Genomic DNA, 62,955 nt, shown 5'->3' with positions numbered 1-62,955 from the left:
TGTCCGAGGAAAGCCCATAAAATTGTCAGAGACTCCAGTCACCAGTCATATAGACTGTTTCTCTGCTACCGCACAGCCTGCGGTACCAGAGCGCCAAGTCTAGGACCAAAAAGCTCCTCAACAGCTTCTACCACCAAGCCATAAGACTGCTGAACAAGTCTATCCCCCTCCCTTTTGTACACTTCTGCTACTCGCTGTTTGTTTGTTACCAATGCATAGTCACTTTGCCCCCACCTACATGTACAGATTACCTCAACTAGCCCCGCACACTGACTCGGTACTGGTGCCCCCTGTATATAGCCTCGTTATTGTTATTCTTATTGTGTTACTTTACTCGGTACTGTTGCCCCCTGTATATAGCCTCGTTATTGTTATTGTTATTCTTATTGTGTTACTATTTATCCTAACTTTTCTTGAACTGCAATGTTGGTTAATTTAATGGCTTGTAAGTAAGCATTTCACGGTAAAGTCTACACTTGTTGTATTCGGCGCATGTGACAAATAAAGTTTGATTTGATTGGCTAGGCTGATTCCATTGCAAACACAGACAGTGGCCAGCTAGCTAGCCCCAGTTATCTAGGGTTGTTTACTCAACTTTGAAGATATCCATATTACAAGGACAAACTAGGGTTGGTCCAAACCCGTCTCTACGGACTGTCTGCAGTGATTCAGTAACGTTAGTTAACTAACAACTTTTCTGTTTATCAAAATACGTCGGTTGGAAGTGATACAAGTTCGTGTGGTGGCTAGCTTGCGAAAACAATGGACCAGTTCACCTACTAACTTAGCTAGTTACCTAACGGCAAGACACTAGCACCTGTTGGTAAGCTAGCTAAAAACGCGGGTCAATTGCTGTATATGTTAGCTAACTTGGTAACTAATGAGATTTATTGAATAACGTTCCCTACTATTGATACTCGCAACAAAATGTAATCTTACCTTACAGAAATCAAAATATGATCCCGTAGTCTTCAGTGTAAACAAACGTTGCTGCCAGCCTCATGCCACTTTGGAACAGAGCTAGGGGTGAAAGGTTATGAAGTACCTCCGGTGTACTTTCAAGCGAGTTAGTAATGGTATCTTTTTGTAGGCACAAAATCCGCCATGATTCGTTGGACAAAGCCTATGGGGAATTTACTTTTTTGTAGGGTTTTTAGATACATAAATAAAATATCTTATACGTTTTGTTCTATAATATAATATTAATCTGGTAACGACACTTGTGATTTAAAAATAATAATTATGTAATCAAAAAAGCACAAAATCATTGGGGCTCCCGAGTGGCTTAGCAGTCTAAGGCACTGCATTTCAGTGCAAGAAGAGATTTAACTAGGCAAGTCAGTTAAGAACAAATTCTTATTTACAATGAAGGCCTTACCGGGGAACAGTGGGTTAACTGCCTTGTTCAGCGGCAGCTTTTTACCTTGTCAGCCCAGGATTCAATCCAGCAACCTTTCGGTTACTGTAACACTAACCACTAGGCCACCTGCCGCATCACATCCGACTGTGATTATGAGGCCCATAGGGTGACAAACATTGTAAATAATAATTTGTTCTTAACTTACTGGTTACATTTAAATATATATATTTGTATATGTAACGGATGTGAAACTGCTAGCTAGTTAGCGGTGGTGCGCGCTACATTTTTGTGGAGCGATGGGTAACGATGCTTCGTAGGTGACTGTTGTTGATGTGTGCAGAGGGTCCCTGGTTCGCGCCCGGATATGGACGAGGGGACGGTCTAAAGTTGTACTGTTACATATTCGTATATATATATACAAGAATTCATAGTTAATGTTAACTGACTATTGTTATCTCAAAGAACAAAACGTATACATTATCCTAAACCTGTGTTAAGCCTAGCCTGTCAGACCTTATTTTCGGCGTTTATCCCAAAACCCTATTATTTTCCAATACCTCAGTGTTCTTTCCCCATTCATTTCCCCCCATAGAAATGGATGAACGAAGCAAAGGTAACTTTTTATTACTACAAACTGGCGAGCTGTCTACCCGTTAGAGGCGAATTTCCACCACGCTCTTTTAAAAATCTTCCTAATCTTTCTTACCGCAAACGAACACGACTCCGAATTTTATTTTTCAGTCGCATCACTGACACTGTAATGTCAATTTATGTCCACTATGTGGCGACAGAGTCTTAGCTATACTTTTGGACATGGTAAATAGTGTGCAGCTAGAGTGAAAGAGGCGAAGCGAGAGCAAAGATTTTTAACGAACACAAGATAGACCACAGCCTGTCGTTTCCAATTGGAGCAAATTAATCATAGTGGGCAGAACAAGCAAGGAAGTGGGCAGAGCCAAGCACAAGCTGGCGATATCCTTCCTATTGGCGCATTCTAGCATGTATTTCAATATTTCCGTTAGGGAACGCCTACTATGTGACGTGTACGTGTTCAATAACGCAATTCACCCTTGCACGCATTTTAAACAATGCGATTTTTTGGAAACTTTGGTAAAACGTAGTCCACTCTGTAATTTTGTGAACCGAAAATTGTATTAAGATCAAATGTTTCATTGATGAGAAAATAACAGAATGTAGGCAAAAATCCCATCTCACTCAACTTCTCCCACTGTGCTTCCTCTCATTTTATTTGGTGGTGAGTGGAAATGCCAACCAGATGCTTCATATTTATACATCCGGTGAAACATCTGGCTCATTGTTCTGTGGCAAGAGGGTCCACTCCCGTCAAAATCTGTCCACGTGGGAATAAAGTAATAAGCAGACCGCCTCGCCTGCCTTCGCACCTTTGGGACGACTGCCATTGTTAAGGCGGAGACTATCTCTGGTGCAGCTCATATGCCAAATGTTAGAAAGCCTCTCCTTTCCTGGTACTGAGTTAGTCCCAGGATCTTGTTTAAGCCTGAAACCAAATGGGCAGCTAGCCATATTGGCCTTTAGCATCTGTCAGATGCAGCATAAACCTTTTATTTACGCAACAGTGGGTCTAGAGCCATATATTTCAATTTTTCAGAATATTTTTTCCCGTGTGGATCCTTCATCAGGTTCATACAATACATGGTTTTACCTTACTCAACCCAGTTCATGACAGAAACTGTCAGTGGCATACAGAAACAAGATGCCAAAGGTGTTCATCCCTGCATTTTGCAAGGCCCTCTCTGAAACAGAGTTGATGAGTCATGCATTTACAATTTTTCTGAGTTGCAGACACCTAGGTAATCAAACATGGTGCACTACTAAACCACCACATTCAACCTAAGACAAAATTGACCATATTGCAATTATACTACTAGGGAATCAAAATACTGTCGCCTTTACCAAAATCTAAAAATAAAACAAAAATGACAAACAAATTACAAGTTGACAAGAGATACTGCATGGTGGCGCACCATCCCCACGAAAAAATAAAATAAAGTCAATTGCAAACGAGACAAGTAACAAAGAGAAGTAAAAAATATTTATTGCAATATTTGCTCCGCCAGAAGTGCTGGGGGATCCCTTTTCTCTCTTGGGTGACCTTTGACCTAATACATCAAATTCTACATTTACAAAAAACTCCCCTGCATGTAGGCCACAGATACTGCACGCTTCGCTTTCAACAGAATAAATTATATCCAAGAGACTCCATTGTACAGCATGGGTAAACAAATAAAGGGAATAAAACATAAAAGAAAAGGTAAAGGTTTTAAAAGTAGCTTCCCTGGAAACTGAGCTAAGCTAAAGAAATCCAACCGGTGCTAGGTTAAACTCCAAGAACACTTTATTTAGAACATTAACAGACTAATTTCCAACATTCACTTTGTTTATTTTTTTTTTAAACAGAATTTGTCAGAGATAAACATTTTTTTTTGTGTGTGTGTTAAACTTTGATACAGTGGGAAAATCAAACAACCGAGTTGCTGTACAACAGCGAAGGAGCTTCCACGCAATGTTATCCAAACATTTCCTTCTTGTGTTTTTTCTGTTTAACTTAAACATATCCTGGATCCAGATTAAAATGTTCATCACAGACCAAAAGTTCACAATACCTGCTCTCCTCTCTCTCTCTGCTATCTCGTGCTTACATTTATGTTTTGCATGTCTGTAGTATATTTGTCTTTTCTGTATTAGAAAAACGTTGTATCCTCATAGTAGAGTTTGGCTGCAAAGAGTTTGTATGAGAATAACCGTATAGTCGATTAGGAAGTTCCCTCCTTCGCTGAGTACAGTGACCGTAAAGTCTGCACCACTCTGTTCGTCAGCTTGTGTGCACTCGTCAAGGCGATTTTCTTGTAAATAATGTCAGACTCCTTGATAGTGTCCACCCAAGGCACCGTTTTGCGTCCGTCCCGTTTCTTAGCCTCGCCCCAGACTCCAGAGTAGGAGCCAGCCATCCATTGTACTCTGTAGCCCGTGTTGGTCTTCTGGATGATGCGGGCGATCTGCGGCCGGTCCTTGTACTTGGGGCAGCAGAGGGCGATGACGTCCCTGGCGGCCAACGTCTCATTCATGTGACCTGATGCCTCTGCAGAGTCGCCGTGCTTCCTCGACCGCCGTGATGACTGGGGAGAGAAACAGCAGTGTTACACCTCACATAGCATTCATTTACTACAACATCCAACGAACTGGAGAGAGCACATAGGTTTAAGAAGCGAACATGGCAGTTATCAGTCTTCTAATAAATCCTTAACAGGGACAATAACAGCTGTATGACAGTGCAATAACAGGCTGCTTAGGGCTCACCACTGGGGTTTTCTCATCTCCGTCGCTCTCGTCGTCGTCCGTCTCTATAGGAGCCTGGTGGTGGTTCTTGTGGTCCTGGTGGTGGTTCTTGTGGTCCTGGTGGCTGGGCCCTCCCAGCAATGAAGTGATGGCTTTGTTTCTGGCGTTAGCGCTGGCTGACGCCTCACCTTCCTCATCCTCTTCATCAGGGTCCAAATGCTCCATCAGTAACTTGAACTGAAAGAGACCAGAATGTTAACCAGTCTGCTGTGCTCAGACATGGCTAGTTTAATTTACTGCACACCTTTTACAGAGTACAAAAAGGACCTCCATCTGGTTCAATTCTGTTTAAATTCAGTAAATTCAGGAAGTAAATTGGAATTCCAATCCATATTTTCCTTAACTCCATTACAGGACCCTAAACTAAACGACTCAAGACTTAAAAAAAAGGAAATGTGGTCAGAGTGAGCTCTTACATCTAGGTACTGTTTGACGATCCTCCTCTTGATGTCGTAGGTGAGTTCTACGTTGGCCAGGTCAGAGGTCAGGAAGTCCAGTGTCTGGTGAGGGCTGAAGTGCACGTGACTCTTCCTGTTCACCGCCTTCTCGTATACCTTGGCCGATTCCGTCGGAGAGTACTTTTGGATTTTACTTCAATGGGCAGAGGGAGAAGTTGGGTTTAGGTTAATTCCTCTTTAAAGTGGCAATATGTAACCTTTTGGGTGACCTGACCAAATTCCCATAGAAATGTCAGTTATATTTCGATCATTCTAATTGAAAGCAAGTAAAGAGGCTGTAGACCTGCTCTATGCTTCCCGTTCTCAAGTTTTGTTTTTGCGTCTTTTACTTTTGTTATTGTACATTAGCTTCAAACAGATTGAAACAACAATAATTTTGGTTATGGAAAAGTTATTTCACAGCGGTTTAGATGGTACAATGATTCTCTACACTATACTAGCTTATTTTGTCACAAACTGAAATTAGGCAAACTAAAAGAAACGTCCCTTTTTCAGGACCCCGACTTTCAAAGATAATTCATAAAAATCTAAATAACTTCACAGATCTTCATTGTAAAGTGTTTAAACTCTGTTTCAAATGCTTGTTCAATGAACCATAAACAATTAATGAACATGCTCCTGTGGAACAGTCGTTAAGACACTAACAGCTTACAGACGGTAGGCAATTAAGGTCACAGTTATGAAAACTTAGGACACTAAAGAGGCCTTTCTACTGACTCTGAAAAACACCCAAAAAAAGATGCCCAGGGTTCCTGCTCATCTGAGTGAACGTGCCTTAGACATGCTCTAAAGGGGGCATGAGGACTGCAGATGTGGCCAGGGCAAGAAATTGCAATATCCGTACTGTGAGACAGCGCTACAGGGAGACAGGACTGACAGCTGATGGTCCTCGCAGTGGCAGACCACGTGTAACAACACTTGCACAGAATAGGTACATCCGAACATCACACCTGTGGGACAGGTACAGGATGGCAACAACTGCCCGAGTTACACCAGGAACGCACAATCCCTCCATCAGTGCTCAGACTGTCCGCAATAGGCTGAGAGAGGCTGGACTGTAGGCTTGTAGGCCTGTTGTAAGGCAGGTCCTCACCAGACATCACCGGCAACAACGTTGCCTATGGACACAAACCCACCGTCGCAGGACCAGACAGGACTGGCAAAAAGTGCTCTTCACTGATTAGTCACAGTTTTGTCACACCAGGGGTGATGGTCGGATTCGCGTTTATCGTCGAGGGAATGAGCGTTACACCGAGGCCTGTACTCTGGAGCGAAATCAATTTGGAGGTGGAGGGTCCGTCATGGTCTGGCGCGGTGTGTCACAGCATCATTGGACTGAGCTTGTTGTCATTGCAGGCAATCTCAAGGCTGTGCGTTACAGGGAAGACATCCTCCTCCCTCATGTGGTACCCTTCCTGCAGGCTCCAGCTTGACAATGCCAACAGCCATACTGCTCGTTCTGTGCGTGATTTCCTGCAAGACAGGAATGTCAGTGTTCTGCCATGGCCAGCGAAGAGCCCGGATCTCAATCACATTGAGCACATCTGGGACCTGTTGGATCGGAGGGTGAGGGCTAGGGCCATTCCATTCCCCCCAGAAATGTCCGAGAACTTGCAGGTGCCTTGGTGGAAGAGTGGGGTAACATTTCACAGCAAGAACTGGCAAATCTGGTGCAGTCCATGAGGAGGAGATGTACTGCAGTACTTAATGCTGCTGGTGACTACACCAGATACTGACGTTACTTTTGATTTTGACCCCCCCTTTTGTTCAGGGACACATTATTCAATTTCTGTTAGTCACATGTCTGTGGAACTTGTTCAGTTTATGTCTCAGTTGTTGAAACATATGTTCATACAAATATTTACACATGTTAAGTTTGCGAAAAAATAAACACAGTTGACATTTCTTTTTTTGAGTTCATTAGAGTTTTAGCAACCAGGAAATGGCGGAACGATTTCTGCATAGTGCAACTTTAACTGAGAAATTGTCATGGCAACATAAAAAGACAAGACATATCAGTATATTGCGATCTTCCTAGCTCTGTCTTTCATGTCCAGTGAGGCGGTAAGGTGAGATGTTATGTGGTTGTGTTCCTCCTGGCATTGACGTACCTGTCCGAGAAGCCGTAGAGGTTCTTGAGATGCTGCTTTAGAACCAATAGTAGTAGTATTCCCTGTGAGGCGTTGGCAAAGTCCAACAGGGGGATCGGGTTGTCAGGCAGACGCTGCATCACCTTGTCCAAGTCCTCCATTTCCAGGTCAGAGTCAGAGTCTGACTCCACAGGGGCCTGGGCCCGGTGTTTGGGCTTCTTGGGCCTGTGGACCACCTCGTCGTCCTCGTCACTACTGTTGGAGCTGATGCTGTGACGGTGATGTTCCTCCTCCGATGACGACGATGATGACGAGTTCTCTTCCTCTGACTGGTATTTCCTCTCTTTCGACTTCTTCTCCCGCTGCCTTGGCTCTTTGAGAAGGGACTGCAGAGAGGACAGAGGAGTGAGTCAGTCATTCACAACCAAACTAAGGCTATTGTTAGGGATTGTTATAGGATATAAAACCCACAACAGCTTGTAAAAGTCTATAAAAGTCACATTATAGTTAGTGTTTTCACAAGCCTGTGCACTTGTGGCTACGTGTGATCTTTGAAGTACTTATGGCAAGGCTGCTGACAAACACTACATAGTGACGTGTGCATCACCTACCTCCTTGAAGGACTGCAGCAGGTTGCTGCCGGACACAGACAGGGTGATGTCAATGTGGTGCATGATGAAGAGAGGTTCCTCCTGGATCTGGTAGGGGAAACAGGCTAGGTTGTCTGCCATGTACAGGAGCATGTTGACCTCAATCTTCTGCAGGGGGAAAGTCACAATACCAAACATTACTTCACAAAACTGTTAATTTTGTCTATAAAAATAGGGATTGTATATGAATGTTTACTGCTATAATACTGATTATTCTTAGTGTGTGTCTAGGGGGAAGGAGGAACTCACCGAGCTGTCATCAAACAAGTTGAGCAGTGAGATGAGGAAGGCTCGTCGGTGCTGCCGGTTGGATCGGACCATGGAGAAGAGGTGGGCGCAGAGGGCGGAGGTGGTCTCGTCCTGCCGGTAACCCCGGATCACCGTACCCTTAGCTGACCAGATAGCCTGCTGCACCTGGTAAGACATCTTCATCCCCGCCACGGCCTTCATCTGGACACACACACACACAACCAAACACATTCTATACATTGATAACATACTGTACAATAGATGATCACATTACCAGCCTGTTGAGAGGCCAGTCTACTCTTCCTACCCTGAGACCAGTCTACAGACAGAAACACTCACATGGATGAAGCCGCTGTATTTCTTATCAATCTCCACCAGCTGCTGGTCTGCCTTATTCCTCATGGTGGGCTCTGGGTCCGTTCCCATGGCAATCAGGTAGGGCACACACTGAAACAAAACAGGAGGTTGGGTCAACAGGGATTACAAAGCTGTGGAAGCACGTGGTTGTATACTGGTACTTCACCCATAATAACACTTACTTATTCCAGTCCTAAATTAAGTAAAAACCTTGTGCACAGCATTATGTCCAGATACACCTATTAAAGGTCCAATGCAACTGTTTTTTAAATCATTAAATAATTTCTGGGGTAACAATTTAGTACCGTCTTGTCATGGTTTTCAATTCAAATGGTCAAAAAGAAACAAAAATAGCTTATTGGCAAAGAGTAATTTTTCAAGCAATAATTTAGCTAGGACTGTCTGGGAGTGGTCTGAGTAGACAGTTAAAACTGTTATTGGCAGAGAGGTTTGGAACTCTTTCTTATTGGTCTATTAATTCATTTACCGCCTGGTGATGTGCACCAGAGGCAGCGGCCTAGACCGCTACACCACCCTAGGCCAGAGCCTTTTCTAATTATTTAACTGACCAGAGTTTGTGCATGCCTTGTTTGAGAAGAGTAGCCCAGTGGTGTGTACTGTCAGGTGGAAGCGTACCTGTACAGGATGGATGAGGCCCTGGTTGAGTGTCAGGGCAATGACGTTGAGGGCAAAATGTCGTACGGTGGACTGTGTGTGGAAGAAGGCCTCCAACACCTGCTTCAGGTACAGCTGCATGATGGAGCTGCTCATACCTGACGAGATGTCACCCATCTCCTTCAGGTCCTCCTGCTTCGACAGCTTCTTCCCTGCAGACGTACAAAGACAAGAGCCATTTAGGAAACTAGCCACTAGGCAACAACATCATGGAGGCATGCCCTAACTAACACATTCAATATCCTTAGCTCCATTCTATCAACTTGAAGATATTTCTGTGCTTGTGTGGACTTCTTTTCTACCTGTATTGATATGAATGAATGAGCTAGGGCCACAAATACAAAAATGTTTGCACGTCATTTTGTAAGTCACTTTGGAGTAAATAGCATATATATTATATTGACTGGACACAGAGGTGAGACTCACACTGTTGGTCGGCCTCCTGCATGCGCGAGTCTTCCTCCTGCAGGTATGTCTGGAGGTTCTTCAGCACCTGGATCTTTAGGTTGACAGAGCTCTTCCTGTCCGACAGGATGCCATTGTACAGACTCATCACATCCTGCATGAACATCAGCCCTGGGTACTGGATGAACTGGAAGCCTGGAGAATGGAGAAAATGGGATAGGGAGAAAGAGGGATATCAACACCGAGGGACCAGGGAAATAAGCCATTGGTGATGAATGACAGAAGTTTGAAAGGTACTGCAATACCAATACAGAAGGGTCATTGTTAGAGCAACACATGGTCTGTGGTAGGGTGAGGTGAGCTTTACCTAGACCAATGATGGCCTTGGTCTGAACTTCCTCATCTTCATGCTTAGTGAAGTACAGCAAAAGCTCCATCACTTTTTCCTTTATCACAACCTACAACACACAAATGTTCTTTAAAGAAAAGAACAGTTGGTCACAACAATGTTAAGAAAAATGAGTCTTCCTGGACCGACCTTTGTGGGGCCCTTGAATTCCTCCTCGTCAAAGTCAAAGTGGCGACAGAGTGCCCCCACAGTGAACAGCGAGCGCAGCAAGGCCGGTTTGTTAGCAGCCAGAACAGGGTTGTTGGAGTCCTCAGAGTGCTGGGTCTTCAGCTTGGTCAGGGCACCATAGTAACGGTTGAAACAAGCCCACACAAACTTGTAGTTGCGAGTGACCCTGTTCACCACAGCTCCAAGACAGCTCACACAGTGTTGTACAACCTGAGAAACAAGATTACTGAATAACTAAAAACAGCATTTTAACACCTTTTATTTGTTCCTTCACGGTTATTTTAGTATTGAACCTGGGTACAAGCTGTAGCTTTTACAAGAGACATACCGTCATGCCGTATTTGATGATGAGCTTCATCAGGTCTTCCTCTATGGTGGTGAGGAAGGTCTCAGAGGGGTGCTCCATCAGAGGGATCACCAGCTCAAGGATCTTGGCCACATTACAGATCACCATGAAGTCACTCTGGGTCTGGAAACACAAGAGAAATCCATATTGATAGGGTTTGGCCGGCGTAGGCCGTCAATGTAAAATAATAATTTGTTCTTAACTGACTTGCCTAGTTAAATAAAGGTTAAAGAAAGAAAATAAATTGATAGAGCAAGAGAGATTTTTATGTTGTGAGTCGCAGCTTGACCCCATTGGTCACGTTGTTGTATAAAACTTGTACCGACAACGATCAACCACTAGATGGCCCTAGAGCTCTATGTAAAATCAAGTGAACGTTTTTTGCCTTGAACTTTTACACCTGGCACAATATACTTATTTCAGAAGAAAAAAACATCACAATAACTACAGTAAATTTCTACAAATTGAGGAGAGAAAGTGTCCTTACGTTGCACTTGGTGGTGAGATAAGGCTGGATGGTCATGGCATGTTTGACCATCAGCTGGGATCGGATTTTACTGAACAGAAAGAGGGTGGTGATGCAGGACACCAGACGGTTGGAATTCACCCCCTTGTTCTCAATGTCTGAAACACAAACACAGATTCTTCCTTCAGACTGAACTGGACTTTCTCACAGTCCATGAGAGTTTATCATATCATAATCAACAGTACATTCATGTGTCAGTATAAATGGCAATTTGAAATCAAAACCGTGAGTACACCAACGATAGCTGTGAGTGAGCTCCATACCAGTGAGAGACTCTTCATATTTTAGGATGTGTTCCACTAGATTGTCCACCAGCTGAACGCAGGCCTTTCTGGCTGGCTTATAGGCGGCATCTTCCTCTGTCTTCAGCAGCTAAACAGCGATAAAGTAGGGGGAGGTTGTGAGATGAGGCACACAACCATCACAAGTCTGTCTTGAACTCCTTTGCAACAGCTCTCATTAGAGAAAACTGATAAATAAGTCACAGTACAGACGTTTCAAGGATGACCTGAAGTAAACAGCATTACTTCCTGTGCTTGATACTCTCCATAACCATAAATAGGCCTACATGTGATAATCAATAAACCTGAGCCAATGATAAAAAAAAGTTATGAACAAAACTCCAGGCCAACTATTACCATGTAATACACAGACACAATTCAAAATACTCACATTTTGAAGCAGCTGCTCAAACCAGTCATAGCCTGTATCTTTGCATGCAGACACCTAGGAAATATGTCATATGTCATCAGGTCAAGACATGTTGAACAGTCACTCCTAAAATACAGTAACACAGACCGATATGTACATTGGAAAGTTATTTGTCTGTTTGGTAGTTCTGTGCTCAGCTTTGAGCCCTGGAACTCACTACATCTGTGATGTTGAGGATCTTGCGGGTCATGGCGTCTTTATCGTGATTGGGTGTAGGGGTGAACCAGAGTTTCTGGAAGGTCTCGTTCACAAGTTTCTGAAGAAGAAAGCGGTGCAACATTTTGAAATATGCAAACAAAGACAGGTAACTTTTGGAAGCCCTGCGATGTATCCATTCACACATGAAACACAGGCATTTACAGATGCAGACAGATACACACCTTGATGCCCTCCTCGTCGTTAACCCTGCGGATCATCTTGACACACATCTCAGTGATCTTGTTGAAGGTGGGTTGCTCCAGACAGATGTCTCTAAGGATCTTAATCACCCTCTTCCTCACACTGATACCCGTATCCTGGAAAAAGAGGGGCAGAATTAATACATTTACATTTGAGTAATTTAGCAGATCTTATCCATGGCGACTTACAGTAATGAGTGCATACATTTTATGTACTTTTTCATACTGATCCCCCATGGGAATCAAAACCACAACCGTGGCGTTGTCAGCTCCATGCTCTACCAACTGAGCCACACAGGACCCAGATGCTGATGCTAAGGCAACTTCCACCATATTTACACAATGTCACTCCAGGGTTACTTATCCCTGTATTTTCTAAATTATATTATATATAAGCGATAAAAATATATATTATCCAAAATAAGTTAAACATGAAATATATTTCATATTAAAAAAATTATAAATCGGAGTAACTCTTGTTGAGTAGAGCAGAAATGATAGGTTCTCATCGGCACTTCATTTACTTTGAGAAGCCTGCAGTTCTCCAGCAGAGCCATAAGTGGCAGTGTGGAGAAAAGGATATTACCTTAAATGAACTTTTACACTTGGAATGAACCCTCAGCTAGAGGTGGCAAGAGTCATCGGCCCAGTTCCATTTCTCACTGCTCTGTGTGAGCGGATGCCTTCTCATCCTCCTACAGCCCACAGAAAGGGCTCTGAGCCATGTTATCCTATCTGACAGCTTGTTTGAGTATTGCTCAAAGAGTTGCACTTCACAGCTGTGTTTAGGGTGAATGTCCCGCTGTGACTCGGTCTCTGTGTATAAAGATGTGCGTTAGCCTGCTTGTTGAGGTGTTGTTATGGTGTGTGTTCGTTACCAGTATCCTCTCGATCAGCATGTCATAGTACTGCTCTGTGAGCTGGGGTCTGCTCAGCACAAAACGCCCCAGCAGCTCCACAGCAGCCTCGCGTACACTGGTGGAGTTGTCCATCAGACGACCATGGACCCCGCGCTGCATGTCCAACTGATGAGAGAAGGAGATGATGAGGACTGAGGAAACACTTATGCACAGACAAAAAGGCTGAGCATATTTAGATACATCAGGTTTAGTGTTGGGTAGAGCAGACTCACCCTGGCCAGAATACTGGGGTCTACAGCCACCACCTCAGACAAACACTTCATGGCTTTAGTTCTGACAGCTATGGCACTCTCCCCCAGCACTCTCAGAATCTGTTGAAGAGGAGCGAGAAAGGGATTATTTACAAATCATACACACAGAGCACCAAATTAACCACACTCTGGTTCACAACACACACATGAAGGAACTTAATCAAATCACTCTCGCATACTCTTACCTGTGTTAAATAAATATCGAAGCTCTGAGCGAATGGCCTCATAGAGGCCAAATATCTGACAATCAGGCAAGAGTCATCATAGTCCACAGTGTCAGAGTTCATCCTGTGGGCGAAGAGAGGAAGAGAAGAACGCATTTGAAAAAAAGAGACACAGGCAAACACTGAGGTTGAAGCACTGACAGTGGGACAGTGAGGGTTGAGTCCTACCTCAGTGTGCTGAACTGCGAGGGCGCGGTCTTGATAATGTTGCGGAGGTACTTCTTGCGTGCCTCGGCTCTCTGCATGATCTCTCCGGTGGTCTCGATGTCCTTGGTGTGGTGCTGGCCTTCAGAAGAGTCCTCGTCCCCTCGCTGGTTCTGAGACTTCATGGCCTTCTCCATCTCTGTCAAAGTGTCCCTGAACCACTGGGCAATGTAGAACTTCCTGGCAAACTGAAGGCAGAAGCAGAAATCAACAGTTACATCTCAAACCTGATATGTGAATAACGGCAATGGTGGAAAAAGTACCCAACTGTCATACTTGAGTAACAGTAAAGATACCTTAATAGAAAACAACGCAAGTAAAAGTTAGTCACCCAGTAAAATACTACTTGATTAAAAGTCTGAAAGTATTTGGTTTAAAATATACTTATCAAAAGTAAACATAATTGCTCAAATATACTTAGATATCAAAAGTAAAAGTGAAAGTATAAATCATTTCAAAATCCTAATATTAATCAAACAAGACAGCACAATTTTTTACATTTATTTTAATTTACGGATAGCCAGGGGCATGATCCAACACTCTGACATAATTTACAAACAAAGCATGTGTGTTTAGTGAGTCCGCCAGATCAGAGGCAGTAGGGATGACCAGGGATCTCTTGATAAGTGTGTGAATGGACCCTTTTTCTGTACTTTGGGGTGTCAGAGTAGATGTATGGAGTAAAAAGTACATTATTTTCTTTAAGAATGTAGTGAAGTAAAAGTAGTCAAAAATATAAATAGTAAATTACAGATACCCCCAAAAAACTACTTAAGTAGTACTTTCAAGTATTTTTCCTTGGCTAAGTACTTTACACCACTGAATATAGTGTAGCTATAACTACAGTATGTTCAAAAAATACACTCACAACTAGAGATGGATCCGTCTCTGCGTTCTCATCCATGTAGTCCAACAGGGCCTTCTGCAGCTGCTGGGTCTCATCATTGCCTTGAGTCTAGGTTGATAACGAAACAGCAACAACATTGTGTTAGCATTATTCTGTGTATATCTTGAATGACAGTTGACTTTGAGGATTGTTATGGTCAGACTGAACGCCTAGCTACCTCTCTGAGGATGCGGTCGATGGAGCGCTGGTCCATCTTGCTGGTGACGCCGTCTTTGCGCAGGCGGGCAGCGACGGTGCCCAGGTAGTCTAGCGATGCCACCCTCAGAGCCATCTCTGTCTGCTTATTGCTAAACTGATGCACCTGGAACAGAGGATAGGGAGAAGAGTGTCATTCAGGCTGCTTTTCCTTCCACAACAGCAAATAACCCCACTCACCAGAGGAGTCCCATGTGCTTGTATCAACAGCTCTACTGCTGACCAATCACTGATTGGTTTAGCTATGACGGATGGACTCACCAGTAGACGACCCAGCAGACTGAGTAGAAGCTCAGCAGCTGGCCACTCTGGTTTGTTCACCGTAGACAGCAGGTCCTGGACAAAGTTTTCAAACAGTGGGCGATAGTCCTCCTCTCCCTGCTTACTGCCACACCTGAAACACAGACAGAGGAACACAGAGGCTTGGTCAAAGAGCTAACAGTATCATAAAGAGATATCTTAGACCATTTTCTATTAACAGTTCTAATCTAGTTTGATTGTGGAAATAATGAAAGGTTGTTAAGAGAGATCATCTTACTTCTTTAGGAAGACGGACAGGAAGTTCTGAGCTGCTCGCATTGCCGTCTCATAAGAGTTCGTGATCAGGACATCTTGGTCCACCTGGGAAAAGAGCAAGCAATTGTGAATAAAAGTATTTGGTGAAGATGTCCATAAGATGATTCCTAGCCCAGTCGGCATGGCCATCCCTAACATACCTTCTTATCATACTCGTCGTGACTGTCCCTGTTGTTCGGGAGGTGAACCACACATTGGATAAGCTGAAGCACCAGAGCTGTGACCATCTGGATGTACATGGGCTCCCCATCCTTATCACTGCTGTTCAGCCTAGGGACGCACAATATAGACAAATACACATACAGACAACCTCAATTGCACTCCACACTGCACCCCCACCTAGATAAGAGGAATACCTATGTGAGAATGCTATTCAGCTAAGCGTTCAACACCATTGTCTCCTCTCAGCTCGTCACCAAGCTTAGGACCCTGGGACTGAACACCTCCCTATGCAGCTGGATCCTGGACTTCCTGATGGGCCGACCCCAGGTGGTGAGGGAAGCCACGCGGTTCCTCAACACTGGGGCCCCACAGGTGTGAGTGCTTAGTCAAATCAAATGTATTTGTCACATATGAAATATGAAATACTTACTTACAAGCCCTTAACCAACAATGCGGTTTTAAGAAGAGAGTTAAGAAAACATTTACTAAATAAACTAAAGTAAAACATTTAATGACATTTTAAAAAGTAACACTATAAAATAACCATAATGAGGCTATATACAGGGGGTACCAGTATCGAGTCAATGTGCGGGGGTACCAGTATCGAGTCAATGTGCGGGGGTACAGGTCAGTCGAGGTAATTTGTACATGTAGGTAGGGGGTAATCAATGCAAATAGTCCCGGTGGCCATTTGATTAATTGTTCAGCAGTCTTATGGTTTGGGGGTAGAAGCTGTTAAGGATACTTTTGGACCTAGATTTGGCGCTCCGGTACTGCTTGCCATGCGGTTGCAGAGAGAACAGTCTATGACTATGGTTGAGTGGAGTCTTTGACAATCCCTTGGGCCTTCCTCTGACACTGCCTAGTATATAGGTCCTGGATGGCAGGAAGCTTGGCTCATATTTTGGATGAAAAGCGTGCCCAAATTAAACTGCCTGCTACTCAAGCCCAGAAGATAGGATATGCATATAATTAGTAGATTTGGATAGAAAACACTCTAAAGTTTCCAAAACCGTTAAAATAATATCTGATATGAACTGTCTGATATGGCAGGTGAAAACCAGAGGAAAATCCAACCAGGAAGTACTATTATTTTGAAAGGCTGTTTTTCCATTGAAAGCCTATCCACCATACAAAGACTTAGGACCCAGTTCATGAGCTCTATGGCTTCTTCAACATGTGGCCAGTCTTTAGGCATTGTTTCAGGCTTTTACTCTGAAAATGTGGCCAGTGGAAATTTCCAGACATCAGCCATGCGTCTGATCGGGAACGCGCCTTTCTTGTTTCTCTTTTTCTATTGACGAAGCTTTTGTCCGGTTGAAATATTATTGATTATTTATGACAAAAACAACCAAATGATTGATTTTAAACATCGTTTGGCATGTTTCTACTAACTTTTATTGGACTTTCATCTGGGCTTAGTGCACGCGCCTTGAGCATTCAGATTACTGGACAAAACGTGCAAACAAAAAGGAGGTTTCTGGTCATAAAGAGGGACATTATCGAACAAAACAAACATTTATTGTCTAACATGGAGACCTGGGAGTGCCACCAGATGAAGATCATCAAAGGTAAGTGATTCATTTTAATGCTATTTCTGACTTTTGTGACTCTCTCCTTGGCTGGAAAATGGCTGTATGGGTTTCTGTGGCTAGGTGCTGACCTAACATAATCGCAAAGTGTGCTTTCGCTGTAAAGCCTTGCATTAAGGAGAAGTTTATCTTTATTCGTATGTTTAACACTTGTATCGTTTATCAATGTTTATAATGAGTATTTCTGTAATTTGATGTGGCTCTCTGCACTTTCACGGGATGTTTGTTTGAAACAATGCATTTCTGAACATAACTCGCCAATGTAAACTGAGATTTTTGGATATAAATATGAACTTTATCGAACAAAACATACATGTATTGTGTAACATGAAGTCCTATAAGTGCCATCTGATGAAGATCATCAAAGGTTAGTGATTAATTGAATCGCTATTTCTGACTTGTGAGCCCTCTCCTTGGCTGGAAAATGGCTGTATGGTTTTCTGTAACTAGGTGCTGACCTAACATAATCGCATGGTGTGCTTTCGCAGTAAAGCCTTTTTTTAAATAAATCAGACACTGTGGTTGGATTTACAAGAAGTTTATCTTTAAAATGGTGTAAATACTTGTATGTTTGAGGAATTTTAATTATGGGATTTCTGTTGTTTTGAATTTGGTGCCCTGCAATTTCACTGGCTGTTGTCGAGGTGGGACGCTAGCGTCCCACTTGTACCAGAGAGGTTAAGTAGTGGGGAGTTTTTCAGGGCAAAAAGAAATAGAATGGAGCTAAGAACAGCTTTCCACAAGACACTGGGAGATGAAGTCACCTTTCAGCAGGAAAATAACCTAAAACACGAGGCCAAATCTACACAGAAGTCGCTTACCAAGAAGACTTTGAATGTTCCAGAGTGGCCGAGTTACAGTTTTGACTTAAATCTACATTAACATCTATGCCAAGACCTGAAAATGACTGTCTAGCAATGATTAACAACCAATTTGACAGAGCTTGAAGATTTTAAAAAGAATAATGAGAAAATGTTGCACAATCCAGGTGTGGAAAGCTATTAGAGACGTACCCAGAAAAACTCAGAAGTAATTGCTGCCAAAGGTGCTTCTACAACGTACTGTCTCAGGGGTGTGAATACTTATGTAAATGAGATATTTCTGTATTTCATTTTCAATACATTTCCACCAATTCTTTTTTATTTCACTTTGTCATTATGGGGTATTGTGTGTAGATGGGTAAGATATAGCGCGTTCTTGTTCTACCTTATGTTATTTTTAGTGCTACATCGATATTGATTACGGCATTGTTCGGTTTAGAGATAGCAAGAAAGGCATTTAACTCTCTTTGGGTAGGTGACATTAAAACCTGAAACTAGATAAACATTCTGAAAAGAACAAGAAAATGGTTTCATAACATTATAACATGCTGACAAGACCGGACACGTCGCGTGCGCGAGCGCCTCAAATTAAATTTAGAAATCCATGTTATTCAATTATTGCACCCACACTGCTTGCGCGCGCCAACGAGCGTCTGCGACACCAAGGGCTAAAATAGAACTCATTCCTATTTCTGACGCAGATCGCGCTGAAAGTCCTGCCTCTCCCATCTCCTCATTGGTTATACCCACGTGGGTGACTGAAAGACAAACTGTTTTGCCGGTAGTTGTGGAAATACAATGAAAGATGCAAATCACCATATAAGTTAAACGATGAAAAAGCCTGGAAGGAGGAGAGATGACTAGAAACGATTCGGTTGGCCGTTTTATGTGTGGATTAATTGTCAGAGTAGAGGTCCTTATGCATTTCAGGTAAAATAACATTTCAATGTTTATATCCCAGGACAAATTAGCTAGCAACAGCAAGCTAGCTAAATAGGACAAATTAACGTTAGCTAGCAAGTGCAAGCTATCTACCTAAATTGCCATACATGTTTAATGATTTCGACCTGTCCCCAAATTAATGTCATTGGTTCAGAGTTTGTTTTGATATTTTAACCTGCGTGTCGTGATCGCATTTGGTGTGGGGGGGCAAAATAAATGTATGCACGATAACGCACGTTGGCGCACGCGCGCAGCCGGTTTGGGTTCAGTGTTAGCATTTCTGAAATTCTCCTTGAGAACTCCTGATTTGTGTGGTCTCTCATGGCACATGTTCTTTGTCGGTGCAGTTACCTGAAGTTCCTGAGGCTGCGTTTGCTGGTGGGTAGTCTGGCCAGAGAGGTGAAGATCTCTTCCAGGATGAGCTGCCTGTGTTTTTCATAGCGAGAGAACACCTGAGGGGGGGCCGGAGGAAAGGCTCATCATTAGAGTTACCCTGACATTGCAATACATAATACATCCAGTCGTGGGCAAAAGTTTTGAGAATGACACAAATATTAATTTCCACAAAGTTTGCTGCTTCAGTGTCTTCAGATATTTTTGTCAGATGTTACTATGGAATACTGAAGTGTAATTACAATCATTACAAGTATAATTACAAGCAAGTGTCAAAGGCTTTTATTGACAATTACATGAAGTTGATGCAAAGAGTCAATATTTGCAGTGTTGACCCTTCTTTTCCAAGACCTCTGAAATCCTCCCTGGCATGCTGTCAATTAACTTCTGGGCAGCCCATTCTTGTATAATTAATGCTTGGAGTTTGTCAGAATTTGTGGGGTTTTGTTTGTCCACCCGCCTCTTGAGGATTGACAACAAGTTCTCAATGGGATTAAGGTCTGGGGAGTTTCCTGGCCATGGACCCAAAATATAGAGGTTTTGTTCCCCGAGCCACTTAGCTATCACGTTTGCCTTATGGCAAGGTGCTCAGTCATGCTTAAAATGGCATTGTTCGTCACCAAACTGTACCTGGATGGTTGGGAGAAGTTGCTCTCGGAGGATGTGTTGGTGCCATTCTTTATTCATGGCTGTGTTCTTAGGCAAAATTGTGAGTGAGCCCACTCCCTTGGCTGAGAAGGAACCCCACACATGAATGGTCTCAAGATGCTTTACTGTTGGCATGACACAGGACTGATGCTAGCGCTCACCTTGTCTTCTCCGGACAAGCTTTTTTCCGGATGCCCCAAACAATCGGAAAGGGAATTTGTTAGAGAAAATGACTTTACCCCAGTCCTCAGCAGTCCAATCACTGTACCTTTTGCAGAATATCAGTCTGATGTTTTTCCTGGAGAGAAGTGGCTTCTTTGCTGCCCTTCTTGACACCAGGCCATCCTCCAAAAGTCTTCGCCAGATGCACTCACACCTGCCTGCTGCCATTCCTGAGCAAGCTCTGCACTGGTGGTGCCCTGATCCCGCAGCTGACTCAACTTTAGGAGATGGTCCTGGTGCTTGCTGGACTTTCTTGGGCGCTCTGAAGCCTTCTTCACAACAATTGAACCGCTCTCCTTGAAGTTCTTGATGATCCGATAAATGGTTGATTTAGGTGCAATCTTACTGGCAGCAATATCCTTGCCTGTGAAGCCCTTTTTATGCAAAGCAATGATGACGGCACGTGTTTCCTTGCAGGTAACCATGATTGACAGAGGAAGAACAATGATTCCAAGCACCACCCTCCTTTTGGAGCTTCCAGTCTGTTATTCGAACTCAATTAGCATGACAGAGTAATCTCCAGACTTGTCCTCGTCAACACTCACACCTGTGTTAACGAGAGAATCACTGACATGATGTCAGCTGGTCTTTTTGTGGCAGGGCTGAAATGCAGTGGGAATGTTTTTTGGGGATTCAGTTCATTTGCATGGCAAAGAGGGACTTTGCAATTAATTGCAATTCATCTGATTACTCTTCATAACATTCTGGAGTATATGCAAATTGCCATCATACAAACTGAGGCAGCAGACTTGGTGAAAATTAATATTTGTGTCATTCTCAAAACTTTTGGCCACAACTGTACACAATGAAAGGGAATATAGTGTATTCTAGAACAAATCCAGAACTCCATGGGAACCCAGGTTTGAGGCACCACATCAAGAGCAACCCTGGCACTGCTATAAAGGGGATGTATGTAATGGAAGCACAATAAAAGGGAATATATTCTAGAACAACGGCAGAACTCCGTGGAAACACTGTTTTGGATTCTTACCGCAGTCACTAGTTTGATGGCACACAGCTGTAGCTCACTGACACTCTCCACAAAGAATGGAGTGATGCCCATGGAGGAGACCTGAGGGAAGGAGAGAGAGATGAGTTATATGGTAAGCAAGCAGAGGTCAGAAATCATGACCCCCCCCAGGGAAAGCACTAGGAGTGGAGTCTCACCTGCAGGATGGTGGTGTCAGTCAACAGCTGTATCTCCAGGAGCTCAGAGATGTTGCTGACGATGTCACACACCTTGTTGTAGAGCATGATGATCACCCTCTGCTTGTGTGTGGAGCTTTTAGCTCTCTTAGCCCTGGAGCTCAGCAAGCCACCTGGGTGAGAGAGGGGAGGAGAAGAGAGACAATGAATAAAAGTTCATAAAAAATGCAGAGCAGAGACCCTTTCCTCAGTCAGTCATGGCAGGGATAGGCATAACACTGGCCCAGGTAGTTCCGAGGGGACCACACGGTCTTGTATGTACACACCGTGTATATACTTCACATGAACTGTCTTTGAAATGTTCTGGGTGCTCTGGTCTTGAACAAACCACAGTCAAACTCAAAGTTTAACAGAGTGTATGAAGACTGTGACTGGACATTTATGTAGCCAGTTCTCACCACATTATGTTATATGGGTTTGTTCCAAATGCTTTTGATAGTAAGGTGGGGTTAGGGTGCTGACCTCCGTGAGGGTCCACTCTGTAGACAGGGTCATACTGAGGGTAGAGGGTGTTTTGCAGGTGAAACTTGGTGTACTGCAGCACCCTCTCAATCACGTCCTCGATGTACACCGCCTTGGGCATGCGGGCCGACGTCATGATGTTGAGGGCAGTCAGACAGGCGTCAGCTGACTTTGTCACGCGCTCCATGATGAGGTCACGCCACAGTCGCTCCTCGTCTTCTGCGTCTGCGTCCTGTTGGACAGAGAGAGAAGACATTTAGACAAGTGGAACCTCTCTATGGAACATGCTTCTTAGGCCAGAAGACTAAATCTGGGTCTGAGAAACCATATGTGGGGACAACTTACATGGTTCATCAGTGTGGAGAGTTTGGACCCGTCCTGAATGTTTTTCTCCAGGATGTTCAGGACCTTCACCAACTTACCAGATGAAAGCTATGGAGACAGATGAGAAAAATATAACAGAATGCCAAAAAGATTGACATCAACCTGCATCCAGTGTTCCCCTTTCTTACCCTGAAGGTGATGCCCATGGCCTTGATCTTAGCAGATTCACTGGCCAGTTCACTCAGCTGGTGTTTCCCCAGCAGAAGCTCCTGTGGGATCTCATCGTCATCTGTTGACGAGAGTTGTGGAGTTACAGTTGGCAGTTCTGTCACCGTCATTTATAACTGAGCATTACTATGGCTGATATCAAATTACATTTGAAAAGAAATCCAACAATCACAATGTTATCTTTCCCATTCTTGGTAAAAATGTCATTCAAACCTCTGAAGAAAACTTAAAATAAATAAATATGTAAAGTAGATAATGAATAATGCATACCCATGGCATTGAAGTCAATGTCCTCTAAGCTCTCCAGAATGTTGTCCATACTGGCTGAGAACCTCTTGAACGTAGAGGAGTCCATCAGTTCTGTTGAGTAAACAACACAGAGAAAGTGAATAACCTGCGCTTATGAGACCAAAGACATACAACAAAGACATTACTGAATTTAGAGTGAAATTACCTTCTGCTGTCAGCTTGGGCTCATATGCCTTTCTTTTCTTCTGTTTTTCCTTCTTCTTCATCTTTCTGGCAACTGGACAGGATTGATACATGTTAGGACAATGACATTGGACAGCAACACTTATCTAGTGAAATATTACTACTACTCATCCTCAGCATTTTACCCTGTATCTAATGCACAGGTATACCATGCTGGTGTATGCTCTATTTAGTGCCTTCGGAAAGTATTCATACCCTTTGAGTTATTCCAAATTTTGCTGTGTTACAGCCTGAACTCAAAACGGATTAAATATAATTGCTTTCTAACCAAATACCTTTTTGCAAATGTAGAGAAAAAATGAAATACAGAAATATTTCATTTACATAGGTATTCACACACCTGAGTCAATGCATGTTAGAAGCACCTTTGGCAGTGATTACAGCAGTGAGTCTTTCTGGGTAAGTGTCTAAGAGCATTGCACACCTGGATTGTACAAGATTTGCACATTATTCTCTTAAAAATTCTTCCAGCTCTGTCAAGTTGGCTGTTGATAATTGCTAGACAGCTATTTTCAATCTTGTCATAGATTTTCAAACCAATTTAAGTCAAAACAGTAACTAGGCCACTCAGGAACATTCAATGTTGTCGTGCTAAGCAACCATTGAATATTTGGCCTTGTGTTTTAGGTTATTGTCCTGCTGAAAGGTACATTCGTCTCCCAGTGTCTGTTGGAAAGCTGACCTAACCAGGTTTTCCTCTAGGATTTTGCCTGTGCTCTATGTCGTTTCTTTTTATCACAAAAATAAAAACTCCCTAGTCCTTGGTGATGACAAGCATATCCATAACATAATGCAGCCACCACCATGCTTGAAAATATGAAGAGTGATACTCAGTGATGTTGTGTTGGATTTGCCACAAACATAACGCTTTGTTTTCAGGACATAAATGTAATTTCTTTTCCACAGTTTGCAGCTTTACTTTTGTGCCTTCTTTCAAACAGGATGCATGTTTTGGAATATTTTTTATTCTGTACAGGGACCTTACAGATAATTGTGTATATGTGTGGGGTACAGAGATGAGGTAGCCGTTCAAATCATCTTAAACACCATTATATCCTATGCAACTTATTGTGATGCGTTAAGCAACATTTTTACTCCTGAACTTATTTAGGCATTCCATCAATAACAAAGGGGTTGAATACATAATTGACTCAAGACATTTCAGCTTTCCATTTTTTATGAATTTGTAAAATATTCTTAAAACAGAATCCTACTTTGACATGATGGGGTATTATGTATAGGCCAGTGACACACAATCTCAATTCAATCAATTTTAAAGTCAGGCTGTAACACAATTACATTTGAATACTTTCTTAATTTAAGGCACTGTATGTATGTATTGCTACATTACAGCCTCATTCTAAAATGGATTAAATGAAATATTTTCCTCACCAATCTACACACAATACCCCATAACGATAAAGCTATTATTTTGATATTTTGGGGGAAAATGTATTTTTAATCAAAAAACAGAAATACATTATTTACATAAGTATTCAGACCCTTTGCTATGAAACTCGAAATTGAACTCAGGTGCATCATGTTTTCATTGTTTTTAAAACTTGATTGGAGTCCACCTGCGATAAATTCAATTGATTGGACATGATTTGAAAAAGGCACACACCTGCCTATATAAGATCCCACAGTTGACAGTGCATGTCAGAGCAAGAACCAATTAATTGTCTGTAGAGCTCCAAGACAGGATTGTGTCAAGACACAAATCTGGGGAAAGGGACCAAAACATTTCTGCAGCATTGAAGGTCCCCAAGAACACAGTGGCCTCCGTCATTCTTAAATGGAAGAAGTTTGGAACCATCAAGACTCTTATTAGAGCTGGCCGCCAGGCCAAACTGAGCAATCGTGGGAGAAGGGCCTTGGTCAGGGAGGGGACCAAGAACCCGATGATCACTCTGACAGAGCTCAAGACTTCCCTCTGTGGAGGTGGGAGACCTTCCAGAAGGACAACCATCTCTGCAGCACTCCACCAATCAGGCCTTTATGGTAGTGGCAATACGGAAGCCACTCCTCAGTAAAAGGCACAGCCCGCCTGGAGTTTGCCCAAAAGGCACCTAAAGGACTCTCAGACCATGAGAAACAAGATTCTCTGGTCTGATGAAACTAACATTGAACTCTTTGGCCTGAAAGCCAAGCGTCACGTCTGGAGAAAACCTGGCACCATTCCTACGGTGAAACATGGTGGTGGCAGCATTCTGGCTGTGGGGATGTTTCTCAGTGGCAGGGTCAGGGAGACTAGTCAGGATTGAGGGAAAGATGAACGGAGCAAAGTACAGAAGGATCCTTGATGAACCTGCTCCAGAGCACTCAGGACATCAGACTGGGGGCGAAGGTTCACCTTCCAACGGGACATCGACCCTATGCACACAGCCAACCTGACAAAGCTTGAGAGGATCTGCAGAGAAGAATCGGAAAAACTCCCAAAATACAAGTGTGCCAAACTCGAAGCTGTAATCTCTGCCAAAGGTGTTTCAACAAAGTACTGAGTAAAGGGTCTGATTACTTACGGAAATGTGAATTTCAGTTAAAAAAAATATATATTATATAAATTTGCAAGAATGTTTAAACCTTTTTTTGCTTTGTCATTATGGGGTATTGTGTCTAGATTGAAGCGGGGAAAAAACGATTTAATCAATTTCAGAATAAGGCTGTAACATAACAAAATGTGGAAAAAGTCAAGGGGTCTGAATACTTTCCGAATGCACTGTATATATGTATATATGAGAGAGAGAGAGAGAGAGAGAGAGAGAGAGAGAGAGAGAGAGAGAGAGAGAGAGAGAGAGAGAGAGAGAGAGAGAGAGAGAGAGAGAGAGAGGAAAAGATAACCATCGATGCTCATGATGGATGGTCAGTCAAAGACAGTGCCAGACTTACGGTCACTCATGCTGGGCGGTGGGGACTCATCGTATGAATCCTCTGGGCTGCGTTCACGGTGGCGGCTGCCGGACCCCCTGCGCCCTGAGCCTCTCCTCTCATCAGGCTCCCATGTCTTTTCCCGCTCCTTCTTGTGACGCTTCCGCGTAGCTGCAGGAAGAGAGAGAAGGAGCAACAAGTTAAAGGATGAAGCTTTGATCATAAACACCAGGGGTTTGTTATCAACCATTAGCCCGCCCCAACTACTGTGATTGGAATGAACACCGTTTTGGATATGACTGTGCAAAAAAAAAAAGCAATATGTTTGGTACTTACACTCCGTCACAGAGTCGTCGTCGTCATCGTCATCATCGGAGTTGACCTCAGCGTACTTGGGCTTCTCCTTGATGGTGCTGCGCTTGCGTTTGTTCATCTTCACCCTCTCACACAGTGGCATGGTGGACTCTATCTCAGCAATCAGATGAGGAGGCAGTTCTTTCAACACTGATTCATCAAGACCTCACAGAGCGAGGTCACCCAGTCATCTATTAGCCCTTGTACGAAAGACACATTTGTGCCACAACTAAAACAGATAGTGTCTTGTATTCAGTATCATTAGCAAGGCCTCATAACCATTTCAAATAAACCCCGCAATAAATTGGAATCCTTTCAAGGAGAGTAAAATACAGAACGTTATTCTGTGCTGCTAGTGGATCAATGTGCAAAGTAATTAGTAATAACATGTCAACACAGGTTACCATAGCTAAACCTTAAGTTCACCCAAACAACAACTGACCCAGTCTGTCATGCAGACATCAGGATGTCTCCTCTTACCTTTCTCAGAGATCCAATGAGAGGGTCTGCTCTTGGAGGACTTGGAGCTGCGTGCGCTTCGATCTTTCCTCTCCCTGATGATTTTCTGCACCTCGTCGATGCTGAGTTTCTGCAGCACCACAACCGGTTTGGCTGCTGTCTTCATCTTCTCTACCAGCCCCAGTCGCTCCAGCTTGACCCGGGGCTCCTTCCAGCCCTCCACTACTGAACCCAGACCAGGCTTCCTCATCTCAGCTGCCAACACATGCCCGTCCTTATCCCGCTTCACTTTGGGAATCACAAAGTTCTTAAAGCCTCCAGACTTTACGCCCCCCAGCAGGTAAGCAGGGAACTCCTGCTTGTTTTCAGCAGGTTGTTGCTTAGAGTCCTGTCGGTTCCTGCTGCCGTCCCCACTCCTCCTCTCCTCCCCGCTCCTCCTCTCCTCTTTATTGGGGGATTTGAGGTTGGGGCCTGGCCGGTCAGTCCTCTGGCGCCCACTGTGGTCCACCCCCCCTCGCCCTTCCTGCTTAACCCGCGGGCTCTCTGGCCTGGAGCGCTGCTCTGGAGATCGTCGGTCCCGTGGATCCCCTGCCTCTGTCCTGTGTTTCCTCTCCCTGTCCTTATCCCCCCGCTCCCTGTCTCTGTCCCGTCCATGTTTGGAGTCATGTTCCCCCCTGCTGGACTTGCTGGGGGTCTCTGGCCTGCGGATGCGGGATGGGTCACTGTCCCGGGACCTGTCCTCCCTGTGACCAGAGTCTGAGCGACCCTCGTGCCGTTGTCGTGGCTTGTCAGGCATCCTGGCGTCAGGGCGGGCCTTGCTATTGTCAGGTTTGCCATCGTGTCGATGTTTGGACGAGTCTCGTCTGTTTTCGTGCTTGTGTTTGGGGGTCTCCGGTCGGACGTCGGGGCCCAGCTTCTTGGGGGTGTCGGCACGCTGCTTGATGACCTCTGGCCGGACGTCTGCAGTCTGTAGTGTGTCTCCTTCTGTCTTGGAGTTTAGCCGCAGGACTCCAGTGGAGTCGGGGCCGTCCCCAGGACACAGGCGGTCCTCAGGCCAGCTCCTCAGGGCAGGGGTGTGGGTGCCTATGTTTACCTCTGGCTGCCCGTCAGCTCTACCTGCTTGCTGCAGGTCGATGCTGACCATTAGGGCAGGCCGGCTCGCACCATTACTGGCAGCACTAGCCTCCTGGGGTGCCAGCTTGCTGCCAGCATTTCCCCCTCCCACACCAGGTTGGGTTGCCCCCGCTGTACCTCCAGCTCCAGGCTCTTGGGGATACGAGTCCTGCTTCCGCTTCTTCAGTGGCTTGTCTGCAGTGAGGAAACCATTGCTCAGAAAAGATCCTGACATATTACTTATTTTTATCAGCAAGTTATTTCTCCTATTTCTCAGCACACAAAAAAACAATTTTTAGGATAGATTTTTAAGTGCAACATTGAATGTAAACTCACCTTTATCCTGAACCTCTTTGGAGCAACGCTCCCTTTCTATGAGCGTCTCCCGTTCTATCCTCTCGATCTCAGCGAGCGCGTCCATCTCAGCATCGTCGTAAACAGCTCCACTGATCACCCCTCCAGCCTGCTTAGTGTTCTGGAGCACAGGGACCTGCTGGTAGCCTGACTGCTCCCCCTGTCCCGGGGCTAACCTGTGGGCAAGGTCCTGCTGCGTCCGGGAGAACTGCAGGCTGTTGTAGGCCAGGTCAGTGTCCTGGTCCTCTGCCCCAGGTAAGAGCTCTCCGGACGGGTCCATCTCAGTGGACTTCACCCGGGACAGTTTGAGGGTCAGCTTGGTAGAGTCTTTAGAGGGAGAGCTGACAATATCGTACATAGCAGCTTTATCCAACTGCTCCTTCTCCTCTTTAGTTAGCTTCTTCTGCTTCTTCTTGCAGTCAGGAGAGTCCAGGAGGAGGTCGGGAGCACTGTCACGGGGGGAAGCGTAAGGGTTTGGGGAGTGAAGGATAAGGCTAGGTCTTAATCCTGCTGAAACCAAAAAAATAAATACAAATAAATTGTGTGTGATTTTTTACAAATATGAACACTGATCGATTCAGGCATGAACACTTGACATAGAATATGTAGATTGACTCATGATTTCCAGAGCACAGTATGATTATGCATATTAGCGGTCTCGGTTGGTATACCTTTTGGGGTCCCTTCGCTGCCAGCAGGGGAACAAACAGACTGGGGCGAACGGAGTGGGAAGGAGGCATTTCTCATGGAAGGATCACTCTCCTTGGAAAAATATGAATCAGATATTCATTACCAGTCAAATGTTTGGACACACCTACTCATTCAAGAGCTTTTCTTTATTTTGAATATGTTCAACATCGTAGAATAATGGTGAAGACATCAAAACTATGAAATAACACATGTGGAATCAAGTAGTAACCAAAAAAGTGTTAAACAAATCAAAATATATGTTATATTTGAAATTCTTTAGTAGCCACCCTTCGCCTTGACAGCGTTGCACATTCCTGCCATTATCTCAACCAGCTTCATGAGGTAGTCACCTGAAATGCATTTCAATAAACAGGTGTGCCTTGTTAATTTGTGGAATTTCTTTCCTTCTTAATGCGTTTGAGCCAATCAGTTGCGTTGTGACAAGGTAGGGGTGGTATACAGAAGACAGCCCTATTTGGTAAAAGATCAAAGTCCATATTATGGAAAGAACAGCTCAAATAAGCATAGAGAAATGACAGTCCATCATTACTTTAAGACATGAAGATCTTGAAATGTTCTGCATTGACCGAACTTTGAAAGTTTCTTCAAGTGCTGTTGCAAAAACCATCCGGCGCTACGATGAAACTGTCTCGCATGAGGACCGCCACAGGAATGGAAGACCCAGAGTTACCTCTGCTGCAGAGGACAAGTTCATTAGTTAACTGCACCTCAGATTGTGAAATGCTTCACAGATTTCAAGTAACAGACACATCAACATCAACTGTTCAGAGGAGATTGCGTGAATCAGGCCTTCATGGTCAAATTGCTGAAAGAAAAATAAAAACACTACTAAAGGACACCAATAACAAGAGACTTGCTTGGGCCAAGAAACACGAGCAATGGACATGAGACCGGTGGAAATCTGTCCTTTGGTCTGATGAGTCCAAATTCAAGATTTTTGGTTCTAACCGTTGTGTCTTCGTGATATGCAGAGTAGGTGAACTCCACATGGGTGGTTCCCACTGTGAAGCATGGCTGTTTAAGGGCTATTTGACCAAGAAGGAGCGTGATGGAGTGCTGCATCAGATGACCTGGCCTCCACAATCAACCGGCCTCAACCCAATTGAGATGGTTTGGGTTGGACCACAGAGTGAAGGAAAAGCAGCCAACAAGTGCTCAGCATATGTGGGAACTCCTTCAAGACTACTGGAAAAGCATTCCTTATGAAGCTGGTTGAGAGAATGCCAAGAGTTTGCAAAGCTGTCATCAAGGCAAAGGGTGGCTACTTTGAAGAATCTCAAATATAAAATATATTTTGATTTGTTTAACACTTTTTTGGCTACAACATGATTCCATATGTGTTATTTCATAGTTTTGATGTCTTCACTATTATTCTACAATGTCGAAAATAGTACAAATAAAGAAAACCCTTGAATAAGTAGATAAGTCCAAACTTTTGACTGGTACTGTATATAACTAAAGCAGCAAGGGTGGATACAACTCCACACAACAAATACATTCAGGCAGTGTACCAGCAATGAGGATCCAAGAGAGGAAATTGTATTTAATGTCAAAATGGTATCTTTGCTCGGCAATTTCATCTTGGTATGAATCATTTCTCATGTTTACCTCATTCCCTAATCTGTGGACTATGTTCATGTAGTCTTCGTTGGAGCCATGTCTGGCATTGTGATTGGCTGAGTTGCTTGAAATTTGCCCGGAGACCTTGTTGTCGTGGATGTTCCGCATGCCGCCAGGAACCATGGGGCTGGCAACTGAACAAACACCAAAATAAATCGCAGATACAATCAATCAACCTTCATTCAATTACCTTGCAGCTACGCAAAACCCATACTAAACACTGGTTCACCTGTTAATCATCTTATTCAACAGGTAGAATGAATGCAGATAAACAAGAAATATAACACCACCAAAGAACGGAGACCTGAAAAATTATGCCTATCTACAGGAATCTTGCAGCGAGAAAGTGTACATTGCTAACCAACACTCCATCCTCTATTGTTATAAATACAGTTTGCAATTGGATAGACAGAGCATGGATATTTTGTGACACAAGCCGATGGGTCACAGCTTGGAGGTGATGGGGCCCGACTGTGGATGTTTGATATGATGTCCCCAGGGTTTTCCCATACCTAAGGTTGGGGTGGAGGGGTTCTGGTGGGGGGAGGCCTGCGGCTGGGTCTGCACCTCTAGGCAGGGCTGCACAGGCCTCTGGGGGCTTCCTGAATATGAGGGTGCAAGTGAAAGGAGAGGGGAAAAATGAAGCTCATCGCCCACAGAACACCAACACAACACACCAGGGTAAACTGTGTTGGTTTATAATGCATGGAGCACTTCTGTCCATATGTACAAATTCTACAGGGTCTTCAGCAAATAATCAACATAATGACATGCATAATAGTTAGTTACAGTATGGTTATTTGAGAATTAGTTGGTAGGTTCCCCATCATGCATTATGCTCCAAAACAAAAGCAGAAGTGCAGCCCCACCTTGCTGGATCTGTTGGTGCTGAGAGTAGCTAGGTGGGTGAGGGTACTGCTGCATGTAAGCAGCAGGGCTTTGGGGGGCATAGGGGCTGGGCACAGGGCTGTTCTGCTGGGGCGTGAACCTGGCATCCGACCCCATCTGTGGAGGGGCAAAGCGACTGTAGAGAAAGAGGAGAAGAACATATCAATTCCAAGGGAATCTGAGAGAAGTATTGAATGAACTAGCAGAGGACTCACTGTAACATTACAGAAAATTGAACAAGCAATTTATTGTCATACCTAGAAGGGCTGTGTGAGATAGTGGTTTGCTGGTAGTTTGTCGACGCCGGACTCCCATGCATGGAATTCTGGGACATCTTGTACTGCGGCATCATTGGCTGCTGCATTATATCTATCAGATGAAAATAAGAGATGTGGTTAAAGAGGAGTAGAGAAGACCAGTGCACAGCACCAATACTGAGGAGCAATTCCACAGTAACAGAGGGACACACAGACACAGATTCTTCACACAAAATGTATGTCAAATAAAAAACAATTATTGCAAAATTAAACACTCCATGGGAGTCCAGCATAAACTGTCATTCTGTTACCAAACTTTGCATTTTCACTGTTCAAGTAAATGTTTGTGGAAATTGTTAAAAGTAGTCCTTGTTGGGGCCGGGCGGTAAACCATATTTGATGCACAGACCGGTTTGGATTTTTACTTTACCTTACATAACGGTATTTCAACGTTTGGTTTGCTAAATGTAATAATTGAGTGATGAAACTCGAACACTGATGGCAATCATCCGTTCTTACCGCCAGTAAGAGACTGCTAACAGCGGAGAACTGTTAACTTCCCAGCAAGAGCTTCTGGAGCGCATATTAGGTACTTTTTTTTGCCATGAATCATGCTTGTGGGGCAGTGCAGGAGCCGAAATAGTGCACATGTACTTTTTTGCCGTGAAACTTGCCTGTGAGGCAATGTGGGTGCTAAACCTGGTCATAAACCAGGTTTCCATCCAACCACTTCATGTGGATGAATTACCTGACACATGAAAAAAGTCATGACTTGGCTGATGGAAACAGGATATGCCGGTACAATTTTATAAATGCCGACAGACAATTACTTTGTTCGACATGGTGGGATCTTTTTGTGTCTGTAAAATGAATAATGCGAAAAAAAGTGGTGGGAACGCCTTTCTGCAGAAAATATTCATATAATAACCATAATATCGAAGTAAACTTGGTCCTTCCACTACAACTCGGTAAACCACGCAGTTTATTAGGCTACAGATGAAATAAGTTTTGATGAACTTCACAGGGTGGTGAAAGTGCACATGAGATTGATGCTGCTTGCTTGATTTTCCCATGATGTCAAGCAAAGAGGCACTGAGTTTGAAGGTAGGCCTTGAAATACATCCACAGGTACACCTCCAACTGACTCAAATGATGTCAATTAGCCTATCAGAAGCTTCTAAAGCCATAACATCGTTTTGTGGAATTTTCCAAGTTGTTTAAAGGCACAGCCAACTTAGTGTATGTAAACTTCTGACCCACTGGAATTGTGATACAGTGAATTATAAGTGAAATAATCTGTCTGTAAACAATTGTTGGAAAAATTGCTTGTGTCATGCACAAAGTAAATGTCCTAACCCACTTGCCAAAACTATAGTTTGTTAATAAGAAATGTGTGGAATGGTTAAAAAAAACTAGTTTTAATGACTCCAACCTAAGTGTATCTAAACCTCCGACTCCAACTGTGTCTAAATACATTACATCCCGACTAACAGGTTATTCCAGCAGCGACACTGCATGAGATCCTTTCTGATCCTCACTCAATTATCTGAGTGGTTTATCTGAGTGGTTTGCTAACTAGCATTATGCTAATGCTAGTTAGCATTGGCTCACGAAACAACCTCTAACTTCCTTCGTACGGGAGGCAGAGACATAAAAATGGTCTCCACGAGTTCATCCGACTCTGGGGAAGTATCCCTTAAAGAGCTCCGCAGAATGCAGGAGGTTATAGCAATATAACAGTTTCCAGTGTACAAGGAAGTACAATTAACATATTGCTTGATTCATTGTTGAGTACAACTACACAGCATCAGCAGCACAGCGTCAGGCAATAGTTTGTGAGACATTTCACTATAGAGAAGATGCAAATGGCCTGGGTCATTCAGACAGAAGAGATGACAAAGGAGAGGCACCAAGTCTGTCATCATCATAACACACTTAGCTTGCCTAATCAAGGTCCTTAAACAAAAATCACAAATACATAAAAATAACCGTTAAAAAAAACAGATCATGAGAGAGACAGTGATAAGCTATTTAAATTATCCCGATGATGACGAATGCAACAGAAGCTCGGGAACAGAGGTTATAAAACTAATATGCATGACTGTGGATGACAAACCATCTCAGACATGATGAGGTTCCAAGAAGCTTTAACACCTTCAGAGGATTCAGTCTGGCTCTGTATCCCAATCTCAGCACAGTACAGTACAGAGTGGATCCCTACCGGCACAGTGTTTTTCCATAAGTACATGGAGTAGCCATCCAGGGAATTCCAAGCTGGGTAATTTGGGTGAATTATCCCTTTAATGATTTGGCCTGTCAATCAATCACTGTGGGTGGGATTGTCAGGGGAGGAGCAGGATGTTTGTGAGTCACAGAGTCGATAGGGTTTCAGATCTGTCAATCAATCACTGTGAGAGGGACTTTGAGGGAAGGCTGTAGATAAGTAATCTAGTCAGAAAAACTAGTAGTCTACTCTTTCAACTTAATGTATTGTGGCAAAAACAAAATCCACTCTGTTTTATTATCACCGGAAACAATATATTTATCCTGTCTTGAATGAAAAGGTCATATTTCGCAATCTCCCCCCAAAAATGTGATCTGACGTGAGACAGGGTCTCCTCCATCTTGCGTTACAAACACTACACCTATCCTGGAAGGATACTGACCTCATCCCATCAGTAAAGGATGCCTGGTTGTTCTTTAAAAGTGCTTTTCTCACCATCTTAAATAAGCATGCCCCATTCAAAAAATTTAGAACTAAGAACAGATATAGCCCTTGGTTCACTCCAGACTTGACTGCCCTTGACCAGCACAAAAACATCCTGTGGCGTACTACATTAGCATTGAATAGCCCCCGCGATATGCAACTTTTCAGGGAAGTTGGGAGCCAATATACACAGTCAGTTAGGAAAGCTAAGGATAGCTTTTTCAAACAGAAAATAGCATCCTGGAGCATCAATTCCAAAAAGTTTTGGGACACCGTAAAGTACATGGAGAATAAGAGCACCTCATCCCAGCTGCCCACTGCACTGTGGCTAGGAAACACTGTCACCCCCGATAAATCCACAATAATTGATCATTTCAATAAGCATTTTTCTATGGCTGGCCATGCTTTCCACCTGGCTATCCCTACTAGAGGTCGACCGATTATGATTTTTCAACGCCGATACCAATTATTGGAGGACAAAAAAAAGACGATACCAATTAATCAGACGATTTTTATATATATATTTGTAATAATGACAATTACAACAATACTGAATGAACACTTATTTTAACTTAATATAACTGATAAATAAAATACATTTAGTCTCAAATAATGAAACATGTTCACTTTGGTTTAAAAAAATGCAGATGGAGAAGAAAGTAAAAACGCAATAATTGAAATGTAAAAAAAGCTCATGTTTAAGTTCCTTGCTCAGAACATGAGAACATATGAAAGCTGATGGTTGCTTTTAACATGATTCTTCAATATTCCCAGTTAAGACTTTTTAGGTTGTAGTTACTATAGGAATTATAGGACTATTTCTCTCTATACCATTTGTATTTCATATAACCTTCAATGTTATGTCATAATTATATAGAATTCTGGCAAATTAATTACGGTCTTTGTTAGGAAGAAATGGTCGTCACACAGTTCGCAACGAGCCAGATGGCCAAAACTTCTGCATTTCCCCTGACAAGAATGCGCTTTTGTTAATGCATCACCCGTTTGGCGAAGTAGGCTGTGATTCAATGATAAATTAACAGGCACCGCATTGACTATATGCAATGCAGGACAAGCTAGTTAAACTAGTAATACCATCAACCATGTGTAGTAAACGAGTCATTATGTTAAGATGGATTGTTCTTTATAAGTTTAATGCTATCAAGCACCTACCTTGGCTCCTTGCTGCACTCGGGTAACAGGTGGTCAAGCCTGCCAAGCAGTCTCCTCATGGATTGCAATGTAATTAGCCATAATCGGCATCCAAAAATGCTGATTACCGATTGTTATGAAAACTTGAAATCTGTCCTAATTAATTGGTTGACCTCTAACCCCATACCAACAGCTCTGCACTCCCCGCAGCAACACGCCCAAGCCCCTTCCCCCCACTTCTCCTTCACCCAAATCCAGATAGCTGATGTTCTGAAAGAGCTGCAAAACCTGCATCCCTACAAATCAGCTGGGCTGGACAATCTGGACACTCTCTAAAATTATCTGCCAAAATTGTTGCAACCTCTAATACTAGCCTGTTCAACCTCTCTTTGTATCGTCTGAGATCCCTAAAGATTAGAAAGCTGCCGCAGTCATCCCCCTCTTCAAAAGGGGGAGACACTCTAGACCCAAACTGTTGTAGACCTATATCCAATCTAGTTTCCGAGCTGGTCACGGGTGCACCTCAGCCACGCTCAAGGTCCTAAACGCTATTATAACCTCCATTGATAAAAGACAGTACTGTGCAACTGTTTTCATTGACCAGGCCAAGGCTTTTGACTCTGTCAATCATTACATTCTTATCAGCAGACTCAAAAGCCTTGGCTTCTCAAATGACTGTCTCGCCTGGTTCACCAACTACTTCTCAGATAGAGTTCAGTGTGTCAAATCGGAGGGCCTGTTGTCCAGACCTCTGGCAGTCTCTATAGGGGTTCAATTCTCAGGCCGACTCTCGGGCCGACTCTTTTCTCTGTATACATCAATGATGTCACTCTTGCAGCTGGTGATTCTCTGATCCACATCTATGCAGAAAACACCATTATGTATACATCTGGCCCTTCCTTGGACACTGTGTTAACAAACCTCCAAATGAGCTTCAATGCCATACAACAATCCTTCCATGGACTCCAAGTGCTCTTAAATGCTAGTAAAACTAAATGCATGCCCTTCAACTGATTGCTGCCCGTACCCGCCCGCCCAACTAGCATCCCTAATTTGGACAGCTCTGACTTAGAATATGTGGACAACTACAAATACCTAGGTGTCTGGTTAGACTGTAGACTTAGCACAAGCTCCTTCCAGAGTCACATTAAGCATCTCCAATCCAAAATTAAATCTAGAATCGGCTTCCTATTTCGCAACAAAGCCACCTTCACTCATGCTGCCAAACATAGCCTCGTAAAACTGACCATCCAACCGATCCTTGACTTCAGCGATGTCATTTACAAAATAGCCTCCAACACTCTACTCAGCAAAATGGATGTAGTCTATCACAGTGCCATCCGTTTTGTCACCAAAGCCCCATATACTACCCACCACTGCAACCTGTATGCTCTCATTGGCTGGCCCTCGCTACATATTTGTCGCCAAACCCACGGGCTCCAGGTCATCTATAAGTCTTTGCTAGGTAAAGCCTTGTCATATCTCAGCTCACTGGTCACCATGGCAACACCCACCCTTAGCACAAGCTCCAGCAGGTACAGTTGAAGTCGGAAGTTTACATACACTTTGGTTGGAGTCAATAAAACTCGTTTTTCAACCACTCCACAAATTTGTTGTTAACAAACTATAGTTTTGGCAAGTCGGTTAGGACATCTACCTTGTGCATGACACAAGTAATTTTTCCAACAATTGTTTAGAAACAGATTATGTCACTGTATCACAATTGCAGTGGTCAGAAGTTTACATACACTAAGTTGACTGTGCCTTTACACAACTTCATTCCAGAAAATGTTGTCATGACTTTAGAAGCTTCTGATAGGCTAATTGACATAATTTTAGTCAATTGGAGGTGTACCTGTGGATGTATTTCAAGGCCTACCTTCAAACTCAGTGCCTCTGCTTGACATCATGGGAAAATCAAAAGAAATCAGCCAAGATTTGTTGACCTCCACAAGTCTGGTTCATCCTTGGGAGGAATTTCCTAACGCCTGAAGGTACCACATTCATCTGTACAAACCATAGTACGCAAGTATAAACACCATGGGACCACGCAGCCGTTATACCGCTCAGGAAGGAGACGCGTTCAGTCTCCTAGAGATGAACGTTCTTTGGTGCTGGAGGAAACCGGTACAAAAGTCTCTATCCACAGTAAAAAGAGTCCTATATCGACAGAACCTGAAAGGCCTCTCAGCAAGGAAGAAGCCACTGCTCCAAAACCGCCAAAAAAAGCCAGACTACGGTTTGCAAACTGCACATGGGGACAAAGATCATACTTTTTGGAGAAACAAAAAATAGAACAGTTGGTCATTACAGTGGCCATAATGACCATCGTTATGTTTGGAGGAAAAAGGGGAGGCTTGCAAGCTGAAGAACACCATCCCAACCGTGAAGCACGGGAGTGGCAGCATCATGTTGTGGGGGTGCTTTGCTGCAGGAGGGACTGGTGCACTTCACAAAATAGATGGTGTCATGAGGAGGAAAATTATGTAGATATATTGAAGCAACATCACAAGACATCAGTCAGGAAGTTCAAGCTTGGTCGCAAATGTGTCTTCCAAATGGACAATGACCCCAAGCATACTTCCAAAGTTGTGGCAAAATGGCTTAAGGACAACAAAGTCAAGGTATTGGAGTGACCATCACAAAGCCCTGACCTCAATCCCATAGAAAAATTGTGGGCAGAACTGAAAAAGCGTGTGCGAGCAAGGAGGCCTACAAACCTGACTCATTTACACCAGCTCTGTCAGGAGGAATGGTCCAAAATTCACCCAACTTATTGTGGGAAGATTGTGGAAGGCTACCCGAAACACTTGACCCAAGTTAAACAATTTAAAGGCAATGCTACCAAATGCTAATTGAGTGTTTGTAAACTTCTGACCCACTGGGAATGTGATGAAAGAAGTAAAAGCTGAAATAAATCACTCTCTCTACTATCAGTCTGACATTTCACATTCTTAAAATAAAGCAGTGATCCTACCTGACCTAAGACAGGGAATTTTAACTAGGATTAAATGTCAGGAATTGTGAAGCTGAGTTTAAATGTGTTTGGCTAAGGTGTATGTAAATTTCCGACTTCAACTGCACATTTCACTGGTCATCCCCAAAGCCAACACCCACTTTGGCCGCCTTTCCTTCCAGTTCTCTGCTGCCAATGACTGGAACGAATTGTAAAAATCACTGAAGCTGGAGACTTATATCTCCCTCACTAACTTTAAGCATCAGCTGTCAGAGCAGCCTACCGATCACCGTACCTGTACATAGCCCATCTGTAAATAGCACACCCAACTACCTCATCCCTATATTGTTATTTATTTTTTTGTTGCTCTTTCACACCCCAGTATCTCTACTTGCACATCATCATCTGCACATATATCACTCCAGTGTTCATGCTAAATTGTAATTACTTCGCCACTATGGCCTTACCTCCCTAATCTTACTACATTTGCACACACTGTACATATATTTTTCTATTGTGTTATTGACTGTACGTTTGCTTATCCCTCTGTGTTGTTTTTTGTCGCACTGCTTTGCTTTATCTTGGCCAGGTTGCAGTTGTAAATGAAAACTGGTTCTCAACTGGCCGACCTGCTTAAATAAAGGTGAAATAAAAATAAATAAACACTTGTCCGTTCAGTAGCTGGGCAAGACTCTGTGAAAATAATGTATTTCATCATGAAATGCATCACGATGTGTACAGGGCATTAGATGCATGTGAAATCTCTGATAGCACTGGCCCGATTTTAGTGAAACTTGGGTGAATGTTGAGTCTTGCCATAGAGATCTAGCATTTACAAAATTACAGCGATTGGTCAGATGTGGCGCTATAACACTATAACAAAATGCAAACTTTGAAAGGTCACTCCACTCACCCCGTTTGACCTAAAGCCATGAAATTCGGTACATACAATGCATTCAGAAAGTATTCAGACCCCTTCCACTTTTCCACATTTTTATTCTAAAATGGATTTAAAAATTCTCATAAATCTACACACAACACCCCATAATGTAAATGTATAAATAAAAAATAAAAAAACAGAAATAGCGTATTTCCATTAGTGAAACTTGGGTGAATGTTGAGTCTTGCCATAGAGATCTAGCATTTACAAAATTACAGCGATTGGCCAGATGTGGCACTATAACACTATAACAAAATGCAAACTTTGAAAAATGCAAACTTTGAATGGTCACTCCACTCACCCCGTTTGGTACATATCCACCGGATGTGTACCAAACTCACTAAAAGTGGCAGTAATAAAGCCTCTCTTGAAAAAGCCAAACCTTGACCCAGAAAATATAAAAAACTATCGGCCTATATCGAATCTTCCATTCCTCTCAAACATTTTAGAAAAGGCTGTTGCGCAACAACTCACTGCCTTCCTGAAGACAAACAATGTATACGAAATGCTTCAGTCTGGTTTTAGACCCCATCATAGCACTGAGACGGCACTTGTGAAGGTGGTAAATGACATTTTAATGGCATCGGACCGAGGCTCTGCATCTGTCCTCGTGCTCCTAGACCTTAGTGCTGCTTTTGATACCATCGATCACCACATTCTTTTGGAGAGATTGGAAACCCAAATTGGTCTACACGGACAAGTTCTGGCCTGGTTTAGATCTTATCTGTCGGAAAGATATCAGTTTGTCTCTGTGAATGGTTTGTCCTCTGACAAATCAACTGTAAATTTCGGTGTTCCTCAAGGTTCCGTATTAGGACCACTATTGTTTTCACTATATATTTTACCTCTTGGGGATGTTATTCGAAAACATAATATTAACTTTCACTGCTATGCGGATGACACACAGCTGTACATTTCAATGAAACATGGTGAAGTCCCAAAATTGCCCTTGCTAGAAGCATGTGTTTCAGACATAAGGAAGTGGATGGCTGCAAACTTTCTACTTTTAAACTCGGACAAAACAGAGATGCTTGTTCTAGGTCCCAAGAAACAAAGAGATCTTCTGTTGAATCTGACAATTAATCTTAATGGTTGTACAGTCATCTCAAATAAAACTGTGAAGGACCTCGGCGTTACTCTGGACCCTGATCTCTCTTTTGAAGAACATATCAAGACCATTTCAAGGACAGCTTTTTTCCATCTACGTAGCATTGCAAAAATCAGAAACTTTATGTCCAAAAATGATGCAGAAAAATGTATCCATGCTTTTGTCACTTCTAGGTTAGACTACTGCAATGCTCTACTTTCCGGCTACCCGGATAAAGCACTAAATAAACTTCAGTTAGTGCTAAATACGGCTGCTAGAATCCTGACTAGAACCAAAAAAATTGATCATATTACTCCAGTGCTAGCCTCTCTACACTGGCTTCCTGTCAAAGCAAGGGCTGATTTCAAGGTTTTACTGCTAACCTACAAAGCATTACATGGGCTTGCTCCTACCTATCTCTCTGATTTGGTCATGCCGTACATACGTAGGCCTCCTAATTGTCCCTAGAATTTCTAAGCAAACAGCTGGAGGCAGGGCTTTCTCCTATAGAGCTCCATTTTTATGGAACGGTCTGCCTACCCATGTCAGAGACGCAAACTCGGTCTCAACCTTTAAGTCTCTACTGAAGACTCATCTCTTCAGTGGGTCATATGATTGAGTGTAGTCTGGCCCAGGAGTGGGAGGGTGAACGGAAAGGCTCTGGAGCAACGAACCGCCCTTGCTGTCGCTGCCTGGCCGGTTCCCCTCTTTCCACTGGGATTCTCTGCCTCCAACCCTATTACAGGGGCTGAGTCACTGGCTTACTGGGGCTCTCTCATGCCGTCCCTGGAGGGGGTGCGTCACCTGAGTGGGTTGAGTCACTGATGTGGTCATCCTGTCTGGGTTGGCGCCCCCCCCTTGGGTTGTGCCGTGGCGGAGGTCTTTGTGGGCTATACTCAGCCTTGTCTCAGGATGGTAAGTTGGTGGTTGAAGATATCCCTCTAGTGGTGTGGGGGCTGTGCTTTGGCAAAGTGGGTGGGGTTATATCCTTCCTGTTTGGCCCTGTCCGGGGGTGTCCTCGGAATGGGCCACAGTGTCTCCTGACCCCTCCTGTCTCAGCCTCCAGTATTTATGCTGCAGTAGTAATTTATGTGTCGGGGGGCTAGGGTCAGTTTGTTATATCTGGAGTACTTCTCCTGTCCTATTCGGTGTCCTGTGTGAATCTAGGTGTGCGTTCTCTAATTCTCTCCTTCTCTCTTTCTCTCTCTCGGAGGACCTGAGCCCTAGGACCATGCCCCAGGAATACCTGACATGATGACTCCTTGCTGTCCCCAGTCCACCTGACTGTGCTGCTGCTCCAGTTTCAACTGTTCTGCCTTATTATTATTCGACCATGCTGGTCATTTATGAACATTTGAACATCTTGACCATGTTTTGTTATAATCTCCACCCGGCACAGCCAGAAGAGGACTGGCCACCCCACATAGCCTGGTTCCTCTCTAGGTTTCTTCCTAGGTTTTGGCCTTTCTAGGGAGTTTTTCCTAGCCACCGTGCTTCTACACCTGCATTGCTTGCTGTTTGGGGTTTTAGGCTGGGTTTCTGTACAGCACTTTGAGATATCAGCTGATGTACGAAGGGCTATATAAATAAATTTGATTTGATTTATTGTATTGTACTCCACACACGGTACAGTACTGTGTTGTATTGTACTGTGCTCTACTATTCACTGTGCTATCCAAAAATGTGAAACATAAGTCTATGATAGGTTCAGATTTGGTCCAGTCCTGTCCGTCTGTGGACTGTAACATCAAGACCAGGGTGGACTGACCAAATGTAAACTACTTTTCAAAGTCTATGGACGTCCGGTGTCGGTCAGTGTTCAGTGGGTGAGGATGCTGGTTAGAGTAAATGGAAAGAGAGGGGGCTCATGGGTAGGTGTCAGTAAGAGCTGGGAGAGGTGACATTAACTTGAGCGTGAGAGGCATAGAGAGAGCGGGGGAGGGGTTGTCCAGACTCAGACTGTTTTAACACATTTAGTTTGACCACCAGACAACAGAAAGAAAGAAAACAGTTTTGAGCTGAACATAACAGTATGCCAGCGGAAGGGAGGACAGTAGCAGATGACCCAACTGTGATTAGTGACTATTGTGATTTCCCATTGTAGCCAATTCAGTGGCAGTAATTCCTATACAGATTGAAACTTGGAAGTCCGTTACCAATCACTTAATAATTCATCAACAAAATTGATATCAGTAACTGATAGGTCTACCATTACTTGTTACTTCATTGTCCTCTATCCTCATCAGGGAGAGAAAATACCTTAAAGATATATGAATTTGGTCAGGTCGCCCAAAAAGTTACATATTGCAGCGTTAAACTTACAGATGGTAAACAATTTCTCCAAAACTAAATATGTGTTGATATTAGTTGGCAGGGGTCTTTATGTCAACATCATTGTGTTTTAAAGCATTTGTGATACCTTTTAATACATTTTCTGGTAGATGTTTTCTAAGACCCCTTTTCCATCTGTTTATCCAGAAATCAAAGCCTTTACTTAAGCCTAATTTTTAAAATGGAGAAACATGCAGGTTAAAACATGCATCTATGCCTTCATTTTCCAAAATATACACTATTAGCTTTCATTTGACGTGCTCCTTTTAACTTCACATGCTCATGGGTCCTTTTACATGGAAATAACCTATTTTTTCTCTCGCTCTCACCTCTCCAATGTCAGATGATGATGGGCCTTTTGCAGTGGACAGTCTGTTCTCCGGCTTGTTATTTTAAAAGCTTAATTTCCCTTTTTGTCCCAATCACCATTTGATTTGACTTGGCCAAGGAATATAGCCTACTCTTTCATGTTTAGTAGACAGAGCAGAGAATTCCAACAAAGCAGCACAAAATGTTCAATCAGAAAATATTGTTTATCTCTCTAATGTTGGGTGCATGGGCCTTTGCCTATAGCGTAAAGCTAGGCTATTCATTTATTTTTTACGGACACTGAACTATCTTGTGTCTAGCTGTTTAAAAACTTAGGCTGATAACCTATCCTCCTACCACAGGAGGTTGGTGGCACCTTAATTGGGGAGGACGGGCTTGTGGTAATATCTGGAGTGGAATCGGTGGTATTCATGTGTTTGATGCCATTCCATTGTACTCCATTCCGGCCATTATTATGAACCGTCCTCTCCTCAGCAGCCTCCGACTAGGCCTATCATAAAAGCTTTAGGACAAATAAAAGTTATGAACATTAGCCTATTTCCCCAAAAACTGTACTGTTGTCCTAAAGTTGTCACTTTCAAAAAGAACAATGACAAATCTATAGGCCTATGGTATTTTCAATCACAACTTTATGAGAAGTAGAACAAACAATAGCACACAGTGTGGTCAAAGACGTGGTAACTTAGTTGTGGTCATAATGTGATTACCTTAATGTGAGAAAGACAAAGGAGCTGATCGTGGACTACAGGTAAAGGAGGGCCGAACAGGCCCCAACTAACATTGTCGGCGCTATAGTGGAGCGGGTCGAGAGTTTCAAGTTCCTTGGTGTCCACATCACCAACAAACTATCATGGTCCAAACACACCAAGAAAGTTGTGAAGAGGGCACGACAACACCTTTTCCCTTTCAGGAGACTGAAAAGATTTGGCACGGGTCCCCAGATCCTCAAAAAGTTCTACAACTAAACCATCATGAGCATCCTGACTGGTTGCATCACCGCCTGGTATGGCAACTGCTCGGGATCAGACCGTAAGGCGCTACAGAGGGTAGTGTGTACGGCCCAGTACAGCCAGGCTTCCTGCCATCCAGGACCTATATACTAGGAGGTATCAGAGGAAGGCCCAAAAAATTGACAAAGACTCCAGTCACCCAAGTCATAGACTGTTCTCTCTGCTACCGCACTGCAAGCAGTACCGGAGCACCAAGTCTAGGTCCAAAAGGCTCCTTAACAGCTTCTACCACCAAGCCATAAGACTGCTGAACAGTTAATCAAATGGCCACCCGGACTATTTACATTGACCCCCCTTTGTTTTTACACAGCTGCTACTCGCTGTTTATTATCTCTGCATAGTCACTTTATCCCTACCTACATGTACAAATTACCTCGACTAACCTGTACTCCCGCATACTGACCCGGTACCCCCTGTATATAGACTCGTTATTGTTATTTTTATTTTACTTTAGTGGTACAAGCTTTTCGTTGCACCCGCAATAACATCTGCTAGATATGTGTTTTTTAACCAATAAAAGTTGATTTAGTAAATATTTTCTTAACTCTATTACTTGAACTGCATTGTTGGTTAAGGGCTTGTAAGAAAGCATTTCACGGTAAAAATCTACACATGTTGTAATCAGCGCATGTAAGAAATACAATTTGATTGGATTTGATATAACTACAAACATAGTTATGTTTTGGAGTTATTATATATTTCTTAACTTATTTCCGGATATCTTCTGAACTACCCACAAAGTGCTATTTCTCAACGTCATATGTTAGTTCATTTGCTAGCTCAAGCTAGCCAACGTTAGCATCCTCATGCGTTTCAGACTTTGTGGCTGTGTTATCTAGTGGGAACCTGTTAGCACGGTTGGGCTCAAAACGAAAGAAAATCATAGCTGCTTGCTCTAATTGTGTATGTAGTACCTTGTCTGTTCTTTTTGTTTTGTCAACTTTGACATGTTCTCTGTGAAGTAGGCTATGCAAGTTTTGTAACATTTTCCACCTTGGCTTAGTGCTAGCGGACTAGATGTCTGACATCAAATCTACTTGGGATTTTTCTCATTATAGCTATATGATTTCCCTCACTGACTCTCCCTCGGCCCGGTGTAGCGCCAGCCTCTCCTCGCTTTGGTAGCCAACTCAGCCTGCACTATTTTAATGGTTTTACCTTCGATTGGGCTCCAGACATCAATCTCTAAGTCTCTGCTCTCTCTTTGCTTTTGATCTGCCGTTTAGTTTGTGTTATGTTAGTTGTGTTCTATCTGGTCTACAGTTGTTAGCAGGCTTGGTGGCTGGATAGGCTAATAGCTAGTTAGCTAAATAGCTATATGCACTTATCTTAGCCAGCTAATAATCTTTGATAACTGGTTAGATGACGTTATGTTTTTACAAAACATTAGTTTACTTGAATGTAGCTGTAAACTAGGTGTTGATAGCAATTGGCTGACTCAGGCTAGTAGGGCTAGCTAACGTTAGCAGGCTAGTAGGGCTAACGTTAGCAGACTACTAGGACTAACGTTAGTTGGCTAGCAAACTTGCAAATTGATTTGTTACAATAAATTCATGTATTTGATGGTAACTTGGCTGAAATTGGTTTCATTTGAAGTTATTGCTGTTGGAGTTTACGTTATAGGGAATAGGGTGGCTTGTCGGGTCCTCAGTATTACACCAGACCTCGGAAAGACATTTTCCGACATGTCTTCGGAATTCTGAACAGTTTTATGTCATAACTCGAGAAATGAAAAGTGAGGTGTAACTTTGCATTGGGACTTTTAATTAATATACTAATGCAAATCCATATGTTAAATGTGATTACATTTATGCTACACACCCTTAAGACAGGAGGATGAGGCAAATGAAGCCATTATCTAGATCTGAAGACGGTAGATATAAAACCTAACTCACTACTGTACTGTTTGTTGACTGTTACTTTGCTCCATCATGTGGCTCTGCCTAGGCTTTCAACAACATTATCTTTCATCATGATTCTTCCAGTTGTTGTAGTGATAGAGGTAAAAAAATATATATATATTGATACTGAAAGTATATATTATATATATAAATAGTTTTACTTTAACATTAGCTAGTGCTAGTTGGCTGTACCTGCACTGAAACTCCAGTATTTTTCTCCATCTTCTTTCTAAATAGTAAGCCAACATGTTTTCAGGACTTTCAATTCAATGATTGATCAAAACTAATTTTCTCATGCTCTCTCGTCTCTCTGCAGCAGACATATCGTTAGCAATGTTTGGAACATCAAATTACTATAAAACCGCAATACATATAAACTCAGCAAAAAAGTAAACGTCCTTTCACTGTCAACTGCTTTATTTTCAGCAAACTTAACATGTGTAAATATTTGTATGAACATAAGATTCAACAACTGAAACATAAACTAAACAAGTTCCACAGACATGTGACGAACAGAAATTGAATAATGTGTCCCTGAACAAAGGGGGGGGGGGGGTCCAAATCAAAAGTAAGTCAGTATCTGGTGTGGCCACCAGCTGCATTAAGCACTGCAGTGCATCCCTCCTCGTGGACTGCACCAGATTTGCCTGTCCTTGCTGTGAGATGTTACCCCACTCTTCCACCAAGGCACCTGCAAGTTCCCAGACATTTCTGGGGGGAATGGCCCTAGCCCTCATCCTCCGATCCAGCAGGTCCCAGATGTGCTCAATGGGATTGAGATCCAGGCTCTTCGCTAGTCATGGCAGAACACTGACATTCCTGCCTTGTAGGGAATCACTCACAGAATGAGCAGTATTGGCTGGTGGCATTGTCATGCTGGAGGGTCATGTCAGGATGAGCCTGCAGGAAGGATACCACATGAGGGAAGAGGATGTCTTCCCTGTAACGCACAGCGGTGATGATGTTGTGACACACCGCCCCAGACCATGATGGACCCTCCACCTCCAAATCAACCCCACTCCAGAGTACAGGCCTTGGTGTAACGCTCATTCCGTCGACGATAAACGTGAATCCGACCACCACTCCCGGTGAGACAAAACCACGACTCATCAGTGAGAGAACTTTTTGCCAGTCCTGTCTGGTCCAGCAATGGTGGGTTTGTGTCCATAGGTGACGTTGTTGTCAGTGATGTCTGGTAAGGCTACAATCCCCCTTCCAGCCCCTCTCAGCCTATTGCGGACAGTCTGAGCACTGATGGATGGATTGTGCATTCCTAGTGTAACTCGGGTAGTTGTTGTTGCCATCCTGTACCTGTCCCGCAGGTGTGATGTTCGGATGTACCGATCCTGTGCAGGTGTTGTTACATGTGGTCTGCCACTGCGAGGACGATCAGCTGTCTTCCTGCCTCCCTGTAGCGCTGTCTTAGGCGTCTCACTGTACAGACATTGCAATTTCTTGCCCTGACCACATCTGGAGTCCTCATGCCTCCTTGCAGCATGCCTAAAGCACATTCACGCAGATGAGCAGGGATCCTGGGCTTTTGGTGTTTTTCAGAGTCAGTAGAAAGGCCTCTTTAGTGTCCTAAGCTTTCATAACTGTGACCTTAATTGCCTACTGTCTGTGAACTGTTAGTGTCTTTAACAACCGTTCCACAGGTGCATGTTCATTAATTGTTTATGGTTCATTGAACAAGCATGGGAAGCAGTGTTTAAACCCTTTACAATGAAGATCTATGAAGTTATTTGGATTTTTACAAATTATCTTTGAAAGACAGGGTCCTGAAAAAGGGATGTTTCTTTTTTTGCTGAGTTTAGAATCGTGACATTTGCAATACATATCGGCACCTAAGTATCATGACAAAATCGTATAGTGAGGTCCCTGGCAATTCCCAGCCCTAAATGGTACCATCCGATTTCGTGCTATTAGCCCAATGGTGGTTTTAGCAGATGTATATTTTATATACATTTTGGTTGGCCAATAAGGGGCCATACCACCGTATATCACAATGCTTTATGAGTACATAATCACGATAGGTTAAAGGTTGACATCGTCCAACCCTACTGCCCAACAGTGCTATATTTCACAAAGCAATTAAATGTCTATCAAGTATACTCAAGGCAATCAAGATGCCAACTAAATCCACTACAAACTCTCTTCAAGCTACAAGTACGGCACCAACTCTATGATAATGATAAAGACAGCAAAGCTTGCCTTGCAACGCCTCCAGAAGCAGTTTTGACTCACAAAACACATTAGACCCAGAAAATGTTACTGAGGACAACAAATCAAGGCCCTAAGAGGCAGAGACACAGTCAGCGCTGTGTTAGGCCATACACTGTGCTCCAATGCAGAGTCAGAGGCACTCTCTCCTTACCATCCTGAACCCAGTACTGGGCTAACTTACTTTTCTCCCTGAAGATGTTGGGGTTCCTAGACAGCACTGTCTGCAGCAGCACAGGCACGTCTCCCTCCGGGTCATCACTGCCCAGGTTATCCTTCAGCTCTCTGCAATGGGAGGGGGGAATCAACTAATGCAACTGTGGCTCATAATAAGAGACAACAGCTCACACTCTTATCAGCGGTTGTGACCCCTAGCATTGAAAGGCGTGCGGTGATGAGGGTACTCACATGTGCTCTGTGGAAACCTGGTTGAGGCTATGAGCCAGCTGGGACACCAGGTTCTCATCCCGGCAGGCCAGCAGACAGTTGACCTCCTCCGCAATCCTCCCATTGAACAGCAGACTCTTAGTGGTGGTGGCGGGGAGAGGGGATGGCAGGGGCAGCTGGTTTAACACTGCAAAGAGGAAGAGCAGCTAAGATGGTACAGCCCCACATTGTGATATAGCTACGCAGCTTGGAGACCACCATCCGTGTACAGCCCCGTCGCGCACCCCCCTAAATTTCCCAACCAATGCCGCTCCACGTACGCAGCTCCTATTGATTTGAATGTGGCGAATTTTGGACTCTGATATGCGCTTTAGCCTGATAGTTGTCTGGGTGACTAATAAAACACCTGAGATGGGAAAAATAGTGCATGGATGGATCAACATCCCAGCTACTCCCCAATATTGTTTAGGTTAAAGTATTAGGTTAGGGGTAAATCCAACACTACACATCACTGCATAAAACAATCCATAGGTTTTAAGCATGAACAATAGAGGAAATCTTGCTTCCGTCTGCTAAAGACCTAACACCTGGAGAGAAATGCACCTTTTGGCAGAACAATAACCTACAAGCAGGGGTTGCGTTAATGCAGAATTCTAAGTTTTTCCATGCATGTTTTTTTTTATAAAAACACCTAAACACTTATATTGCTGCTTTTTGTAAACGCAGATCTAAAATGCTTATTAGAATTTATTTATAATTTTTGTGATTCAGTTGCACTTCACACGGATGAGAATTCACAAATGGGCATTTTATATATATTTTTAGGGGGGTCAGCCTTTTGAAAATGCAGATTTCTGAACTCTAATGCAACCCCTGTAAAACTGAAATGCACTTATTGGGATTGCTTAGCAGGTGGATAGGAAACATCAAAGAATAATTAAAAGAAAAGATGTTCTCACACACAGTACATGCAAAGTCACTTGTTTATTTTGTGCCAATGTTTCAGCCTCATGGCTCTTTGTCAGAGATCATATTTGTATTCAAGCTACCTAAGCGATTGGATAACTAGCACAGAACATTTGCCTGGAATTGTAGTCAAGAGAAATTGCCATCCAGACTTTGACACTTAGCCACGGTGTAATTTATTGCATTGAAAGTCCAAGCACTAAGGCAACAAAATGTGCACAGGTGGATACTATCTATCGGCACTATACATCACATTACACTACCCATGTCACTCTAAAGCAAAGGCTATTGAAAAGTACCATCAATAATAGTGTGTCCTAAATATCAAGACCGCAATATTCATGTAGAGAACATTCATGTTTTATTACAACAGGAAACAAAAGAGCAATAAAAACAAGCTAAATTCAATCTTGCCAACTTGGTAAATTAATTATCTAAATACCAAGAAATGAACTTTGCGGCTGGCAGAACTGACCATAAAGCAAGCAAAATGGTCCTGACTTTTTTTAGAGGATTGTATGCATTTGGAAAACAGCTTTGTATATACTATAACTTTGCAAACTAAACAGGGCGGGACAAGTAAAAAAAAAATTAAAAAGTCAGACAAAAAATATTTAATTTTAAATTGTTCGAATGGACAAGTAAAAAAATAAAAAGATCACAAAAAGCAAAGCCGCGAGTCCATATATTGATATTCTGTGACAGTAAGGAGTTTTTTTCCCAGTTCTAGCTTATTTTTGTTCCGCAAACAGAGTTCGTACGATCATGAAAACCCCAGAAAAGTCGTGAATCTGCGTTCGTGCCCAGGCCTAGGAGAAAGAGAGACACTGTAGAAACAGGTAGCCTAGCCTATAAAATAATGATAGACAGACTAACTACAATAGATAGCCAACGCAAAACATATCATTTAGCCTGACTAGTTTTCTTGGTAGGCCTATTTAACCATTATTCTTTATTTAACAAGACAAGTCAGTTAAGAACAAATTCTTATTTACAATGACAGCCTACCGTTTAGCATCTATTAATGTCATTGTCATGTCAGATGTCCTAAAAAAAAACTTTTTGTGAATGGATGCGTTAATTAACCATTGATAAATACATTTGTAAAACCTCCTCTCAAATGCTCAATATTGGTAGATAAGAAAAATCTGACTGTTGGAAAACTGGGATTCCCAGCTATTCATCATTGTCCGTGTAATTCTGACATTATAAATATTCTTAGAATGGTTGAATTGACTCCCATGCTGTCAATAGATGAAACCTGACTATGTTTAGCCTCATAAGGTTGTAGATAAATATGTCTTAGTTTTTACCTTTGAAGTAGTGTAAGCCATGCTATACAATAAGGCCTGAGATGTGGTATATGGCCAATATACCACAGCTAAGAGCTGTTCTTAGGCATGACGCAAGCTGAGAGTCTGGACACAGCCCGTAGCCATGGTATATTGCCCATATGTCACAAACCCCAGAGGAGCCTTATTGCTATTATAAACTAGATACGAACGTAATTAGAGCAGTAAAAATAAATATTTTGTCATGCCCGTGGTATAGTCTGATACCATGGCCAATGTACTTTACCAATGTACCATCAAAGCTTGCAGCTGGTCTAAATGTCAGTAGACGCAGTCCTAAAAAATAGCCTGGCCCTGCTAACATCTTTTCACTTGCTTTCGAGGTACCCGTAAGTAGAGCCTTTGTTAAAAATTTAGCTGCATTGATTTGGAAAATATTCAGACCCGTTCATTCCCCTTTTCCAAATGTTGTTACGTTGCAGCCTTATTCTAAAATGTATTAAATATTTTTTCCCCCTCATCAATCTACACAAAATAACCCATAATGACAAAGCGAAAACAGGTTTAGCAATGTTTGCAAATATGAGACTCGAAATTGAGCTCAGGTAAATCCTGGTTCCATTGATCATCTGAGAGATGTTTCCAATTCAATTGATTGGACATCATTTGGAAAGGCACACACCAGTCTATAAGGTCCCACAGTTGACAGTGCATATCATTGAAAAAAACAAGCCATGAGGTTGAAGGAATTGTCCGTAGAGCTCCGAGACAGGATTGTGTCGAGGCACAGATCTGAGAAAGGTTACCAAAAAATGTCTGCAGCATTGAAAATAATCCCCAAGAATACAGTGGCCTCCATCATTCTTAAATGGAAAAAGTTTGGAACCACCAAGACTCTTCCCAGAGCTGGCCACCCGGCCAAACTGCGCAATCGGGGGAGAAGGGCCTTGGTCAGGGAGGTGATCAAGAACCTGATGGTCACTCTGACAGAGCTCCAGGGTTCCTCTGTGGAGATGGGAGAACCTTCCATAAGGACCACCATCTTTGCAGCACTCCACCAATCAGGGCGTTATGGTAGAGTGGCAAGACGGAAGTCACTCCTCAGTAAAAGGCACATGACACCCCACTTGGAGTTTGCCAAAAGGCACCTCAAGGACTCTCAGACCATGAAAAACGTTGTCCTGAATACCAATCGTCACGTCTGGAGGAAACCTGGCACCATCCCTACAGTGAAGTATGGTGGTGGCAGCATCATGCTGTGGGGAAGTTTTTCAGCGGCAGGGACTGGGAGACTAGTCAAGGTCGAGGGAAAGATGAACGGAGAAAAGTACAGAGAGATCCTTGATGAAAACCTGCTCCAGAGTGCTCCCGACCTCAGACTGGGAAAGAAGGTTCACTTTACAACAGGAAACCAACCTTAAGCACACAGCCAAGACAACACAGGAGTGGTTTCGGGACAAGTCTCTGAATGTCCTTGAGTGGCCCAGCCAGAGCCCAGACTTGAACCCAATCAAACATCTCTGGGGTGACCTGAAAATAGCTGTGCAGCGACGCTCCCCATCCAACTTGACAGAGCTTGAGAGGATCTGCAAAGAAGAATGGGAGAAACTCCCCAAATACAGGTGTGCCAAGCATGTAGCGTCATACCCAAAAAGACTCAAGGCTGTAAACGCTACCAAAGGTGCTACAACAAAGTACTGAGTAAAGGGTCTGAATACTTATGTAAATGTGATATTTCAGTTTATTATCTATACATTTGCAAAGATTTCTGAAGAACTGTTTTTGCTTTGTCATTATCGGGTATTGTGTGTAGATTGATGGGGAACACACACACACATGTAATCCATTTCAGGAGAAGGATGTAATGTAACCAAATGTGGAATACTGAAAATCTGAATACTTTGAATGCACTGTACCTTTCATAATATACTGAACAAAAATAAACACAACATGCAACAATTTCCAAGATTTTACTGAGTTCATATAAGGAAATCAGTTAACTTTCCGAATGCACTGTATATCAGTTAATGTGTGAATGGCAGTGTAATACTTACAGTCAGTAAGGCTAGCGATCCCAGCAAGAGTAGTGATGGGAACATGAGGCATATCCCCATTCATGCTGAAGATAGGGGTGTGGGGGTCGTGTCGATGCACAGGTTGCTCAATGTCGTCGCCCTCCAACTGTTCCTCACATCTCCCGATCACTGCAGAACAGAGAGGACTGCATTAGAACAGCCACCGGCAATGCCCTATTCACAATATCACACAACGCTCCTCAATATGCAACACTGTCCTCAGAGGTGCTAGAGCATGTTAAAGGGATAGTTAGCATTGGCACACTAAACTACCTCTTAACTTCCTTCATTCTGGACACAGACACATATAAATGGTATCCACGAGGTTGTCGGACTCAGAGAAAGTAGATCATGGACTTCATTGCCAAAATCCAGAACTATCCCTTTAAACCAAAGCCTTGGCAAAAACAGAATCAAGAGGAGCAAGAATCATCAGTAGACAGAGATGAACCGTTTACATTAATTAGACACTATAATTCAGCCAGGGCTGAGGGGATTTCACAGAGTAAAGAGTAGTGAAACTGAGTAAAAAAGACTACTTGTTGTACACATGGGGAAAGTGGTCGATGAATGGCAGAGCACACACTATTAGTACAACACTTTTGCAGACATGCATGTGCATAGTACTGGTGGGTGGTGCTTGCCCTGAAAAGTTTCAGGGGTGTCATCAAAGCAACCCATTCAAAATGCATGCAGATGTATGCTTTTTTCATCAGGACTGAACTGCAGTGCATTTAAATAATTTTCCTAAACCTTTTGCATTTGGACTGAACACCTCATTATCATTCACTACTATTTTCCTTGAAGCCACTTTCAGAGGAGAAGACAACCAGAGGAGTAATTATCCCACTATAGCATGATCAACACGCGATTGACAGTAGAGACAAGGATCGGCAACACATAGCAATAGGCCTAGATGACGTGACATGGTACAGCTCCGTTATCAGTGGTTACTGGGGTAGTTCCTTGACAATCCTAGAAAGAGGTGTGCACCCATGCGTGCTTAAATGAAAACTGCCACCCCTTTCTGGACCCAAATGCTTATGGTCACTCTGGGGCTGTGCTGGTTGGGTAAGAGGGTGGGCAAGCAAGCAGCACAAAGGATTATCTGGTTGAAAGAAAGAAGGCAATTCCTCTGGAGCAGCAGGGTCTTCTTGAAAACACTTTCCTTGAATTGCTCCCTAACTGCATTTGCAGTTAGCTACTATAGCTATACTATTACTTTAAGGTGTTTCTTTCCGGTCAATAACCATCATTCAAGCAGTAACATTCAGGCATTGCCATTGTACTTTGATAGATATGTTAATACAAGTACATTTTCCATTAATATAGCAGACCTGCAGCTTGTATGTGTAGGCTAAAATGTGTTGGTCAATGACAATCCAACACAGTAAATTCAGTCATATGGGATAGCCACGACATTTTCCACAGATAATGGGCCATTTAGCTTAGTTATGCAAGAAGAAGCTAATGTACTAGCTGAATTAAATAACATTGAAAAAGTAGCTACACTGGCTATTTAACTAGCAACGTCAAGTCAAACTAGTCCCCTTCCCTGTAAATACGTGGCAGCGTAACAGACGGGTGAACGTTGCCATCATTTGCATACGCTACTCAATAAACATGGTTAATAATGAGGTTGTTAATTTAGCTAACATGTGCACGCAACCTTTATTAGCCAACTAGCACTAGCTACAGAACTATTTGGTATTTCTTTCATGCCTAACATGAGATAGTGGCTCAATCTCAATACCCCCCTTTAGCATGATCCTGCGTGCCGTAGTGGTATTCCAATTCAACTTTCAGTGAGGTGTAGTGCCCTTTCAGCCCACTATTTGGTCCTCCAAGCGAATCGGCTTTCTATTAAGCGATTCCCAAAACTCCATTGAACTCTGTGACCCAACCCTGGAGAGTTGCTGGGTCGTTCCATTTAATTTCAGCATGCAATGACACCCACCATCTCAGATTGTTCTGAAATTGTTTCTGTTTGAAACAGATAAGCATTCCGGAAGCATTACCAAACTTTTTTAAACAATGAGCAAGACACAAGGAATCCAAAGATGTGGTCAAAAGTCATCCACAGACCCCCCACTGCAACAACGAGTATCTGATCACTAAATGGTACAGTTCTTGCTATTAGGTGACTCCCCCGGGTTGGTTGTTTACTTGGCCAGTTTTTTAAATGCTTTTGTGGCACAAATCCAATTCAAGTCAATGGTACCTAGGTTAGCATTTTTGCAATTCATTGCATTCCACAATCAATTTTTAGATACTTTAAGATGATTTGGACATGAAGAGTGAACATTTTAATATAGACTTGCATTTGATTTGTGACATAAATGCTAAAGTTAGCACTTGAAACAGTGGCCAGGTAAACTAAACCAAAGTATGGGTTGATGTACGATACCCCTCTGGTATGACAAGGCAAGCTAGATCTACTCAGGGTTTTCCAAAGCTAACCAGCTTCAGTTAGCTTCACATTCCAGCTCAGGCTTCAACCGTACTACGATGGTGGATATATGCCTGTAACTGTGCGTGCATGTGGCACATGGCTTGTCAAACCCTGAACTCTCCATTGAGACAATGGTGAAACATCAAAGGCGAGTCAGTGTCACATTTTAATTTGTTTCCGAAATCAAAATGAAAGAAAAGTTATCTTGCAAATTCAGCAGGCTATGGTGTGAAATAAGCTTTTAGAAGTGCCGTCTTCATTTTATTACTTATTCCAACTTTGGTGTGCTTATCAATGCACAACCACCTTTTTCCCCACTCCTATCGATAAAATAATTGTATTACGTCATACAAGTGTTACTGTGCGTGAAGTTTAAAATGCATTGTCATTCCAAAATTCCTATATTTTAACATTAAAATTTTTGCACACACAAAAACGCTTGATTAATTAAATATTTAATCAGTTTTCCTCCTCAAATTAACAGGATGATGACACAAGAGGGATCTGATTTCATTGGTCCTCAACTCGTGGCTCAGTCATTTCATTCAGGGTAAGTGGAGTTAGCATGCCCCGGAGCAGATTAGTTAGTTCTGATGGATTCGTTACTAGAGTGAAATGCTTACTTGTTAAGTGTTAAGTAAAAAAATAAAAGTACATTTCCATTTCAAAAGATATCTGACCAACTAACATTAGCCAGCTAGTTATACATTTAGCTTGCTATATGGGCATTTGCCATTTGTATGAATTGTAATTCGTGTTGATTAATGCTTTAGGGACTGAGCAAACCAACCTGAAATCTTGTGAAAACCAGTGGATAAGCATTGAACTTTACTGCAAATTTAATAAACGGTTCATAAAAATAAAAAATCTGAAGGGTCATTGTTCTTTATTGTAGTAGTAACGTTAGATTTAAGTTATTTGTCATGCAATTGCAGCTGAAGTAACATAGCTAATTAACTCAACATTAATTGCCAAGAAATTGCAGAAAATGACTGCGTGAAGGAAATTTGACCGTTATATGTCAACCTGCTATTATGGAAAGGAGCGTTAGGTAGCCTAAAGGTTAGAGAGGTGTGCCAGCAATTGGAGGGTTGCCAGTTCGAATCCCGGGTCTAACTGGAAGAATTGGTGGGAAGTGAGCTGGTAACCAGAGAGTAGCTGGTATCAAATCCAAGATACCATTGTCTGCTGTTGTGCCCTTGTGCAAGGCACTTAACCCCCATAAGAACAAGCGCCCAATATGGCAGCCCCCCGCACTACTACAAAAAAAAACAGTATATGTATGCACGTGTGCCTTTTGGAGGGGTTGTGATAAAAGCAGAGCTAACATTTTGGTTGGACCTTGTGTGACCAATAAAGTGTCCTTAATCCTAAATCCTGCTGCTTCAGTACTATTCCACATTGAACCAGAGCATGGGTACATTATGGGCACATTGTTGTTTTGCAGTTCTCATATGTTAAGTACGTATTTGCTGCATGAGAAATATAAATTAAGCTATTACTGCCGCCAGTACAGGCATTGTGAAAAACACAAAGCTTCTCGTCAATGAACTGCGTGGTAGGCTTCTGCTGTTGGTGAGTGATGTCTCATGCCATAGGGTTATTTATCTCTCCCTACCACTAGTTGCTCTATTTGAGGGACACTCCCCTAACAAGGGGCACTCAAACGAGGGGGAGGGCTAAGGGGGGTATTGGGATTGATCCAGTGAGGGCCTTCTAAGCATAATTTGCTAGCCAGGAGGCTAACCATTGTTAGCAACTGAGACTCACTCCTTGAGTAACATCAGCTAGGTACATAGTTATAGTTAGCTATACCTGGATGCCATGATCAATATGACATGCCTTTGATCACCCAGATGGTTGAGAACCGTTTGACGGCAAGCAGGATTCATGATTACAGACAGACTCTTGATTTTACACTCTGCTGCTCGGGTTGACAACATAGCAGCACATCTGTCTGTCTCTCTCCCTCTCTGGCAACACAGTAACGTTAATCGGATACAGTAGCCAGTAGGTTACTAATTGCACAGCCCAAAACCAATTAGGGTCCAACGTATTTCAGCAACTTTCTTATCATCTACTATCGAACTTAGTGTTTACAAGAACCCAGTGTTGCACATCCTTTTTCCTGAAGATCCTTTTTCCCGTTCAAGATTTGCAAGCAATGTACCTATATGTATATTCTTTATTAAGTTAGATTAATATCTACATTGATATGTTGCTAATTTCCATGGAAACAAATTAATCAACTTTGTTTGAAGTAACCAATCCAGTGCAGAGGGAATGGCTATAGGTATATTTAACATGTTATCAACGAGACAAGACATGTTAAATATCTGTGGTGTATGTGATGATTCCATTTGATAAATTGTAACTAGATAACTTGGTAAATAAAGCTGCATCTATAATTGTATAAGTGAACGTAAATGATGCTTAATGTGTACAATTTGGTAGCCTCTAAACTGAAAAGGAAGCTTGCCCGTCTTGTTAGGCAAACGTTTCAACCAGTTTAGTTGCCATCTTTGCAAAAATCTCCTAGCACTAGCTAGTGTGTAGCATTAGTCACTAGATAACTAGCTAAACGCCTATTTCTCAGCACATCTGGCTCCACCATAAACGTCAGCAAACATTAAACTAATGAGAAAATCGTGTAGTTGCATTTGTTAGTTTTGTCTAAATAGCTAACAACTACCTCGTTGGGTTACGCACCTAGCTAGCTATAATATTCAAAACCTCGCTAGATAGCTAACAAAAGTTAGCTGTGGCTAGCTAACGTTAGCTAACTACCGAGACTGCAACCAAAACCATGCTTGCTTTGACTCGCCCACACAGTCGTTCCTTAGCCACGGTAAGGCCATCCCTTTTGGTTTGTTATCATGATTATTCGTGCAGATAAGGATTTTATTTTCACCGTCTCAATGGCCTACGTCGGCCTATTAGCTTGCTAACTGAACCTCGGACTTGCCTGAGGAAGCGTAACCCCGACCCGACGCCTATGAGCGGATACAAGGCAATAAGCAAAATAAAGGGAGAAATGACCTATCGGTGCATTCCATAGCATCTAACCTGGTTCACTGAATATTAACAACACCCGTGTAGCCGATCGGAATTGTTTTGTGATGGTGCTCCTAAATCTATTTTATACAATCATATTTACCTCTGGATGTGTTGATAAAAAGAAATGGTTGCAAAGTGGTTCGAACCGTGTCTCTAGCTCCCTCTCCGTTCTATCGCTCTAACAGCTCCTCCGAGTACCAGTAATAATATAACAACAATAATCCGGGTCGGGAGGGTTCGTTCGTCTTCCTTCTCACTGCAAACATCTATGCTTAAAGGGGGCAAACGTTCCCATAACCGGTACTTGCACCGGTTTCCCTACCCCAGCAGAAAGTGAGTGCAAATTCCGACTGGTTTCGGAAAACAATCCAATGTGAAAAACAGGAACGCTATTGACGCGGTGATAAAAGGGATCCACTCAGACTATCCCCCTTCTCTCGCAGAACAAAATGCCGACCGGAAGAACTGCTGCAGGAATAACTCCCTCCACCGGCGCCAAACCAACTAGCAGCAGCAACCATAGCCAGTAACAGTTACTTCCGCCGCTTTCTGCATTGCTACCCTTTGCTAGGATTTCTACTGTACACTGATAACATCCACACAACTACAGTAAATGTTTTGGAGAGGTCGAGGTCACTTGTGAGTATGCAACGAGTAAAACCAATGTAAGTAGTTGTTGCTAGTTAATAAAATAAACTAAGTAACGTTAGCATAATGATAATTCCAATACATACATCGTTTCCAATATAGTCTTGTGAAAAAGTAAGTACATTCTTTGGAAAGTATTATTTATTTATATATATATATATATAATATATATTTTTTTTTTACATATTTGGACACGGATATTTTAGCAAAATTCCAACCACATTCATTGATAAAGGTAACCCAATTTAACAAATCACACAAAAAAAATTTACTTTGAAAATGTTATGCAATTAAAATAAACAAAAATGCAATTTCCTTATGCAGAAAAAAGTGTACACCCCTACCTTTTACCATCACCTAAAATGGCTAAAACCAGGAGCAGGTGCATCAAAACAGGTGCAAATTATTATGAAATCATTGGAGAGTACCTTGGGAGGGTCCAGCCTTCCATAAAGATTATAAAATTGGTCTGGTTTGGTCATAACCATATGGGTGTGTGATAACACATCATGCAAAGATCAAAAGACCTCAGAGGCCCTCAGAATAAAGATTGTTGATGCCCGTGAGAGGTTACAAATCCATTTCCAAGCAATTCAAAGTACATTGTTCCACTGTCCAACAGATCATCTACAAATGAAGAAAATTCAAGACCACTGGCAATCTACCTAGGCCAGGTCATTCTACCAAATTCAGCCCAAGAGCTGACTGAAAGATGCTCATAGAAGTCTCTAAGAACCCTAAGGTAACATCTGCATTCTGCCTATGACAGGCCTCTCATGCCCACAATCAATATCGAAGTACATGAGTCTACTGTCAGAAAGAGACTGCACAAAGTTGGCCTACATGGGCAGTCAGGAAGGAAGAAAAATAATATCAAGACAGGACCAAAACTACTGGAACAATGTGCTCTGGACAGATGAGTCAAAGGTGGAGTTGTTCGGCTGCAATGCCAGACAACATCTTTGGCAAATACAAAACACTGCCTTTGAACAGAAGTACCATAAAGCATGGAGGCGGTGGCATTATGGTTTGGGGCTGTCTGAGGGCCTGGCCAACTTACCATCATTTAGTCAGCCATGAATTCCATATTGTATCAGAGAATTCTTGAGGAGAATGTGAGGCCATCTGTCAAAAAGCTAAAGCTGAACTAAACATGGATCTTGCAACGGGACAATGATCCAAAACACACAAGCTAAGATACAACAGAATGGCTCAAACAATAAGCAATGGAGGGTTATAGAATGGCTGAGTCAAAGCCAAGATCTCAATCCTGTCCAAATGTTGTGGGGGGACTTGAAGCGGGCAGTGCATGCAAGAAATCCCTCGAACTTGACACAGTCGACGCAGTACTGTAAAGAGGAGTGGGAAAAAATCGATATAAGAGACTGATAGACAGTTAAAAGAAATGGCTACATTAAGTTTTTCTGCCAAAGTGGGCAACACCATCTATTGAAGCTAGGGGTGTATTTATTTTTCCCGCACGATGGAATTGTATTTCTGTTGATTTTTGATTAATAAATTATTGAAAAGTATCAGCTTTCAGTTTAATTTGTTAAATTAGGTTACCTTTATCTGTCAATAGTGTTGAAGTGAAGATAACATATCCATTTGTCCAAATAAAAAAATAAAAAATAAAAAACTTTTTAGGGGGTGTACTTACTTTTTCACATGACTGTACATGCATAGTAGTTGTGTACTCTATTATTTACTGTGCAAGAACATTTGGAATTTGGACTGGCATGAAACCTATCAGTGTTTTGAGACAATTAAATAAACAATCATCAACAGGCACTCTCTCTCTCTCACACACACACACTTTACAAAAGTTACTTTATGGAGGTTCTTAGAAATAAAGATATGATGACCACCATGATAGCAAATAATTCCAGATATGTTGGTGTTATCTCCTGTTGCATGCACCCACAAGCACACGCTTTCACACTTGACTTTTGATTGACAGGTAATGTTAGTTTAAGTCAGACCTAACACTGCATTCTGCCTATGATAAAGAATCAACAATACCTGAGTTAATCAAAGATGTAATCAGCATAACACTAATAGAAAAGGAGTAATATGTATATAAACTCTGGAATTCTGATGCTATGTATTGGCCATTGAGAGGCTTAGAAGTCACCAGTCGGCCATATTTGCACTCCCAGTAGGAGTAGTCCTCCATAGGAATTAATGGAATTTTACAGTATTTCAATTAAATGTTAAAAGGACAAAATTGCATGTTTTTAAGTATTTGTTGTAGATGGGACAGTGGCATTAGTAATCTCTAAAAATGATACTTTTAGGAATTCTAAGTTAAGGAAAAAGTTATATATTTTGTCATTTTAAATGTTTATATTTTGCTGACATAATATAATTTAAAAGTATGCATTAAGGTATCTGTAATGTAATAAATGTGGAAAAAACACATTTAGATATTAATATGTTAATATACTGAACAAAAAAATAAACGCAACATGTAAAATGTTGATCCCTTGTTTCATAAAATATTCCAGAAATGTACCAAAAAAGCTTATTTCTCTCCAATTTTGTACACAAATTTGTTAACATCTCTGTTAGTGAGCATTTCTCCTTTGGCAATATAATCCATCCACCTAACAGGTGTGACATGAAGAAGCAGATTAAACAGCATGATCATTACACAGGTAACCCTTGTGCTGGGGACAATAAAAGGCAACTCTAAAATGTGCAGTTTTATCACACAACACAATGCCACAGATGTCTCAAGTTTTTAGGGAGCATGCAATTGGCATGCTGACTGCAGGAATGTCCACCAGAGCTGTTGCAAGAGAATTGAATGTTAATTTCTCTACCATAAATCACTTCCAATATTGTTTTAGAGAATTAGGCAGTACATCCAACCGGCCTCACAACCATAGACCTTGTGTAACCACGCCAGCCCAGGACCCCCACATCTGGCTTCTTCACCTGTGGGATCGTCTGAGGCCAGTCACCTGGACAGCTGATGAACTGAGGAGTATTTCTGCCTGTAATAAAGCCCTTTTGTGGGGAAAAACTCATTCTGATTGGCTGGGCCTGGCTCCCCAGTAGGTGGGCCTGGCTCCCAAGTGGGCGGGCCTATGCCCTTCCAGGTCCACCCATGACTGTGCCACTGCCCAGTCATGTGAAATCCATAGATTAGTGGCTAATGAATATATTTCAATTGACTGAATTCCTTATATGAACTGTAACTTAGTAAAATCGTTGAAATTGTTGCATGTTGTGTTTTATATTTTTGTTCAGTATAAATGCCTTTTAAATAGCTTCCAATATTTTTTTTACAACGGTGGGGAGTGCCAAGATGGAGGCACGGTGTCGTCAACACAGCGCTCCAACAGTCATCTAGTGTATATATAAATAATTGTGCCAGGGCATAAATGTAGCCCAAACAACATTACGACAGCTCCCTCTTGTGGAAGGACTTGAAAGTGCGCGAACTGACGTCATTGACTGAACAGGTCTGAGTTCAGAAAATCTACAAACAGTAGAAAAACACACTTTTTTTCTGTCTTACCTTTTTTGCGTTTCTTCCTGTTGCTTGTCATCCCATCAACATGGATGCTCCTGTGTATACAAGTAATTCGCGAGCTGGCAAGCCGAGGTAGCTAGCAAACTAAATTTCCCCTCAGTTTGTAAAGTACGTTACCGTGTGGTAACCGCTGAGCGCTAACGTTAGCTAGCTAAGCTAGCAAGCAGAGAACGGGCTTTTCTTTTTAACACCATCTAACAAATGGACATTGTAAATACCATTTGAAAGCAAGTAATTTACCCCGCCCCCCCCCCCCAAAAAAATATATATATTTGCAAATAGCTAGGTAGCTTGCCAATGTTTGTTTTGTTTTCCTCACGACAACGTCTC

The 62,955-nt window shown here is 42.6% G+C and overlaps 1 protein-coding gene across 2 annotated transcripts; it reads right to left on the bottom strand.

The window, feature by feature from the left end:
• Window positions 1-3,414: 3,414 nt before the first annotated feature.
• On the bottom strand, window positions 3,415-59,021 carry LOC139422864 (nipped-B-like protein B). Of its 2 annotated transcripts, none has more exons than XM_071174288.1 (47): window positions 58,537-59,021; window positions 52,907-53,056; window positions 48,616-48,781; window positions 48,392-48,492; window positions 31,574-31,685; window positions 31,298-31,452; window positions 30,941-31,030; window positions 30,417-30,562; window positions 28,769-28,859; window positions 28,080-28,607; window positions 26,652-27,938; window positions 26,154-26,282; window positions 25,839-25,988; window positions 22,912-22,983; window positions 22,728-22,817; window positions 22,418-22,518; window positions 22,251-22,337; window positions 21,906-22,137; window positions 21,405-21,556; window positions 21,229-21,309; window positions 19,326-19,426; window positions 15,598-15,727; window positions 15,420-15,502; window positions 15,143-15,275; window positions 14,844-14,987; window positions 14,648-14,734; window positions 13,744-13,967; window positions 13,537-13,639; window positions 13,313-13,411; window positions 13,059-13,205; window positions 12,163-12,297; window positions 11,940-12,038; window positions 11,744-11,797; window positions 11,335-11,443; window positions 11,033-11,169; window positions 10,528-10,668; window positions 10,161-10,409; window positions 9,990-10,080; window positions 9,644-9,817; window positions 9,179-9,369; window positions 8,525-8,632; window positions 8,186-8,386; window positions 7,898-8,044; window positions 7,308-7,672; window positions 5,155-5,329; window positions 4,700-4,915; window positions 3,415-4,518 (listed from the first exon to the last, which is right to left on the bottom strand). In XM_071174288.1, exons 2-47 carry the CDS (start codon window positions 52,968-52,970, stop codon window positions 4,156-4,158), a joined length of 8,040 nt encoding a protein of 2,679 aa, XP_071030389.1. In that variant the 5' UTR covers window positions 52,971-53,056; window positions 58,537-59,021; the 3' UTR covers window positions 3,415-4,155. The 2 variants fall into 2 exon arrangements, with proteins under 2 accessions (XP_071030389.1, XP_071030390.1); XM_071174289.1 differs by having other exon boundaries at window positions 28,080-28,604; window positions 58,537-58,933.
• Between the last annotated feature and the right edge of the window lie 3,934 nt (window positions 59,022-62,955).

Source organism: Oncorhynchus clarkii, chromosome 12, assembly GCF_045791955.1.
Source record: "Oncorhynchus clarkii lewisi isolate Uvic-CL-2024 chromosome 12, UVic_Ocla_1.0, whole genome shotgun sequence".
Classification (NCBI taxonomy): Eukaryota; Metazoa; Chordata; class Actinopteri; order Salmoniformes; family Salmonidae; genus Oncorhynchus; species Oncorhynchus clarkii.
This window is presented reverse-complemented; position numbering and strand designations above follow the sequence as displayed.

Coding starts and splice junctions, on each gene's coding strand:
- LOC139422864 (XM_071174288.1), bottom strand. CDS start 52,970: ATGAATGGGGATATGCCTCATGTTCCCATCACTACTCTTGCTGGGATC. Junction 9,818..9,989: donor CAAGGCCATCATTGGTCTAG/GTAAAGCTCACC, acceptor TCCATTCTCCAG/GCTTCCAGTTCATCCAGTAC. Junction 8,387..8,524: donor AATACAGCGGCTTCATCCAT/GTGAGTGTTTCT, acceptor GTGTGTGTCCAG/ATGAAGGCCGTGGCGGGGAT.